The 60,948-nt window shown below is 39.2% G+C and overlaps 2 gene segments (V, D, J or C); both read left to right on the forward strand.

Moving 5' to 3' along the window:
- The first annotated feature begins 9,468 nt into the window (after positions 1-9,468).
- On the forward strand, positions 9,469-24,068 carry LOC309666275 (T cell receptor gamma constant 1-like). The segment is given in 4 exons: positions 9,469-10,453; positions 13,269-13,598; positions 17,410-17,445; positions 18,984-24,068.
- A 26-nt stretch (positions 24,069-24,094) lies between these two features.
- Positions 24,095-52,561, forward strand: LOC309666268 (T-cell receptor gamma chain C region C10.5-like). The segment is given in 8 exons: positions 24,095-30,817; positions 30,943-35,710; positions 36,230-36,876; positions 42,847-43,176; positions 47,389-47,448; positions 47,724-47,771; positions 48,042-48,089; positions 50,451-52,561.
- The last annotated feature ends 8,387 nt before the right edge of the window (positions 52,562-60,948 follow it).

The following is a 60,948-nucleotide window of genomic DNA, read 5'->3' on the forward strand; positions in this document are numbered from 1 at the left end:
GACAAAGATGTCACAAAGAAAGAAAACTACAGGCCAATATCACTGATGAACACAGATGCAAAAATCCTCAACAAAATACTAGCAAACAGAATCCAACAGCACATTAAAAGGATTATACACCATGATCAAGTGGGGTTTATTCCAGGAATGCAAGGATTCTTCAATATACACAAATCAATCAACGTGATACATCATATTAACAAATTGAAGGAGAAAAACCATATGATCATCTCAATAGATGCAGAGAAAGCATTCGACAAAATTCAACACCCATTTATGATAAAAGCCCTGCAGAAAGTAGGCATAGAGGGAACTTTCCTCAACATAATAAAGGCCATATATGACAAACCCACAGCCAACATTGTCCTCAATGGTGAAAAACTGAAACCATTTCCACTAAGATCAGGAACAAGACAAGGTTGCCCACTCTCACCACTATTATTCAACATAGTTTTGGAAGTGTTAGCCACAGCAATCAGAGAAGACAAAGAAATAAAAGGAATCCAAATCGGAAAAGAAGAAGTAAAGCTGTCACTGTTTGCAGATGACGTGATACTATACATAGAGAATCCTAAAACTGCCACCAGAAAACTCCTAGAGCTAATCAATGAATTTGGTAAAGTAGCAGGATACAAAATTAATGCACAGAAATCTCTTGCATTCCTATATACTAATGATGAAAAATCTGAAAGTGAAATTAAGAAAACACTCCCGTTTACCATTGCAACAAAAAGAATAAAATATCTAGGAATAAACCTACCTAAGGAGACAAAAGACCTGTATGCAGAAAATTATAAGACACTGATGAAAGAAATTAAAGATGATACAAATAGATGGAGAGATATACCATGTTCTTGGATTGGAAGAATCAACATTGTGAAAATGACTCTACTACCCAAAGCAATCTACAGATTCAATGCAATCCCTATCAAACTGCCACTGGCATTTTTCACAGAACTAGAACAAAAAATTTCACAATTTGTATGGAGACACAAAAGACCCCGAATAGCCAAAGCAATCTTGAGAACGAAAAATGGAGCTGGAGGAATCAGGCTCCCTGACTTCAGACTGTATTACAAAGCTACAGTAATCAAGACAGTTTGGTACTGGCACAAAAACAGAAATATAGATAAATGGAACAGGATAGAAAGCCCAGAGATAAACCCATGCACATATGGTCACCTTATCTTTGATAAAGGAGGCAAGCATATACAGTGGAGAAAAGACAGCCTCTTCAATAAGTGGTGCTGGGAAAATTGGACAGGTACATGTAAAAGTATGAAATTAGAACACTCCCTGACACCATACACAAAAATAAACTCAAAATGGATTAAAGACCTAAGTGTAAAGCCAGACACTATCAAACTCTTAGAGGAAAACATAGGCAGAACACTCTATGACATAAATCACAGCAAGATCCTTTTTGACCCAGCTCCTAGAGAAATGGAAATAAAAACACAAATAAACAAATGGGACCTAATGAAACTTAAAAGCTTTTGCACTGCAAAGGAAACCATAAACAAGACCAAAAGACAACCCTCAGAATGGGAGAAAATATTTGCAAATGAAGCAACTGACAAAGTATTAATCTCCAAGATTTACAAGCAGCTCATGCAGCTCAATAACAAAAAAAAAAACAACCCAATCCAAAAATGGGCAGAAGACCTAAATAGACATTTCTCCAAAGAAGATATACAGATGGCCAACAGACACATGAAAGAATGCTCAACATCATTAATCATTAGAGAAATGCAAATCAAAACTACAATGAGGTATCATCTCACACCGGTCAGAATGGCCATCATCAAAAAATCTAGAAACAATAAATGCTGGAGAGGGTGTGGAGAAAAGGGAACCCTCTTGCACTGTTGGTGGGAATGTAAATTGATACAGCCACTATGGAGAACAGTATGGAGGTTCCTTAAAAAACTAAAAATAGAACTACCATACGACCCAGCAATCCCACTACTGGGCATATACCCTGAGAAAACCATAATTCAAGAAGAGTCATGTACCAAAACGTTCATTGCAGCTCTATTTACAATAGCCAGGACATGGAAGCAACCTAAGTGTCCATCATCGGATGAATGGATAAAGAAGATGTGGCACATATATACAATGGAATATTACTCAGCCATCAAAAGAAATGAAATGGAGGTATTTGTAATGAGGTGGATGGAGTTAGAGTCTGTCATACAGAGAGAAGTAAGTCAGAAAGAGAAAAACAAATACAGTATGCTAACACATATATATGGAATCTAAGGAAAAAAAAAAAAAAAAGGTCATGAAGAACCTAGTGGCAAGACGGGAATAAAGACACAGACCTACTAGAGAATGGACTTGAGGATATGGGGAGGGGGAGGGGTGAGATGTGACAGGGTGAGAGAGTGTCATGGACATATATACACTACCAAATGTAAAATAGATAGCTAGTGGGAAGCAGCCGCATAGCACAGGGAGATCGGCTCAGTGCTTTGTGACCACCTAGAGGGGTGGGATAGGGAGGGTGGGAGGGAGGGAGATGCAAGAGGGAAGAGATATGGGAACATATGTATATGTATAATTGATTCACTTTGTTATAAAGCAGAAACTAACACACCATTGTAAAGCAATTATACTTCAATAAAGATGTTAAAAAAATAAAAAATAAATAAAAAATAAAAAAAAAAAAGGAATTGAGCGGGCATCATTTATGTCTACAATAGGTGCAAAGGGTATTTGACAGCTCCAAGTAATAATACCTTTGAATTTTCAGTTAAAAAAACCTTTCTAAACATGATTTTCATCCAGGTCTTCCCCCATTGTGTTGGGGGTTCTGAGCTGCTGTGAATGAACAGTTGCCCACCGTGGCCTCCTCTTACTTTTGTTCTCAGGGCAGAGGCAATGATTGCTCACGGGACTTAGGCCGGAACCAGGTGGATCTGGAGTGGACATGGGGATACTCAGGGCCTGTCCTGTCTGGGTCCTGGCAGATGGGCAGCTCATCTGTATTCAGAGGAGCACTCAGCTGCTTCTGGCAATTTCTTTTCCCCTGATCCACGTTGAGTGATATAACATTACAGAACGGCATCCCAAGACGGCATCTTTCAACTTATCAGAGGACTAGACTTGGTTTTTAAGGTTTAGTTTAAATAAGGAATCTATTATTTCAAAGAGACAGAATGCTACAAATTTCTTCTTTCATCCCACGAAAAATAATAAGTCAGCACAGGACTTATTTTCTCATTTGACACTGCCTTTTTAAAAATCATGTGGCCCAATGGTAAAAGCGGTTTAGGAGAAAAGAAGAACTTTGTTCACATTGCTCAGTATATCTGTGTTGGCATATTTGCATTTTCAGTTACTGAAGCGTTTCCTCCTTTCAGAAATACATTCCCTAATCACTAATGGAGCAGCCCTGGTGTTTGTGAGAACAAAAGAGACTTTCTTTGATGCAAACTCAGCAGTTTCAACACAACCAAACACCTGGAAATAAAAAAAGCCTTAATTCTCTGAATACTTTTCCTGGTAATTTAGAAAAGCAGTTGGTTGACCAGTTGGTGCTGAACTCTTCTTTTCCTGCTTTTATCCTTTTCATTTTCTATCAGTGCTTTTTAAAGTTTATGACTCGGAGGAAAACAGACATTTGGGTCAATTGATTTGAGGAAAATCTACAAAATATCAGATGCCATGAAACCTACATTCAGGAACGTTCGAAAGAACCGGAAGATCAAATTGACTCTACAAAGTTTTTTAACTGCTGGTCATGTCATGAAGCTAGGAGAAGGCTGAAACTTTTGTAGGCGCTCTAACCATTGTGATAGGTCAGGTTGGATCAAGATATTTGGAGAAGGAACTAAGCTCGTAGTAACTCTCCCTGGTAAGTAACTTTTTTCTATTTTAACTTAATAGTGAAAAATTCATAGTTGCTTTTTAGAAAAAAAAAACAATTTAGGATTCCCCCTTATCTGACTGCCACATGCTTGTCCTCAGCATCTGAACAGCAATTTTGCAGCTACTGGTCGCTGTATATGGAAACAAAACTCTCTTGTAAATGGCTTATTCTTTTCTCTGCTCGTTAGCAGTTGAAATTCTACCTTTAGAAATTCAACTTTTTATCCAAAAAAGAATAGACTCAGGGTAGAAATTAAAGTATTTTGAAGACCATGTCTGTAATCCGTTGCTGTAAGTTATTGGTTCAAAATGCTTTTCTTATAGATGGGCTTTTTTAAAAATATATTTAAAAAAAAATTTTATTTTTTCTTTGTGTCTTTATTTTTGGCTGTGTTGGGTCTTCGTTGCTGCGCGCGGGCTTTCTCTAGTTGCAGCGAGCAGGGGCTACTCTTCGTTGTGGTGCGCAGGCTACTCATTGTGGTGGCTTCTCTTGTTGCGGAGCACGGGCTCTAGGCACGCAAGCTTCAGTAGTTGTGGCACGTGGGCTCAGTAACTGTGGCACGCGGGCTCAGTAGCTGTGGCACACGGGCTTAGTTGCTCTGTGGTATGTGGGATCTTCTCGGGCCAGGGATCAAACCCGAGTCCCTTACATTGGCAGGCGGATTCTTAACCACTGAGCCACCAGGGAAGCACTATGGATGGGCTTTTAAATGAGAAACAATATTTACCTCGTCTCTATAGTTTGAGATAAACACATTGCTCCTGTCTCCCAATAACCTGAAAAAATGACATTATTGGTTTTCATCTCATCCTTAACAGCAGTGCAAAAAAATTCTTATAGTAAATGACTATAGAACATCGATAAATCCCACTTCTTGTTACTCTAGCTTCTCAGAGATAGGCTGAGATCAGCTGAAATTCATGCAGTTACAACTCTTGTTACATTGCCTGGATATGGACCAGTTTCATGGGATTTGTGAGCTCAGTGAGCCATCTCAGCTCCAAAGTCCATGAAAAGAGTCTGCATGGTTGTATATTCTCATTTGCTCCTTCCCTCAGCAAACATTTATCGAGGACACTTTCTGTGCTGGATGCTGGAGATAAAAGGGTGAACAAGACACAGATAGGACAGGTCCCAACGCTCAAACAGCTTCCAGTCTAGTGGAAAAGCCTTCTAGATTCTGGCTTGATTGGGCCCCATATTCTTTGGCCCATGGCTGCCAGAGAGGTGGGAGGTCTTGCACTGATGGGCTTGTTTCCTTTCTTAATTGATGTAATAGCTATAAAATCCATATACTTAGTTTACTGGAAGATTTTGATGAAATGGCCACAACCATCCCATTAAAGGGAATAATAATATCACCTACTATTTACTGAGGACCAGACACCAAGATAATTAGTTTCAATGCCTTATCTCCTTCCTCAACAGGAATCCTCTTCTTCCCATTTCATAGATAAGGAAACTGAGGTTTAGAGAAGTTCAGTTACTTGCCTACAGGCACATGACTAGTTACTGTGGCAAAATTTGGGATCCAATAGCGACTTGTCGATTCCAAAGTGCGGGGTCTGGACCATCATGTGATATTAAACGTCATGTTTTTATATTCTGAATATTTAATCTTTTGTATTCTGACCTTTTAAAAGGATTTTGTAATTGACTACCTAATTAGTAATAGTTCATAATTTGTATTAATACTCATGTGTGAAAATAATGCTCCCGCTTCTAATCATGGCACCGAAATGACCTTGCTCCTCCCAGAAAAGATCATGTAAGTCATACTGAATATCCAATTATTAAATACTCAAAATATGATGCTTAGAGTATCTTTATAGAATGGCAATTCATTTTGACACCATTTCACTCAATTTTCCTTCTGTACTGGCATTAAATTTGCTAAAAATATTGAATCTGGTAAAAGAATTATAGCATTTATACTAAATTGCATAACTTAGAGCTGCTTTTCCAGACATGGTGGGAGCGAAAAATACCAAATACACACTATTATATTTAAAATAGATAACCAACAAGGACCTACTCTGCTCAATATTCTGTAACAACCTAAATGGGAAAAGAATTTGAAAAAGAACAGATACATGTATATGTATAACTGAATCACTTGGCTGTACCCCTGAAACTAACATAACATTGTTAATCAATTATACTCCAATATTAAATAAAAATTTTAAAAAATAGTGCAGAAAAGGTGATACCAAATGCTTGAGAAATACCAAACTGAATAGGATTCTCTGATAAGCAGCGGAGAATTTTATTTCAATGGCCTTGAAACCATAAGGTTATTTTCAGGTAGAAAGGAGCAGTCTTCCAGCAATGAATAGCTTAAGAGGTCATCATTAAAAATTCACACCCTGCAGCAACTCATCTGGTCTACTAAATGAGGATTGGATTCTGGAAAGAAGTTACTTTAGAATTAACCCAGATACCTACCTCTCAATACATATATATCACAAAATACCTATAAAAAGTAATGAATATACATTTATTAAATAATCAAATACATTATTCCTAGTTCAATTTTGGAAATTAAAGAAACATTAACTAAGCATGAACTGATTTTATACATGAAAACCCTTTAAGGGAGGATATCTAGAAGATTTAGGCAAAATGGTGAGAAAAGATGGAATCATACTCTCCAGTGTATGTGAGGTGAGATGGAAACAGACATAACCCAAGCTGCCCAATAAGAGCAGGTTCAATTTTTCAATTCTTGACTACGTTCGTACCTAATGTGCTTTTGCTTGAGTTCCATCTTTGTTTATTGTTAGCAGGGCCAATTTTTAACGTATTTATACAAATATTGAAAAAATATGGGCACAATTTTAAAGCAGGCCCAGAGGGAGATTTCTACAAAGGCTTTTTAGATAGTGGGCTAACACATGGCAAGAGCGTCAAAGTGTTTGGTTCTGGAACACAGCTCATTGTTACAGGTAAATATTCTTTAAATTCTGTAGTAAGGTAGGAGAGCGAGGCAAGCAATACAGGCACCGCACGCTGCAGGGCTGGTGTTGGCCCAGAATTCTTGGATTTGATCCCTGTTTGGTCACGAATCAGGGTGGGGTCTCTGGAGAGGTCGGTGACTCCATCCAGGTCCTTGGAGTCTGCCTGGTTCCTTCCCTGCCTGACCGAGTACAGAGGACATTGACAAGAGTTAGGCAGTTAGATCAAGTGTGAGTCCCTCAGTGGTGGATACATTAGGTTCATTGGGTCTTGGAAAATTTCAAAGACTCTTAGTTGGTTTTTTAATTTGGTTCCAGAAATAACTGATGGAAAAATTAGACAAATATTGTTCAACTTGTCATTTAGTTAGAGAATGATTAGTATCAAGTAGAAAGATATTTAACTTTGCAACCATAGTCAAGCATGTCTTAAGGTGGATTTTTTTTTTTTGTCTAAATTCAATCCAGTAAATTTGTTCCCTCCTCATTTGCCTTAAAGGTGAAATTTTGCCTGGATGAGGGGGGAACATCTCTCAAGGATGTTCCTACCCTATGAGATCCATGGAAATGAAAGTTTTTTAAAATTTTCACAAAGTTGGTAAAGCATTGGAAAAAATGAAAGAATTATATATTTTGATCTCTTTAGTGGTTGTGATCATATGAACAAATGAATCTGTAAATTGAAAAGCAACATACCGGTTCCCCTTTTTCAACTGACTCTATTCAATGTAAATTATAGCAATCAAATTAAATAAAGGTGACCCAGATATAACTCATAAGTGTCCTGAAAAATCATTTTTAGTAGTGTGTGGTGCAGGGAAAAATATGGACTTTGATTCTGGATCTGTCACTTTCTGTATGATGATCCTTTAGCAAATAAAATTTGATTCACTGGTTAGTGCTTTAAAAAATTGTGCAAATAATGCATGCCCATGGCGGGAAAAAATTGAAAAATACAAAAATAAAGAAAAATTAAAAATTTTTATAGACACATCACTGCTAACAGTTTGATATATTTCTACTCACTTATTCCATCGGTGCAACAACCATCTCGAGTAGATGTTGTGAGGATTAAACAAAATTAAAAATGAAAATTACCTACCACAAATGTTGGGACGTGGTCTATGATAAAAAGATCAATTCCTTCTCCAGAATTTAAATTATTACTCATTTACTCATTGGAATTCTTTATGAATTCAGGAGTACAGCTAAATGTATTAATTACCATCTAGTCTTAGGTCATTTTAGAACAAATGGTCGGTACTTGAAAATTCTCTCAGTTTCTATGACCAATTGTTACCTGCTTCTAAAAGTGGTAAAATGTAATAAGCATTATCTCAAATATTATTAGCCTGAATATAAGGTGCTCTCTCATCTTGCAGTAGAAATATCTGGAAGTAAAAAAAGTGTTTTTTTTAAATATTATTTTTTTTTTTGCAACTTGAACATACAAGCTTATAGAGATATAGACAAAAGTCAAATATTCAATTGTAGTATTTAATTTATTTGGATTACACCTGAAAGTTAAAAATTATGTCAATACAAAACCAGTTGAGAAATATTGCTTTTTGCCCACACATTTCATTAAAAATTTTGTTCAGACCCTAAACAGGCACCTAAAACATCTACCTTAGAGCAACTTTCTAAGTCATCTCAGGGTCTGTTTGTTTTGTGATCCCCATACGATGATGCCAGTGGGTATTTCATTCAAAGAAATAATTACCCACTTATAAAATAAAAGGAAAGCATTTGTAAAATTTATTCTATTATTCTATACATGTGCCAGGTAAGCACAAACTGTAGAGACTTCAATTCCAAATAATTATTACCAGGTAATATTAATACTCCCAAACCAGCTTTAACTGAGTTCCTTTCAGGTTGATATCTTGTCCAGGTAGTACTTTTTGACCAGAGCAGAGTATTAGAAGAGTATCTTTTAATATGAACGGTTGCACAGGCACTGATACATAGGCAGCCCCTTGTTTTGTGAGGGATAATTTTGAGAAAGAAAGCCTCACCTTATGTTCTGGCACCCTCGGTCTGTTTGAATCCTGCATGTTTTGCTTCTATATCACAGAACTAGGATTTGTAAACATATTTTACCATGCCTTATGTCATTCTGGGGTTAGATCTTACTAATTATGAACCCCTAGGGCAGAAAAACAAGCAAACTATAATGCACAAACTATTTGTCACTTATTTAAACTGCTTGTTTGCAAAATCTATTTGAGAAGACCTAACAGAGCAAACATATATAGAGGCAGAGCATGAAATAAGAATAGAAGATCAAAGGCACTAAGGGAAGCAGAAGGGAAAAGGCCTCTGATAATCTAGCAAGAAGCACAGGGTAAGATTTTATGCTCAAAGGTAGCAGAGTTACGTGTCAGTTATATCTCAGTAAAAAGAAGTGAACAAAAAAAGAAAAAAGAAGGTAGGGGAAAATGTAGTAGAATACATACCCTTTGTTAACTGATAAAATGAAGCACACCAAATTTTCAAATATGATATGTTCTCCCACCATAAAATTAGAAAAAGACTTCAATGCAGGAGTTTTGAAGGAGGAAAGTGATGTAAAGCATGGGCATTGACTTCAATATCCATTCCATAAAATGGAAGAAATGGTCTTTAAGCCAACCCAGTGCATTGACGATACAGCACCATAACATTTAATGTCATTCGGATGGTGACCCTCAGCAGATAACGTCAGGCAAGTTTTTGTGATCCAAGGTGACAATAATAGGATTTGAGGACCAGGCATCCTGCCATTTCTCTAGTCATCCTGCCTTGAAGGCCCACTGCCAGGAGTTGCAAGCTGAATTCTGAGCTTGAGCTGGAGAGAAGTCAGATTGAGGCTGAAATTTCTGGTAAAACTTCGGATGCCAATAGATTATGCTGTTGATTGGGGAAAAGCCATTTGTTTTGGACAACACAAGTTAAGTAGTCCCATATACGGATTACATATATTTAACCAGTGTTCCCTTTGATTTTCTTAACCATAGATATGCAGGGGATAAGACAAGATAGATTATTGCCTATTAATTGGGTGTGTAAAAGGCACATTTCCTATGATGAAGGCTTTGAAAATTCCAGATATATCAGAGCACAGCAAACCAGGGAATCAGTCTTCCTGCTTGATTGCCACAGATCCAGCTGCAACCCCCAGATACTGAATTTCTAGCGGTGAGGGCATGACTTGGTCCCATGAGATTAAAATGTCATATTGGACCACACGATCATTACAAATTCCTAATAAAATGATAATGATAATAATAATTATTATAATCTCATTTCTGTAGCACTTTTAATCAAATTGCTTTTCAGATCTTGTTTTATTTTGGCCTCACTTCAGCACTGGTAGGGATGTTGAATTGATTTACATTATCATCATTGTTTTCAAATAAATAAAGGCTTTAGTTTACCTGATTAGCTCAGACACAGAACTTGTTAAGAGCAAAAAGAACCAGGAACAGAACCCTGGTCTCTTGAATAGCAGGCTGTTATAGTTCCACTAGGATTTGAAGAAATCAGAGAAGCTAAATTAGTCTAAAGTTTTTGATATGGGTTGAATCACTGTGGAGTTAATACATAAAAATTTTCGGCACGGGGACAAAACTTGTGGTCACAGGTAGGTATCAGAGGAATGCAATTTTTTTCAAGTTTTTGGAGGGAGGGAAGAAAAAATTAGAGTAATAGTTAAGAATCTTTAGAAAAAACAGGGCTGTGATGGTATTTAAATGTAGAAACCTTAGAAGGATTTTTAAACAAATCTGTATAGTAAAGGACAGCACAGATAACACTGTGTATATGCTGTGATAGGAATTAGCTTTATGTCCATGTGGACTTATACAAAGTGCTCATACGTATGTAATTATTATGAAAATGTTTGACCCAAGGCTGAAGTTTGTTATTACAGGTAAGTTTTGTGAGTTGACGTATTACTTTTCTGATGGTGAAAGGGTGTTGTCAAGGAGCCTGGGCTTTGGCATCAGGCTGAGCTGGAGCTCCAGGTCCATCACTTACTGCTTACGTGAACTTGGAGATGATTCTCTGGCCTCAGTTTCCTAATCCATAAATGGGATAACAGTATGTATCGAGCATGGGTTGTGTTGGAATTGAATGAGACAGTGTGAATAAAGTACTTTGCACATTGGCTAACTCATCATAGGTGCTGGATAGGTGTACCTACAACTTATTCCAAGAGAATTGTGTCCAGTATAGAGTTATTTGCAACCTATAATATTAAGAGAACAGATATTCTCCAGTGAATACAGTTGTACTTCTAACTGCTCAAATGAAAAGTTATCTTACTGTCCACTCACACAAAAAGATTGAATTTAGACATACTTTTTTCTCTTTAGCAGACTTTTTCCTCACTTAGCAAGAAAAATGAGATTAAAATGTGTCTGTTTTTCATTTCTGTTGTTGTTCTATGTTTGTAAACATAGATTATGAACACTTTAGGTACATAGAACAAGAAAATAAATCTTAATCCTTTATCTCAATTGCTATTATCTCTACACCAATATTTATTGCCTCTAAAATTTATAGCCAATAAGTTTGAGTTTCATACTCATGTTTATAAGGAAAAAAATTAAATTCATACAGAAAATGGTTGAGATGTAAAGTCAATTAAATGTAGTTAGAAATGTCATAAATTTGAAATTCTTATTTAAATATAAATTAGCTGTAATTATTTATTTGATTAAAAATGTGACAAGAAAAAATAGAACATGTAAATCAAGATCAACAAAGTACATATACAGTTGGAGAAATTTTTAGTGTCATTATTATAATCAATCAAATATTTTTGCTCTAAAATTGAGATGTATAAAATTAAAATAAGCACACTGTGAACTAACTATATTTACAGTATGAGTAAAAAATCAACATTATTTGCTTACTGATTTAGTATAAAAATCAGGAACTTGGCTACACAGGCAGAAATTCTCAAGAATATTTTTCCTTTTCTGCTCAATGGGGAAATCCAGTTCTTCTTTTCTTAAGAAATTTCCCATTGAATTATTAAACTAAATCCAAACTTGTCAAAAGACAATATCAGTAAAGCATTAGCATTTCAATTGAAGATCAAATTGGAAAGAGTTCTAACATCTATAATTTCAATTGTTATATTAACAATAAATGTATAATCAAGAACATTCCAGCGTTCAAGTGACATCCTTTGCAAACTGTGATGTTTTTGTACATATCTTGACATTATGTCTGCAAGAAAACTCGGGAACCATAACTTTTAACATTGCACTAATTATATGTACTCTTTATTCAGCAGGCGTAGACACAGAAATATTTGAGCTTGAAAACAGTTCAGCAGCCCAACAGGGTAGACTCAAATTTGGGGGGAGACAATAAAAGTCAAAATATGGTGCCTTCTTAGTCATGCTTCAACTTCAAATGAAATTCCAAAATAAAATGTGTTCTTGATGAACATTTTCTAAAGTGGAACAAAATTCTGTAAGTGCATTACTTGGTAAGGTAAATATAAAAGCATTTCCAAAAATAATATATTTTAATAGAAATATTGGAACTATTGCTGTTTTACTTCTAAACTCAAGGCACTGTTTTGGAGGTGCAACTTTAATATTGCCCTCCTCAAAAATCTAGAGTGGTTCAGATGTGACATTGAGAAGTTGTACAAAATTAGAAATCAACAAGGAGAACTTCTTCACTTCAGAACTGAGCATGGGACCCACATTTGAAGCTCAAAGTTCAACTTGATAGATTGTCAAATACAGGTGGAGGTAGAGTCCCATTAATACAAGTAACTGTATATTGTTTTTAAAATGATAACCCCCTCCTGACATTTATTTATTTAGGAATTAAGATAATTATGGTGCATTCCGGAATCAGTTAAATGAAGAATGAGGTTCCACAGAGATGCAGAACATGAGAATGTATTAACCGGCCAAAGAGAGCGTGTTACAAAACACAGGATAGGAAAGGGAAATAGCTTAGAAGTGACCAAAGATTCTTACCTGTAGAGAGACCATCAAAGTTACATGGTCTTCTCCCCCAACCCTACCACCCACTCTCATTCCCCTTAAAACAGGATCCACTATGATAGAACAAAAGAGATTTAAGAAAATAAATTTGTTCTTGAATGTTCCAAGCATTGATATGGGGCAGTTTTAAGTCATATTCCAACTTAGCAAGTGGAGAAGGAACCAAAGCCAAGGTGCGAGCCAGCCTCTGCTCCTGAACAGCTGTGACTTTGGACAGGTTATATAATCTCTTGATCATCTCTTCCCATTGAAAATAAGAGCAATAATAAGTACCTAGACATCTACTGTGGATGAAAGGCCATGATGAGAACTAATTCAATGGAAGCTTTTCTTCCTTTTACTATCAGCTAGGTTGTTCCAAACCACACAATATTTATGTTTCTCTAATAATTCTTTTCAATTCTATTCCATTATCCCCTACAGATAGAAGCCTTGATGTAGACATGTCTCCCAAGCCCACTATATTTCTTCCTTCGATTGATGAAATAAACCTCCATGAGGCTGGAACACATCTTTGCCTTCTCGAGAATTTTTTCCCTGATGTTATTAAGGTCTATTGGAAAGAAAAGAATGGCAACATAGTTCTGGAATCCCAGCAGGGAAATATCATCAAGACTAATGATACGTACATGAAATTCAGCTGGCTGACCGTGACTAAAAAGTCAATGGATGATGAACACGTATGTATCGTCAAACACGAGAATAATAAAAGAGGAATTGATCAAGAGATTCTTTTCCCTTCAATTAACAAAGGTATGTGATTATAAAGAAACATAACCTCCCATAATTCTTTTTTTCAAAGAAAATACCCCACCTTTACGATAAAGCATTAATGAAAAACAAATATAAATTGTTAAATGTTGTTACATTTAATGGTAGCATAAATGTCCCGCTATTTCCCCACAAAATTAAACTTGTATTGGCTTTGAAACATAAAAAAGAAAAAAGTTTACTGAAGCTTTTTCAGCTCAGTTTTATCATCTGAAATATAAAGGTCACAATGATGTATTTTAGGGTTGCTGTATAGATTAAATGAAACAAAGCATGTCAAAGTACCTATCAATTTAGCACATAATAAATGCACAAAGAGAGATTCCATTTTTGATGATCTTACTTGATCAGGAAATAAGAACAATTACACATCTTTCAAGAAGGTTCTACTCAGCAAGCAAAGTCCCTCTCACTTCACTCTTACTTTACTCAAAGTATAACACAGAAATAATGAGTTACTAAATGACAAAATGGTGTTCGTATGAGGAAGCCAGATCATGGCTCAACAGAATGTAGAATAATTACTGCTGCATGTTTATTATGGTCTTAGGTTTTTGAGGTTTGTGTTTTATCTACCACTTAAGCTAAAATTTTGTAATTGAAGATTGGGTGAGCCTAAAGTGTACAGACTTACTCCCATTTTACATAATAAATGTATTTCTTGCCATTGGTAAATGCCTCTCAAGAAACTTTTATTGCAGCCCTAGCACGTGCCAGGCCTGGAGGGATGTGTGGATGAACACACTCTGGTGAATTACTGTCCCAGGAGGATGCACTACAGTAAAGAGAATATACACTTTTCCTAATCACTCAGGGCCACTCGTGATTCAGGCATGATGTCCCAAAGGAGTCCCTTTGATGCAGATGCTTTACATATCCACACAGTGTGGGCAGAGGGCTGGCTGTACCTTGGCCCTGGCAGTGGTCCTGTAACTCACTGGACTCGGGACTTAATGACCTGAGTACTCACCTAACAGACCAAAGGACCCAGAGTGCCCATCAGAAGAAATCATTTTGTATCAGTTATTTTCTGTGTGGTTAGGAAAACTTTTTAAGCAGTGGCAACCAAGCATAAAACAAAACTGTGCAGAGATTTTGGTGTGTAGCAGTCTGAATTTCTGAAGCAAGTCCTTTATCTTCTCAGATCGTGAGTTCATCCAATGATCAAATTACATTGGAGCACTTGCCTTGGCTTTGTCCTGGGGCTGCGATGAAGAGCAAATGAAATAACGTCAGTGAAAACGCTTGCTTTCCAAACCATAACACTGATGTATTTATTCATGCATTCGTTGTATTTACTGATATGTTTTTCTCAAACTAACTAGAGTAAGATTACAAAAGCAACCCTAATTTTCTATTTCTACAGCTAAGAAACAGAGGGGAAGCAAATACGCAAAGTGTAAGTTTAACATAACCTTGGGTGTAAAGGTCCTATTAGGTTTTGATTTTGCTAGTGGTCAGGGAAAAACAAGAATGATAAGTTCCATGTTGATGATGATCATAAAGGAGAGAAGTTCCAGTTCATAATGTGTTTTACTTGGCACTTAATTTCTGAAATAAATGTCTCCCATGGGCTTCTCAGTGCAACAAAGCGAATGAGGGCGTTTCTGTCAGTGTCATTCTACACTAAATTCCTAATGCTGTTTCATAGAAGTTTTTGTTGGTTGTTGTTTTTGTTGTCTTAATGGAAGATAAAAATATAACATGGAAGCACAAATCAATGAAGTGATCTTGAAGGCTCATAAAAGTAATCTGGTCCAAGTTCTTGATTGAGGAAGAGAACTTAGGGTATTCACACAAATTTTATGATGAAAACTTTTTATGCTATTGTTTTTACCTCAATCAATGTATGGTGATAAGTGATTTTTATTTATCTTATAATAAATAAATTCGCTGAAAGGAAAAAAAGAGGTTTTTAAGACATATTAAAGTCAGTTCTTAAGTATATTTTAACACCTAACATGAGTGTACTAACATTTTCCTTCTTGGGATTTACCCCAAAGTAACACAGGTTTACCCTCTATCTGAAAGTAGATTGTTTCTATGAAACCTTTCCTAAGCTGAAAGGCATAAAGCGAAGAAGCAATCATCTTAAGGCAGATCTTGCTAACAGATGCGCAAAGTAAATGGAGATAAGGCACAGATGCTCACAGATACAGTTCAGAGCTATGGCAGCTTGATGCTGAAATGCTGATGTAGTCCCTTGGCGGTGCTGTCCTTGTTGCTGGAGTGCCCGCTGCCTCTATCATGGCTGGCTGCAAAACAAGCACTAAATGCTATTTTTGCTTTTAGCCTTTTCTCGTAAACGTGAAAATCCTCTTCAGATTTCTTTCTGTTAGCAAAAACAGGTACTAATGTAGGTCTTCCGTAAAAGCGAAGTGGCGTAAACTTTTGAAAAACAGGGGATACTTGTACCTTGAACCCATTTTTTAGAGCAAACCAAATAGAGGTCTCCCTGAACCATATCATAAACCAGAACCATATCATATGTACAAAAACACATCTAGGAGAAAAAGGATAAACCAAACAACCTCTATGTCTCTGATTTCCTCCATCCAACAGTCTATTATTTTTTTTAAGAAATTTTGTTTTTGTATGAATGTAGGAGAAAAAGGATAAACCAAACAACCTCTGTGTCTCTGATTTCCTCCATCCAACAGTCTATTATTTTTTTTAAAGAAATTTTGTTTTTGTATGGATGTTTGCCTTTTTTTTTTCATTGTAGATAAATACAACCTTCACCTCAGGTTATCATATTAACTAGAAATATGATTTGGTCTATCTCTCTATCCTGGAAAGAATTGAACTGAAATGCTGAGCTCCTGTAATAAATATTTCATTTGTTAAGAATAATTAAGATCTCTGGAAAAGAAGACGTTTTCAGCGTCCACCATGGTGGAATTATGTTGTCTCTCTATAGATTAATTTCTCTGTATTTCTATGGATTATTTTTTACAAAGTACTTCCCACCTACTCTATCTCATTTAATCCCCCACGACCATCCTTTGAATGCACTCTGTCATCACTGATATGACTTATCCTCTAATCTTTATTCCTCTTTTGTACCGTGGAATACCCCCAAATACAACCCACTCCAGTGTCACCGTGGAGTTAAAGGAGATAATGCATATGAAGTATTTAAGCAAGTACCTGGCACAGTAATAATCACTCACTAGCTATTAGCCTCATTTATATTGTTATCCTGACGTCCACAAACTCCACAACTGCAGAAAATCACGTACATGAGTTGGGGATACTGGGGGTATGTGTGATTTGGAAAGGTTTGACTGCTTTTTTTTTTTGATGGGAAATTTACCTAAGCCAGACTCCTTCGAACATGAGATTCTGTTGTAGATTCTGGGATTGGATGCATACATTTTGGGAGCATCCCTTCATGTCAGCAGTGGGCGCTGAAGATGTAGAGCAGCCGCTTTTTCTGACGATTTGTCTTCTGACAGTATTTCCTGAACACTTTGGGGCGTAGGAGAGGCGAACACAGAAGGAAACCAAGATGGTCTTGGATATTACCCTCCAGTTGTAATAAAGAAGAACAAAAATGCACCCTTCATGAACTTGAACATCCTTGGATACAGAAAACAGTATATGAACTAGATCTACTGAATTACATTGACTCAGACCATCTATTCCCAGATTGTAGGGCTCTTATTTTTAATGATTCTCTCCTCTCTCAGCAGATTCTATCAGTCTGTCTATCCAGAGACACACACAGAGATGCACACTGTCAAATAATGGATATAAACAATTCACTAATACTTGCTCTTATTTCTTATAGAGGTCACTACACATGCCTGTGTGAAAAAAAGAAGTGGTAAGTTTTTGGCTAGGTTTGCCTTTATGTCATGCTACAGCACATTTTTTTCCTCTGGATAAATTTAACTTTTGAACTTCCTTGGTTTAAGGTAGAAAAACCAGAATGCCTGGATGCTGCAGAAATAGATGTGATATTTTAAGTAAATCTATCATCATTTCCTAGGAGTCATCTTAACACAGTAAATGCTGGTTTTGGTGTGACATGACTCTAAATTAGGGGGTGCAGTGATAGGTTCTGAATTATTTCAACAGTGGATTTCCTCCACTTGTGTGGCTTGTGTTTCTAATGACTAGGGAAACGTGATATCAAGTTGTTTGTAGTTTTTTTTTTTAAGTTTTAGCCCTTGCTAGTAGCTAATACATGAACTGACACTTACCGAGAGCTTCATATACACAGGTGTTGTGCTGTGTCTTGCCTGCCTATTCTGTTTACTCCTTATAATACTCCTAGGAGGTGATACAGTATTTTCCCCTCACTTTACAGATGAGGGCAATGAGCTACAATTAATTAAGTCCCTTGTACGAAGCCACACAGCTCTATCTGGGGAGTCAACCCAGCCCATCTGAATCATCGGTTCATGCACTTACTCAGTTCTCTGTCCCTCCTCTAAGATATAAATATAGAGCAAGAATCCCAAAGCCAAAGCCCTGAGACAGAGTGGGCAGGGGTGTAAGAGCCTGGGCTTCTGCTATCACAGACTGGACTTTAACCCCAGTTCTCTCACTACTAGTTGCATGAATATGGGTAAATTCCTTACATTTTCTGAGCAATACAGACGTCATCTGCCAATAGGGAACAATTACACCCTAGTCAGTTACTGCAGACATAAGGTCACATATGTGGCATGTCTCCCATAGGGTATCCATTTAGCTGGCACAGAATCAGTACTAGTTGGTGGCCCTTTCTCCCTACATGAAGGTTCTAAGTGAATTTAGAAGCACTGGCTCTGGCCCTGCTGGTCCCTCTTCCGTTCCCCGTACCAGGGGGCCTGGAACTCAGCTAACACCTGACCTGACTGAAGGCAGTGAGTTATGAGCACATCACCTCCTGAGATCCCTTTCCACACCAAGTGCTGGTGATTCTGGAGTTCTGACTCTATGAAGATGAAGCGTGGAAAAGGGAAATTTCCTCAGGAACGGACTCAGCCTTGTGGTCCATTGAGGAGCCAAGTCAGGCCCATGATCATTGTTGTTAATTATTTCTTGACATCATATATGTCTTCGAAACCTTGATAGGAGAGGAAGTGCCATTACCTAATAACATCCTAGCCACAGCGAGAGATGTGAAAGAAAATACAGGTGACTGAGGCATGAGATCCTAAAGTTTCAGAGAATTTGGATTAAACAGTTTATTCCATTTTGTGCAATGTTCTCTTTACTAAGCCCCCAACCACCCCACTGTGAACACCAGCAGGTTTCCCTGATTTGTACCCCTCATAGGAATCTCACTGATGCTTCTAACTGCGACGCGTTCCCCCATCACTGTTTTATCCTCTCAAAAGAACAGCTGAAACTAACCAAGATGACTTCTCCTAGATTCCCTGCAGCTGCAGCTCATGAACACCAGTGCCTACTACACCTACCTCCTTCTCCTCCTCAAGAGCTCGGTCTACTTTGTCATCGTCGCCTGCTGTGTGTGTAGGAGAACAGCCGTCTGCGGCCACGGGAAGAGCTCGTGACAGAGGGGACCACAAAGGGGTCACCTTTCCTTCATCATCTCTTGTCTCTGAAAGTGTCTGCTGAGGATCTAGCTGGGCTTCCTTTCTGGGTTTGGGTTATGTCAGTTCACATGTGTATTCTTCTGTGTGCCATTATTGTGTAAGGGCTTTTCAAAGCACTGGGGAAGCAGACAGTTTGACTCCGTGACAGGGAATTCTGCCATCACTCGGGGGCAGGGCCCAGGGCTGGCCCAGGGGAGCCTCTCCCACCACTGTCCCCACAACCGCACCAGCTCCTCCTGCCCCCGAGTCCTCGTGCCTCCTGAGGGCGCACAGCGGGCAGCTCCCCTCTCCTCCCTCAGTGCCTCCACCCAGACCACAGCCCCGACCCTCCCTGCCACCCACCCTAGGGCCGCCAGCTTTGCCACTTGAATCCTGTCCTTGGATTTTCATAAGAGACACAAAAAATAAAAAAGAAATCAAAAGTCCACTTTTGTCTGTGTATTTTAATTTCATGAAATCTAACCAAGGTAAGAAACAGCATGACAACCGAGCTATCACATCCAGCGCTGGTTGTAATCATGGTCACACCGCATTTCTGAGTCTTTCCCTGAGATGCTGGTTATGGTGCTTTCTTTGGGGCACTGGCTCCCACGGGACCCACCGCCAAACGAAGGTGCTCGGGTTCCTTCTCTTTCAAAGGTCACCGGATTCAGACTCACTGGTTTGGGACGTTCCTGTGATGACAGTGTAATAGCCAGTGTGACCTGCACTGTGTGTGCTCAGATCTGTACTAGTGTCTCACAGGCACTGACTCCTGATCCTCACATTAACCCCATGAGAACTGCACTGACACCAGAGGGGCATCGGGCGCAGGGTGAAGCACACAGACTCTGAGCTCTGAGAACTTGGGTTTGAAGCCTGGGTCTGTATTAGTATCTGTGTGACCTCAGGCAGCTATTTGAACTCTCAGTGCCATCGTCTGTGTAATGAAGTTACAGCGCCCTGTCTCCTGGAGCATAAGGATTAGATGAGTTAATGATGCTTGGTCCATGCGAGGCCTCAGCAACATTAGCATCTACTGTTGGTAGCTCTGCTGTAAAAATAGTAGATTCCACACATACACCGAACCACCAAGAGTCATCTCTAATCTCATTCCCTGCAGATGGGTTAGATGTGGATGAAACAGGGACTCAGTTTCTACTGTTCACCAGGTAAACCCATTAATCCTCTAAGAGCCCTTGGAGGAAGGAACAGTTGTAGCCCACAGTTTACAGATAGAAGAGATGAAGTTATCTGTCCATCACCACTATTTTGTAAGTAAGAGTCATTTAGAACCAGGTCTCTCTGATCTCAGAGCCTGTATTTTGTTACCTCGTATCTTTTAGCTTTCCCAACACACTTTCAACTGGGAAAACAAAGCAAAACAAATGAAAAGAAAACAAAACACGCACTGCTTCTTTACTAAAGACATCCTTCAAGGCATCAGTGAGAAATTTCTAAAGGACTTGTGAGTGCACCTGTCTTCTCCTCATGTACATACTCTGGAATCACCATAGCTGCTCCCTTCGTTGTCAACACCATGGAAATCCTGCCTTACTCTGTGAGTGTGTCTAGATTTGTAACTGCCCTTTTGGGGGGTGTAATGAATTGGACTGAGATTCTCAGGCAGAGCAGGACAGTGGATGGTGTTCTGAGCATCCTGACACCACAGCTCCTCCCCTAGACTCAAGAGGCCCTGAGGTCCTCAGAATCTCCCTGTGGAAGCCTCTTATGTGTCCAGGTGCATTTCTGAGGTGGGAGGAAGACATACATCCTTTTGGTCCAGTCCTTTTCCACTACAGCGTGGCTGCCATGTGGTATTGGGGGAGGAACCCTGGACCAGAGGTTCCACATCACACCCCTGTTGTTAGAGCCTCGGCTACTTGGTTTGTTTTAACCAGCTGTGTCATTTCTTCTTGACCACGTAATGTTGCCTAGTTTATCCATCTTTATAAGAAAGTGTTCAAGTTAAATACTTTCAGATTTCCAGAGCAATTTACAAATTTAATGACTAACATCTTAATGAAGCAATAATAGCAAATGCTGGAATATTGCTTTCTGGTGCTGGTCTAGGTACCTATTAACTTATTTAATTCTCACAAGAAGCCTATAAGACATGTGCAATTCAATCTTTTCTATAGATGGGGAAACTGAGGCAGAGAGGTCTAAGGAGGGTCCCCAGAGTAAAACAGCTAATAAGAAACAGAGCTGGGATTTGAACACCAGCAGTCTGGATACTGGAGCTCTGCTCTTAACTTCTACGTTAGTTGCTGCTAGAATAGAAACAGGTTACTTTTACTTTCAATTAAAACAGGAAATTTTCCTTCTCAGGCTAAGAAGTGGTAAAGCCAACTGCCTCTTTCCCTGTCCACGTTTCCTTTCATTGCTCCTAGGCTGGGAAGAGGTTAATGCCAACTTCCCACCTACTAACAGGATTTCTGTGGCTAAAGTCCAGGAGACTTTGCTGGTTGAAATAAATATCAGAGCAAAAGGATGCATCCACAGGTGTGCAATGCAAAAGTTAGGTGAAGATTTGTATAGTTCCACATTAAAACACTCAAGGCTCAATAGACTTTATAGAACTAGAGTACCCCATACACTTCTCAACTATAAAAAAGGGAAAAGTCAGACAATAATTCTCAAAGTTTTCCCCATTATGAATTCTCACTGTTTTGGAATTCTTTCTCTCTTCAACTTCACTCTTCGAATGAAATTCTGTCAATCAAGCAGCCTACGATTAAGTAATACTTGATTTCCCCTTTTTTAAAAAAATCAAAGTCCTATATAACTGTCAATTAGCAATTCTGAGTAATAAGAGACAACCGGAGGGACTATACCAAGATGACCTAATTCAGCCAAAAGGCTAGAAACTCCACATTTTCGTTAGCCATGAAAACTGGTCTGGGTAAGTGCATGATCTTTGTCATGCTCTGTTAGGCTAATTTTCTGTTTGCTTTCTTACTTTTGTTTGTCGGTTTGAATAACAGCATGTGCCGACCACTTAGTAAGCATCAGGAATTCTGTAGGCAGTTTGCTTGTTTCAAGTATGATGTTCATTTCACTAATGGAAAGACTAGGTCCCAGAGAGACTGGGAAAAATGCCCAAGGTTAAAAAAGGAGTAGTGTCAGAATCCACATGGGCCGGGTCTGCAATTGTACCACAATGTAGGTGAATCCCAGGAGAGTGCTGTCAAAGGTCAGGATTTTGCTGATCGGACAGTTGAAAGATAGTATCTCATCGTGGTTTTAATTGGCTTTTCTCTGACTAGTGAGGATAAACAACTCTTCATATAGGCAAAGTCTATTTATATTTCTTTTTCTGTGCAATATTTGTTCATGTCGTTTGATCATTTTTTCTATTGAGTAATAATACTAACAAGTAAGATGGTCATTTATATGTGTGTCTGTGTATTTCTCTAGGCACAGGCATAAAACAAAATGTTTGATGCATGATAGGTGGGTGAAAAAAAACTTGTATATTTTTCTATTTTCTCTAATGACTCCTTTTATTTTTTTATTTTTATTTTTAAAAATAAATGTATTTATTTATTTGTTTGTTTATTTATTTATTTTTGGCTGCATTGGGTCATTGTTGCTGTGCGTGGGCTTTTTCTAGTTGCCGCGAGCAGGGGCTACTCTTCATTGCCGTGCGTGGGCTTCTCATTGCGGTGGCTTCTCTTGTTGCGGAGCACGGGCTCTAGGTGTGCGGGCTTCAGTAGTTGTGGCACGCGGGCTCAGTAGTTGTGGTGCACAGGCTTAGTTGCTCCGCGGCATGTGGGATCTTCCCGGACCAGGGCTCGAACCCGTGTCCCCTGCGTTGGCAGGTGGATTCTTAACCACTGCGCCACCAGGGAAGTTCCTCTAATGACTCCTTTTAAAGTAAAACCTTTTATATATCAGAAATAAACCAATGTATCATTTAAAATTGGAAAGCTCTTTTTTGTTTGTTTGTTTGTTTATCATCAACTTTTAGTATCTGCTAAACAGGTTCTTTGAGAAAGGAAGTAGAAATTCCCTTTTGGAAAGAAAATAAGAGCAACCAGATACCAGAAATGTGAAATCTAATTTAGATCAACTCCTTGATTCTCCTGAGTTTGATCAAACCTCTTTAGCCCAGATACGTGGCCCTCCTCTTACAGATTTGGAACTATTTCTGCATTGGTAAAGCATAGAAGCCAAGAGGGGAAACCCTGCAAATCACTGAAAGTTTTGTGCAGCTGATTTCACTGCCAGGGCCCTGCTGGGCAGTGTTTCCTGTGGTTTCCAACTTCTCAGCAACTTCCTTTCCCAACTCGCCCTGGGCTGCCCTGGCCTGAGAGGTGCAGAGACGGGAGGGCGGTGGTGGTGAGGGTGACAGCGTGAGTGGCAGGAGGGCGCTGGTATGGCTGGTGGTGTTTCATTTTCTCAGGCTTCTTTTGTTCATGTGCTCTGTCGAATGTGGTTGATTCGTGGAAAATGCTCAAAGTCAAACCGGCCCCTGCTGGTTGGGACTGTGCAAGGGGTAGATGGGGTGTCACAAGGAAATAAGAACAGTTAAACCACAACCAACTTTGCTCACTTTCAAAGGGCAACAGCCAATGGAAGAAAATATCCTTCTACACACGCATGTGATTGTTATCAAACATACTCCTAGGCTGTGGGTCTGGGTTCCCCATTATTTCTGTATGCAGTTCCTCCAATTAGCTCCTATGTGAGTTGGGAAACTTACGCCCAGAATATTCAGATGCTGCTCCTCCGTCCACGCTCCTGACCCTGTTCTGGAGGACAGAGCAGACAGGACTCCTTGCAGCACTAAGATAATTCCTGACATTCCACCAACCACCCATGCTCTTCCATGATCTGTGATTTACTGAGGCTGGTACTTCTTGGTTTCATCTTCTCAGTGTAGACAGAGTGACATAAGACCTGATCCCCTAAACCCAGTGACTCAGGCACTGGATCTGGACAGAGTGCAGATGTGGGTGACAGAGAACAGAGACATGGAGGCCCTGGGTTCACCTGTGCAATTGAATGTCACGTAAGTCCCCCTAAAGGGACAAGGTGACTTCAGAGTCATCCTGAGCAAGGCTTACTAGAGGCACTAACATCAGATGACAGTGTGACGGGTAAATGAGCCGAGGGCTGCTCAGCAATGTCAGCATGAAGAGCAGGTGTCCCCCGCCCACCCCACCCAGCAGGGACCAGAGAGGGGGTCCAGAGCCTGGACTCCATCCATCCAGTCCCAGAGGGAAGCGTGGCTCTATTGCTGAGACCAAGGTTTTTGCTCTCACAGTCTGACCTCATGGCACATTCAAGTCACACACTGACCAGCTGGGACTTGTTCTCGTGACCACAGTGGGCATCCAAGAAAGCCAGCAAAAGTGTATTAGGCCTCTTGTAGTTGTCAACTGGAAAAAAAATGCACAAGATAAGTTGAGTTTATTCAGTGTCTTACTGAGGACCATAGCCTGGGAGGCTGACTCTCAGTAGCTCTGAGAAACTGTTCTGCAGGGGAGGGGAGGGAGGTCAGTATATCTGTGACTTTGCTGAAGGGGTGCATACAATTAAGCACACATCAGGGTAGAAGGTTGCCGCTGGTCACGAGAATCAGCTCTTAGTTATTGGCTTTAGTGCTTTACTAAGTATGTAACAATGTAAAAATCTGGGTTCAAAATTATTTTTCCTGAAAATATTTAACTATCTAAAGGTCTGTTCTGCTAGCTTTCCCAGTGCATAGAGTACCTCATTCCTGATCTCTACCCTGGACTCTTTTCAGGGTGTGTTAAAAGTCTGGGACTGCAGTTGCTAATGACTCAATCCTAGTAGAGCCAGAAGGTGAATGGCATTCTTGAGTTGGCAGTGCCCCCTCATGGTCATAAATTGCACCAAGGTTTGGGATGCAGGCATTTCGTGATCATTTTGTCCAATGGTGCTAGGAATGCTCATTCCTAGGTCAAGCCAGGATTTCATTGATAGGCCAATCAAAGTGCTATTACTGCAATAGACCCTATTAATGGTAGCCAAAAGTCTCTAGATCACCTGTCTTACTAGTCTGTTATGGTCCAGGGAATGATTCCCTCTTGTGACTTCTTCCCATACCTAGAGTTACACTATCACAATCATTGATCTCATAAAAAACTATATATTTGTTCAATCCTTTCAAGTCTCCCGGTCACCGTTAGTTTTATCGGCGGCTCAGTCACACATCTGGTAATGCAACAATCTTGTAAAAAAGGCAGAATGAAGTGATATAGCTGGTAGCATTAATAGGGTTAACCAAATATGCAAGCCAAGAGCTTCTAACACCAAACCAGTTTTTTAAGGGGTCATCAAGCCTGGGGAGTGGATCACTTAAGGAAGAAATCTGATTTTTTATGTGGGCTCTTCACTGTGTTATCTTAGAGGATTCATCTGGTGTGAAAAAGCAGCATTCAGTTTGAATTATGGCATTGGTGCCTCCCGAGATGCTGTAAGGGTATTGAAAACCATTCGATTTTGTAATGCCACTTTTCTCATCATAGAGAAAGAGTTCAGTAGGTTAATAGCCTGATTGCTGTCATTTATGGCCTGTTGAGTGAATTTTGTTAACGTTTCGATATGGCCAGTTACCAACTCTGATCCTCCTGCAGGTGCAAAGATGGCTGCTAAGAGGTCACACCACCGAATTACAGATCCCTTGAGCCATACAGATCACTTGGCTTATACCAATGGTAAATTTTCTGGGGCCATATCTAAATTGGCCTCCAAGTGACCTTGAGTCCACAGGAGTCCCAGGGTACATCTTCCTATGCATCCTGGAAGAAGCCAAGGCCATTAATTGGTTCCTCAAATCCATTGAGTTCTCTTAGGGGCAACCCAGCATATCTCCAGTCCTCTGAGCCAGTCTGTCGTGTATTGCTATCTCTAAGGGTAATGATATATTGGCATTGTTCATAAGGCACCCAGCCCAATTACCTAGTGTTCTTAGGCTGATTATCCTTAGTATGGTTTAATTGTTCCCAACATAAGGGAACTTTTCAACTTAAATGACCATAGCTTGGTGTTAACCATATAAATCCATCCCATAATTGTGGGAGGTTTCCTCCTAATAAAATGGGAAGGTTATGTTTGTTTTTTTTTCCCCCTGCATCATGCAGTATATGGGATCTTAGTTCCCCAACCAGAGATAGAACCCATGCCCCCTGCAGTGGAAGCACAGAGTCTTAACCACTGGGCCACCAGGGAAGTCCCAAGTTTTTGACTGAGAGTCAGATCTTTGTTCTGGTTGAGCTTGAGTAGCCTTTCAAGAATATTCATATTTATGGTCAGTGTCAGAGCAGATATTATTGATCAGCCAAGTGAGGGCATCCCATCTCGTAATATCAATAGTGCCCTGAACAGAGTTATAACTTCTTTCTTTTAAAATAAATTTTCCGAGGGCCATCCAATCAAAGCCTTGGAGAGGAGAAATCCACCAAGGTTAACGTAAGTACTGCAGGTGGGTAATCAACCACAAGCCCAAGAGTTGGATTGATTTCTAAAATCTCATAGCTCGCTCTCATGATAGAAGAACATTTGATTCTATGCAAAACTCCAATAAATTAAGAAAACACGGGTCAGGTTTGGCATTTGGAACAACTGTCTAGTTCTGATGTCTTCTTCTCATCCTGGTTCAGGTGTACTCTCTCCTCCATTTGAGCATCATTTTAAGGTGATTTTGAGTTAAGCAGTCCTCTCTATAAACTAGTCTGGTGCAGGGGGCATTTGCAAGCAGGAAATATGAATCCAAGAGTCAATTCCCTTTAGTTTTGCTACACATGAGCTAACATATCCATGTTAGGGGCCTTTCCATCTAGGCTGGAGTGAGTCTTTCAATGTGCTCTCCTTGCACGCAGGTCACTGCAAGAGAACTAAGCGCAGAAACAAACTCTTATATTTATGGTCAACTGTTGTTTACAAACGTGCTAAGTCAATTCATTGGGGAAAATGTGGCCTTTTCAACAAATGTTTCTGTGACAACTGTGGATAGTCAAATCAAAATTTATTTCCTTACCTCCAAACACAAAAATTAATTCTAAATGGCCAAGAGAGGGTGCTAGAAGTTAGTGAAAGTAACTTAATGGAATCAAAATAATGTACTTTTTAAGCAGGAAGCACAAAACTGAACACAAGTAGGAAGTATAACAATATCGCATTATACATCAAATGCAACATCCCAAAGAAGACAGAAATTAATTGCTGAATCACAAACAGCCCAGCGGGTTACTTAGGACACAGGCTCTGGAGACTGGCTAACTTGGTTCAAATTCTTGCCGTGTCTTTATTCCCTAGGCAAGCTTAAGTAAGTTACTTAACCTCCCTACGCCTCTGTTTCATCTGTAAAATGGTCACAAAACTATAGACAGAGACAGACACCCATTTAGAGGTCATGAGAAAATTCTAATATTTCATGATAAACTGTTTCCCATATTGCTGCCAAGCAACACCGGTAGCTGAAATTGAAATGTAAACATAGCCTGGATGCTGTAACCTTCTCCCCAAGGCAGCAATGTTTTGACAAGTCTCCTAACATGACCATAATAATTCTGATCTCTTCATATGTGACAGGTACAATTGTCAGGAGAAGCCAAAAAAATGAATTTATATTTGTGAGCTTGGACTCATTCTTCTATTGTAGCCAGCAGACCAGAAGCCCAGGCTTACATCCCACAGGCCTGTGGAGCCCAGCAAAGATGATGAGATAGAAAGGGAGAGATGGAGGAGAGAGGTTAAGTGGAAAAGGGAGAGGAAGCTATTTCGAGACACTGATAGCAATAGAAATTAGCGTTAGGAAGTTAGGGAAAGACGGATGAAGGGCAGAGTGGGAATGAGAGGAAAAGAGAGAATGACTGAGACAGTGGCATAGAGAGATAAGAAGAGTTGGTGAGGAGAGAAATATACAGAGAGAAGTATAGATCTCTGTAATGAGAAGGAGAGAGAGATAATAAAAGAGAGATAAATAAAAAGACATAAAGAGAAACAGAGGGATAAGGCGATGGAAATAGAGAGAGAGGAAGGAAGATTAATATCGAGAAAAAAAGAGTAGAGAGAGATTTTCATATAAATATAGTGAGATGGAGAGAGAGAGAGGGGTAGACACCAGAGACAGAGATGGAGAGGCAGAGAAATATACAGTAAGAGAGAAGTGGAGATAAAGGGAGAGAAAGAATGACAGAGCTCTAGAGACAGAGGAATATATGTGGCCACATAGAGTGTGATATACACATAGATATAGATATACAGAAATAGAGGTAATATTGTGTGTGTGTGTGTGTGTGAGAGAGAGAGGAGAGGGAGAAAGAAAATTAGAGATATGCATATTTATATACATATTGTTGCAAACTGTATATTTATATATTGTTACATGTTTATTTAGTATATGAATATATTTTATATAATAAATGAATAATATGTATTTCTTTTCTCCTTATATGTTGATATATTATCTTTCTACCTATCTATATCCATCTATCTATCTATCTTTCTATTGCATAATAAAGCTGTATAACAAACATCCCAAATGCATAGTGGCTTAAAACAATAATCAAGAATTCTCACAAGCCCATGGGTCAGCTAAGCTGTTCTGCTGATCTGGGCCAGATTTAGCTGTTGACCAGCCAGGCCCCAGCCAACCCATCCACTGACGAATATGTGACCTTGTCATCGTGGTCTGGGCTGAGATGAATCAGCTCTGTTCCCGGTGGGACTTCATCCTGCAGCTGACTAGCTGGGACTTGTTCTCATGACAGTGATGGGGACCCAAGAGAGCCACCAGTAGCACATGAGTCCTCTTGGGGTTGTCAACTGGAAAACAAACAAACAAACAAAAACAAACAAAGAAACAAAATGATAGCTGGGGGTTGAGTTCATTCCCTGTCTTACTGAGGACTATAAACCAGGAGACAGACTCTCAGATAGTTCTGAGAAACTGTTCCAAAGGTAAGAAGGAACCCTCCTACACTGTTGGTGGGAATGTAAATTGGTACAGCCACTATGGAGAACAGTATGGAGGTTCGTCAAAAAGTTAAAAATGGAAGTACCACATGATGCAGCAATTCCACTTCTGAGTGTTTATCCAAAGAAAATGAAAACACTAATTCAAAAAGATATCTGCACCCCTGCGTTCATTGTTTATATAACCAAGACGTAGAAACAACCTACGTGCCCATCAACAGATGAATAGATAAAGTAGCTGTGGTATATATATATATAAAATTATTATTATGTGGCTCCTAATTATGTAATGGATTAAGATAATTCTCCTGACTGCTTTACATCTCTGTTTCTTGACTGGCTGTCTATCTCTCTCTCCCATTCTGTATCTCTACTTTCCCACTGCACCAGTCTTTATATCCCTCTGTCTCTCCATCTCTTCGTCCACAGGTCTTCTCCCTTTCCTATTGCTACCCACCCACCCCCTCTCTCTTTCTTTCCAGCAATGACTCCTTCCCTTTCTCTAGTTCTCTTTATCTCTCCTCTGTTTTACTAGTTCTTTCCTCATCTCTATTTCTGACTGTTTCTATCTCTCTACTTGCCTGTCTCTACCACCTGTCTTTCCTTGTCTATTTCTCTATATCCCTCTTACCTATTTTACTTTCTATGTCTATCTCTACTTCTCTCCATTTCCTCCCATGGTCATCATAACTACTTTAAATTCTCTGTTATTCCAACAACTGTGATATTGTTGTTATTGTGATATTGTGTTATTCCAACAACTGTGATATTGTTGTTATTGTGATATCACAATATTGTGATATTGTTGAATTGTTGTTATTCCAACAACTCCCTTTTCTCCACACCCTCACCAACATTTGTTGTTTGTGTTCTTTTAGATGGTAGCCATTCTGACAGGTGTGAGATGATATCTCATTGTTGTTTTGATCTGCATTTCCTGAATTTCAGATAAACAAAAAATATTTTTTTTTTTTTAGTTTATGGACTTTCCAAATATTGCAAAGCTCCTTGCATTTTTTTTTCCGTGAAATCTGGAAAGCCTATATGAGGCAGATTTTTACTTGAGGATGAAGATAAATCCTCTGTCAAATTGATTTATAACGCAGGCACACACACAAACACACATCCGTTTACTTTTAAGGAGAGTCAAATGTAGACCCACATAACTGATCTTAATTTCTTATAATAAAGTAGGTTCACTTCTTATTGGATTTGCTGGTTGTTGTCTTCAAAGTTTGCTTACAGGTGTAAAAGGAAAGGTAGTTTAGGGAAAGAATATAAAGAAGTTTCATCACCAGACAGGACCATGGCAGCAGCATTAACATGGAAACTGTGAACTGCAGGGAACTTAGCCCAATTCAGGACGGCTCACTCTACTAGGCAACAGACAAGCTTTATCCGGGTTTCTCCTCCCTCTCCCCCATCTGATCCATTTGCTTGCATTTCTGAGCTCTCGGCGCTCAGGCTTCTTTTCTCCTGGGGGTGGAGACTGCTCCCAGCCTGCCAGAGCGGGGCGCTCGAGAAAAGGGTGGGTGCAGAGAGGCAGGGCTCCTCCCCAGGGTTCCACCAGCACCCACCCCCCCAGGATCAGCGTGGTGGTCTTGAAGAGAGAACCTCACTGACTTCCCTGCCTGTCGCATCTGCTCGGAACCCCAGTCTAGCTCACTGCCCCAGGCATGCTGCGGGTCCCAGGGCTATTTCTTGTTTTCCTGGCTCCTGGTAAGTATGGTGTCTGGTTGCTCGTGGGATTTTTCTGTATTTTTTGGCCATGGTGGGGTGGGTGGGGGGGGGAGGAATTACTATTTCCTCTTCCTCATTATTTTTTGTTGCTTTTCCCATTGCAGTCACTCAGGTATCTTCCAACTTGAAAGGGGACAAGATGTCAGTCACTAGTAAGATAGGGGAGACTGCTTCGCTCACTTGTGAGCTTACACAAGATGCCAGCCATATCCACTGGTACAAACACCAGAAGAGGACGGCCCCCCGACGTCTTCTCTACTACGACGTCTACTACTCAAAGACTGTGTTCGATTCAGGAATCAGTGAAGCAAAATACCGTGTTTATAAAGTCACAGGGAGGAGCTATACATTTGCAATCCTAAATCTGGAAGACAGTGATTCCGGGATGTACTACTGTGCTGTCTGGGAGAAGCACGTTGGTTCAGACTTCCTGTGCACTGCACTGGAAATTTGGCTTGTGGGTGCCAAGAGCAGCCCTGGTACCAACCTTTGCTTCACTTCCTGCCCCCAATTCTCTTTACTCTGAGCAAAGAGAAATCCTAGGCTCAATGCCCATTCCCCAACCTTTATATCCCACTGCCACCTCCTCCTTCCCCCAAAACAGCCACAGTTTTTCCTAAAAACAGGCCTCCACCTCCAGGCCATAGGCAAGCAGTCTGGCAGGCAGCATACCCTCAGCTCTCCTAGGAGCTGGTGGAGTCCGTATAATTTTCTCTTTAGGACAGACAGGTCACCTAGGATTGATTTATTAGGGGAAACATTTAGGAGAACAAACTGGAGAGGCTAGGTAATACTGAATCATTTATCCGATCATCATCCAGAGAAAATGGCTGGGAATGGAGTGTCTTCATTATTCAGGAATATGAAGAATGAGAAATGATGGAATGAAAACTTGGACTTCCTAAATCTCAAGCTGGTATCCAATTTCTCTTTAGGACAAACTGATATTTTTCTCACATAACCAACAAGGGCATGGTTGACGGAGTGAAAGTGTAGGCAAACAGTGACTGTTTTAGGTAAGTCAACCATTGTATTCTGCTTACACCTTTTTTTGAAGTTCAGCCCACAGCCAGAACTGTTCTGTCTTAAACAAGTAAGTAAAGCCAGAGCATCTTTCCACCCCCTTCTTTGACATGGCCAAGTGCCAAACTGGAATGAGACTTATCAGATTATCATTTTCTCAATAATTAAAATTAAAGAACACTTCAGGTGAACAATCAGACAATGAAAAGTATATATTTCAATTGAAAAGTCCTATAGGAAAGGGTTGTGGCTTTCTTACTGGGCTAGGTTTAAGGATGTAAAATTCAAACTGAAATACAGAAATGCCAGATTCATATATATATGTATGGTCTCTTGTATATTGGATTCTCCAAATTTCTACCAGAGTCTGAGCTTTTGGAACAGTATCTCTCAGACTGTGGTCCATGAACCACCTGCATCAGAAACACCTGGACCGGAATAAAAGTGCATGTTCTGTGTGGCACTCAACACAGTGAATCTTGTAATGAATCCTGAAAATGTGCGTTTTTTGATAAGCTCCACTGTTGATTCTTCTTCAAATTGATTTATAAGAACTGCTGCCCTAGCAGTAATGGATAAAGTGACATGCCTCCCTCTGAAACGGGCCAGTTCCCAGCCTGACGCAGGAAGGCAGTCTAGAACGGTGCTCATGGGCTTGCTCCCAACCCAGAAGCCCCTCCTGTCTTATTGTACCCTGGGTGCTGCCACTCTCCCAGGTCATCACATGTCTCCATGAGAACCCCAAAACACAAGTCAAAGCTTCAGGTCCTTCTCACTTCTGTGACTGCGGGGAGGAAGGAATTAGATGGTAAAAGAACCAACTTTAACTTGCCATGCTATATCAGCAACCACACGTTTTAACTATTTGCAGCTTTGAGAAAGCCTGAAGCATCAATATATTTTCATTTATACTTTTCCAATGGTGCTAAAACTTTGTTCTGCCCATTTGTTTCTTTGGTCCGATTTGATTTGAATTTTTGTGTATGGGCGTAAGGTAGCAATCTTAACGTGGAGACCCAATTCCTCCCCCAATTACCGACTAATGCATCACTGTTTTTCATTGCCACTTTGTGATAACTACCTTTCCATATGCTCACAGAGCCCTTGATGTTCTCACCCTTCTTTTCCACTCTCTGTGTCTGCTTATACAGGCCAGATTCTCTCAGGGCCAGCTAGAGGTGAAGTCACTGTACATGACAAGAAACACAAACACATATAGGATAAACAGTATGCTACTAGACAACCCGTGCATGACTGAAAAAATCAGAGGAAATCAAAAATACTTGAAGACAATGAAAATGGGAAATCACCATAAAAAATCTGTGGTATACAGCCAAAGCAGGTCTAAGAGGGCAGTTTATAGTGATACAAGCCTACGTCAGGAGACAAGAAAAGCCTCAGATAAACAGCCTAAACTTTCACCTAAAAGAACTGGAAAAAAGAACAAACAAACTCAAAGGTAAGTAGAAGGAAAGAAATAATAAAAATCAGAGCAGATATAAATAAAATAGAGACTAACAACACAATAGAAAAGATCAATGACACTAAGAGCTGGTTATCTGAAAAGACAAACAAATTGGAAAACGTTTAGCCAAACCCATCAAGAAAAAAAGAGAGAGAACTCGAAGATATAAAATTAGACATGAAATAGGAGAAGTTACAACTGACACCACAAAAATACAAATGGTAATTAGACATTACTACAAATAATTATATGCCAAGAAAATAGACAACTTGGAGAAATGGATAAATTCCTAGAAATGTAAAATCTCTCAACTGAATCAGAAGGAAATAGCAAATATGAATAGACTATCAGAAATGAAACTGTATCAGTAATGAAAAACCTCCCCCAAAACAAAAGTCTAGGACCAGACAGCTTCTCAGATGAATTCAACTTAATATTTTTAAGTTAACATCCATCCGTCTCAAAATGTTCCAAAAAATCAAAGAGGAAGGAACACTTCCCACCACATCATCAAAAAGGCTACAAACAATAAATGCTGGAGAGGATGTGGAGAAAAGGGAACCCTCCAACACTGTTGGTGGGAATGTATATTGGTGCAGCCACTATGGAGAACAGTATGGAGGTTCCTTAAAAAACTAAAACTAGAGCTACTATATGATCCATCAATTTCACTTCTGAGTGTTTATCAGAAGACAATGAAAACACTAAGTCGATAAAGTATCTGCACCCCATGTTCATTGTATCATTATTTACAACAGTCAAGATGTAGAAACAACCTAAGTGTCCATCAACAGATGAATAGATCAAGTATCTGTGGTATATATATACAACGGAATATTACTCAACCATAAAAATGAATGAAATATTGCCATTTGCAGAACATGGATGGCCCTAGAGATTATCATACTGAGTGAAGTAAGTCAGACAGAGAAAGACAACTCTTATATGATGTCACTTATATGTGGAATCTAAAAAATAATACAAAGGAATTTATTTACAAAAGAGAAACATCCTCACAGACCTAGAAAACAAACTTATGGTTACCAAAGAGGAAAGTAGGGGGAGGGATAAATTGGGAGTATAGGATTAACAGATACACAGCACTAAATATAAAATAAACAACAGGGATTTCTGTATGGCACAGGGAACTATACTCAATATCTATAATGGAAAAGAATCTGAATATAGTTATATATATATAGTTATATATATATAGTTTTATGTATATATATAACTGAGTCACTTTGCTGTACACCTGAAACTAATACGATATTTTAAATCAACTATACTTCAATTTTTAAAAAGTCTTTTTCCTCATTTTAAACCTCCTTAATGGTAATTTGATTTATCGCATGTGAATTCCTTAGAAGTTCTGTTAATATTTATTCACCAGCCCTTCCGTCCATTCCGTCCATCCCCACTGTCACTACCATAACCTGGGTCCTCAGATGCCTCTCGGTGGCTCATGGGGATTGTCTCTGAAACATGTCTGCTTCACTGGGACTGGCCCTCTGACCAACCCACCTTTCTGCTCTTTATCTTCCTAAAGCACAGATCTGATCATGTCACTTTTCTCCCTAAAACCTTCAGTAAGTTCTCATCATTTAATTTTTTAAAAACTATTTATTGGAAAATGTTGTAAAAAGTGAAAGGTCTCCAAATTTCTCCTTCTTAAAAATTATTAAGTAAAGATGTCTCCTACCCTCTTCCCATTCCAAGTTTCTCTACCCAAGGACCCAATTAGTCTCCTACTTGTTCTTTCTAGCTCACATCTCTAGATGTCTTTTTAATATAAACCTAATTTATGTGGTATTTGATAAAGAGCTATTTTCGTTCTCCCAACAGATATAATCAATAGTTCAAAGCTAGTTTTAAAATAATCTATCATTTCCCTACAATTTAACATGCCTTATTCTATTTTTACATTAACATATGCTTGGAGCATTTTCTGGAGGATTTGTGTTTCATTTATGTTTCAATATTCTTACTACATAACTAGCTCAGCCCCAATCCTTACAACATACAACAACAAAAATGTTATCTTAACTCTGATTGAAATTACAGTCAATTTATATACATGATTTTAGGAAGGATTAGCATGTTTATGATACTAAGTTTTTCTTTCATGAATATGATATGTCCCTCAACTTATGCAGATTTTTTTAAGCCAGCTGGTAAAATCCTATACTGTTTTCTTTATACAGTCTTGTATTATCTTGTAAATTTAATCAAAGATCTTATAACTCTTTACTTACTCTTTTACATTTTACTACTTAAATCCTTCACGGATCTTGAAATACAGACAACTCCTAAAGCTTCTGACAATTCTGCTCATGGTCTTGGAATAAGGAAAAACAGAGGACAAGATATCAGAAAGGAGCTGAGTAGGTATCATTCACGTCTACAATAGGTGCAAAGGGTATATGACAGCTCCAAGTACTGATAACTCAGAATTCTCAATTTTTAAAAAACCCCTTTCTAAATAGGATTTTCATCCACCTCTTGTGTGCCCCCATTGTGTTGGGGGTTCTGAGCTGCTGTGAATGAACAGTTGCCCACCGTGGCCTCCTCTTACTTTCATTCTCAGGCCAGAGGCAATGATTGCTCACGGGACTTAGGCCGGAACCAGGTGGATCTGGAGTGGACATGGGGATACTCAGGGCCTGTCCTGTCTGGGTCCTGGCAGATGGGCAGCTCATCTGTATTCAGAGGAGCACTCAGCTGCTTCTGGCAATTTCTTTTTCCCCTGATCTAAGATGAGTGGTTTAAGATTACAGAAAAGCCTCCAAGAGACTTCTTTCAAAGTATCAGAGAAATGGATATTGTTTTCAAGTTTTAGTTTAAATAAGGAATCTATTATTTCAAAGGAGATAGAATTCTACACATTTCTTCCTTTATCCTAGAGAAACTAATGTAATCCAAGGACTTATTTTCTCATCTTGCATTGCCATGGTAAAAAATCCTGCTGCCCAATGAATGGAGAACTTTTTTCGCATTTCTCAAGTACACTTGGGACGGCGTATTTGTATTTTCAGTTACTGAAGAGTTTCCTCCTTTCAGAAGTACATTCTTAAATCGCTAAAGGAGCAGCCCTGGTGTTTGTGAGAACAGAAGGGCCTTTCCTTCCATGCAAACTCTGAGCAGTTTCAACAGAGCTGAACACCTGGAAATAAAAAAAGTCTTGATTCTTTGAATAGTCTTCCTGGAAATTTAGAAAAGCAGGTGGTTAACCAGTTGGTGCCAATGATGTGTTCTTTTCCTGCTTTTATACTTTCATCTTTCATCCGTGTTTTCAATGATTACTCCTCCTTGGAAAGCAGATCTTTGGATCCATTTACCTGAGGAAAACTTATAAAACATCAGATGCCATGAAACCTATATTCAAGGACTTCCAAAAGAACTCAGAAGATCAAATTGCCAGTACAAAATTTTTAAACTGCTAGTCACTTCATGAAGGCAGGAGAAGGCTGAGACTATTGTAGGAGGTTTAACCACTCAGGCTGGAAGAAGGTATTTGGAGAAGGAACGAAGCTCATGGTAGCTCCCCGTGGTAAGTAATTTTCTTCTATTTTTACTTGAGTCATGAAAGACTGACAGATGCTTTTTCTTTTTTATTTTACTTTATTTTTTGGCCACACCTTGGGGCATGTGGGACCTTAGTTCCCCAACCAGGGATCGAACCCAGGCCCATGGCAGTGAAAGCGCTGAGTCTTAATTGCTGGACCGCCAGGGAATTCCCTACAGATGCTTTTTAGAAAACACAATTTAGGATCCCCCTTATCTGACTGCCACATTCTTGGCCTCAGCATATGAACAGCAATTTTGCAGCTACTGGTCACTGTATATGGAAACTAAACTTCTTTGTAAATGGTGTATTCTCTTCCCTGCTTGTAAGCAGTTGAAATTTGTCTTCTAGAAAATACACACACACACACACACACACACACCAAAATAGACTCAGGCTACATATTAAAATATTCTGAGGACCCTGTCTGTTTTATTGTTTCATTTATGTTTCAATATTCTTACACCATCGTCCTGTTCTTTATTACATTAGTATAAGTTATCGGTTCAAGTTCCTTTTTTTTTGTAGACGGCATATTACCTGAGAAACACGTTTCTTAATTATCTCTTCTGTAGAGTTTGAGATAAAACACAGTGTTCCTTTCTCTCAATAGCCTGCAAAACCAATATTATTGCTTTTCATCTCATCCCTAATAGCAGTGCAAAAAAATTTTTATAGTAAATGACTATAGAACGTTGATAAATCTCACTTCTTATTACTCTAGCTTCTTATAGGTAGGCTGAGATCATCTGAAACTTAAGCTATCCCATCTCTTGTGAAATTGCCTGGATATGGACCAGTTTGTGAGCTCAATGAGCCATTTCAGCTCCAAAGTCCATGAAAAGTGTCTACATCCTCATTTGCTCTTTCATTCTCTCAGCAAATATTTATTGAATTCAGTTTCTGTGCTGGATGCTGGAGATAAAAGTGTGAACAAGACACAGATAGAACAAGTCTCAACACTCAAACAGCTTCTATTCTAGTGGGAAAGCCTTCTAGATTCTGGCTTGATTGGGCCCCGTGTTCTATGGCCCGTGGCTGCAGAGAGGCAGGACGTCTTGCATTGACGAGCTTGTTTCCTTTCTTAATTGATGTAATAGTTATTACTTATAAAACCCATACCTTTTGTTTGGTGGAGGAATTTGATGAAATGGCCCCAAATCATCCCATTAAAGAGAATTTGAATATTAGTTAACATCAGCTGATATTTACTGAGGGCCAGGCACCATGATAAGTAGTTTCAGTGCCTTATCTTTTCCTCAAAGGAATCCTTTTATTCCCATTTCATAGATAAGGAAACAGAGGTTTACAGAAGTTCAGTTACTTGCCTAAAGTCACATGACTAGTTACTGTGGCAAAGTTTGGGATCCCATAGAGACTTGCCTATTCCAGAAGTACATGGTCTGGCCCATTATGTGATATTAGAAACATAAAGTCATGTTTTTATATCCTGAATATTTACTCTTCTGTAGCCTGACCTGGATTCTTTAATTAATTACTTTATTGGTAATAGCTCATACTTTGTATTGCTACTCATACGTGAAAGCAATGCTTTTCCTTTTAATCATGGCACTGAAATGACCTCTCTTTTCCCCCAAAAGATCATGTAAGTCATATTGAATATGCATTTATTAAATATTCAGAATATGTGTCAGTTCTATCTCAAAACAAAAGAAGTGAATAAAAAAAGACATAAGAAAGCAGGAAAAAAATGTAGTGGAATACATAGTTTTTATTAACTGATAAAATAGCACACCAAATTTTCAAATATGATATGTTTTTCCAACCATAAAATTATAAAAGAACTTCAATGCAGGAGTCTTTAGGAGGAAAGTGAGGTAAAAAGGGACATTACCTTCAACATTCATTTTATAAAATGGAAGAAATGGTCTTTAAACAAATTCATCTATACTCCCAGTGCATCAATGCTATGGGCACCAACATTTAATGTCATTCACAGATGGCGACCCTCAGCACATAAGGTCAGGCAGGCAATGTTTTAGTGATTCAATGTGACAATAGGAGGATTTGAGGACCAGGCATCCTCATTTGGACCAGGCCATTTCTCTAGTCATTCTGTCTTAAGGCCCACTGCCCAGAGTTGCAAGCTGAACTTTGGATATAAGCTGGATAGAAGTCAGTTTGAGGCTGAAATTTCTGGTAAAATCTTGGGATGCCAATAGATTGTGCTTTTGATTGGGAAAAAAGCCATTTGTTTTGGACAACCCAAGTGAAGAAGTTCTGTATACTGACTGCATCCATTAGGCTTTAGCCAATGTTCCCTTTGATTTTCTTAACCCTGGAAATGAAGCAAATAAGATGAAACAAATGACTGCCTATTAACTGGGTGTAGGAAAATCTGTGATGACAGCTTTGAGAATTCCAGACATATCAGAGCACAGAGGAATGCAAACAAGTCATCAGTTGCCACAGATCTAACTGTAAACCTCAAATGGTGAATTCCTATCATGGTAGGCAAGGTTTGGTCCCATGATATTAAAATGTCATGTTGAAAAAAAAAAAAAAATGTCATGTTGGACCACATGATTATCACAAATAAAAATGCTAATAATAATGCTAATGATAATATAGTAATATTCGTAATCTCTTATCTCCATATAATTTTTATTCAAATCACTTTTCAGATCTTGTTTCATTTTGGTCTCACCGCAGCACTGATAAGGATCTTCAATTGACTTAACACTAACATCATTGTTTTCAAATAAATAAAGCACCTAAGGCTTTAGTTTACTTGATTTGCTCAACTACAGAACTTGTTAGGAGCAAAATGAACCGGGACCAGAAACCTGGTCTCTTGAATTCCAAGCCATCATAGTTCTACTAGAATTTGAAGAAATCAGAGAAGCTGAATTAGTCTAAGGTTTTTGATACTGGTTGAATCACTGTGGAATAATTATATAAAAATCTTCAATGTTGGAACAAAACTTGTTGTCACAGGTAGGTACCAGAGAATGCAATTTTTTTCAAGGTAATAGAGGGAAGGCAAGAAACAATTAAATGGGAATGATAGTTACAAAAAATGAGAATGGGGATGGGGATTAGATGTAGAAATTTAGGAGAGATTTTAAAACAAATCCATATAGTAAAAGACAGCATAGACAACATTGTGCAAATATTGTAATAGGATTTGTCTTGTGTACATGTGGACTTCTATAAAGGGCTCGTGTATAATGTGCATAATCATGATGACTGTGTTTGGCCCAAGGCTGAAGTCTGTTATTCCAGGTAAGTTTTGTGAATTGACAGGTTTCCTTTTCTGATGCTGAAGGGGTGTTTTCAAAGAACCTGGGCTTTGGCGTCAGGCTGACCTGGAGCTTCCGATCCACCACTATCTACTTGTGTGAACGTGGAGGTGATTCTCTGGCCTTGGTCTCCCAATCCCTAAAATGGGATAACAGTATATATCCAGCAGGGGTTGTATGAGAATTGAATGAGGTAGTGTGAATAAGGTACTTAACACATTGTCTAACACATCCTAGGTGCTGGGTAGGTGCATCTACACTCTATTCAAATGTAAAGGGAAAATTGCCTCCGAAAGGAAAAGTTGTTTGCAGCTAAAACTATTGACTGAACTGAAATTCTTCAGAGGATGCATCTGCACTTCCAACTCCTCAAATGGAAAATTATCTTACTGTCCACTCATACACACACAAAATTGAATTGGGAGGTATTTGTATCTCTTTAGCAGACTTTTGCCTACTTGGCAAGAAAAATGAGATTCAAATGTGTTTATTTTTTTATATTGATATATCTTATTGTCCTATGTGCTTTAAATCTTAATCCTTTAACTTAATTGATATCATTTCTAAAAACAACATTTATTGGCTCTAAAATATATAGCCAATAAGCTTGGGCTTCATGCTCATATTTATCAGAAAAAAATAGTTTGAATTTATAAAGAAAATGATCAAGAAGTAAAGTCAATTAAATATAGGTAGAAATGTCATGAATTTGAAAATCTTATTTAAATATGAAATAGTTCTAATTATTTAATTTATAAAAGAAAAATGAGAAGGAAAAAAGAGAGAACACGTAAATCACTATCAACAAAGCATATGGTTGGCGAAATACACAGTGTCTTGCTAATATAATGAATAAAATACTACTTGCATGAAAAGCAAGATGTATAAAATTAAAATAAGCACATTATGACCCAACTATATTTACAGCATGAGTCAAAAATCAACACTGTTTCATTACAGATTTAGTAGAAAAATCAGGAACTTTGTTGCACAGGCAGAAATTCTCAAGAATTTTTTTCTTTTCTTTTCAAATGAGAAGTGCAATTTTTCTTTTCTTAAGATATTACCCAGTGAGTAATAAAACTAACTCCAATAAGAGAATATTAATTATTTGCTTTTCAATTGGAAACCAAATTGGAAAGGGTTCTAACATTTATCATTTCAACTATTTGATTAGCCATAAAGTTTACATTCCAGCATTCAAGTGATATGCCTTTGTACACATATGATGTTCTGTTATATATTTTGACATTTTGCCCGTTAGAAACTTGGGAACCATAACTTTTAACATTGTTCTAATTATATATACACTTTATTCAGCAGGTGAAAAAAGAGAAAATAGTGGTGTTCTAAAGCAGTTCAGCAGCCTTATAGGGCAGAGTCAAATTATGGGGGAGATGCTGAGAGTCAAAATATTGTGTATTATTACTCAAGCTAAAACCTCAGAGGAAATTCCAAAATAAAATGTGTTTTTGGTGAAAATTTTCCGAATTGAGACAAAATTCTAAGTGCATTACTTGATAAGTTTAGTATAAGAGCATTTCTGAAAATAATACATTTTTAAAATGTAAGTATAGTTGATTTACAATGTTGTGTTAGTTTCAGGTGTACAGCAAAGTGATTCAGTTATATATATATATCTGTTTGTGTGTGTATTCTTTTTCAGGTTCTTTTCCATTATAGGTTATTACAAGATATTGAATATAGTTCTCTGTGCTATACAGTAGGTCCTTGTTGTTTATCTATTTTATTTATAGTAGTGTGTATCTGTTAATCCCAAAATAACACATTTTTAATAGAAGTTTTGGAAATATTGCTATTTTGCTTCTACATTCAAGACATTATAAATAATGTACTGCTCTACTCAAAAATCTGGAGTGGTTCAGATGTAAAATTGAGAGGTTATAAAAAATTAGAAATAAAGAGAATTCCATCACTTCAGAATGTTTGGAGCAAAAAGTTCAACTTCACAGATTGTCAAGTACACATGGATGCTGATTCCCATTTTTAAAAGTAGCTGTATATATATTTTTAAAAATGATAAATTTTCTCTTGGTATTTATTTTTGTGGGAAATAAAATAAATATGGTGCATTCCAGAATCAGTTCAGTGAAGAATGAGATTCCACAGAGTTGCAAAACATGAGAATGTGTTATTTGGTCAAAGAGAGCATAAGTTACAAAACACAGGATGGGAAAGGGAAGTAGTTTAGAACCCACCAAATATTCTCACTGTTAGAGAAACCATCAGAGTTACCTGGTCTCCTCTTCCACCCCCATTCCCACCACCCATCCATCCACTTTAAAACAGGCTCCACTATGATAGAGCAAAAGAGCTTTTAAAAAATAAATGTGTTCATGAATGTTGAAAGCCTTGATATGGTACATTTAAAAGCCATACCCCATCTTTGCATATGGAGAAAAAATGAAGGCCAAGGTGTAATCCAGCTCTGCTACTTAATAGCAATGACTTTGGGCAAGTTACGTTAAGTCTTGAACTTCTCTTCCCATTGAAAATAAGAACAATAATAAGCACCTAACAACTTGGATGAAAGTTGGATGAAAGGCCATGGTGAGCACTAGCTCAGTGGTAGCCTTTCTTCCTTTTACTGCTTGCTAGGTTTTTCCAAACCACACAATGTTCGTGTTTCTCTAATAATTCTTTTTAATTACTATTTCATTTGCCTCCACAGACAGAAAACTTGCTGCAGACATTTCCCCCAAGCCCACTATTTTTCTTCCTTCAATTGCTGAAATCAACCACCATAAGACTGGAACATATCTTAGTCTTCTGGAGAAATTCTTCCCTGATGTTATTAATGTTTATTGGAAAGAAAAGAACGGCAACAGCGTTCTGCCATCCCAGCAGGGAAATACCATGAAGACCGCTGACATGTACATGCAGTTCAGCTGGCTGACCGTGGCTGAAAACTCAGTAGATAAAGAACACATATGTGTCGTCATACACGAGAAAAATAGAGGAGGAGCAGGACAAGAGATTCTTTTTCCTTCAGTAAATGAAGGTATGTGACTGTAAATGTAAATATAACCTCCCAGAACACTGTTTTTCAAATAAAATACCCCACCTTTTCTGTTAAGCATTAATGAAAAACAAATATAATTTTTTATAAAATATTTCATTTAATGGTAGCATAAATGTCCTGCTATCCCCCCATAGAATTAAAATGGGATAGGCTTTGAAACATAAAAAAGAGAAAAAATTTTTACTTAACTTTTCTCAGGCTCAGTTTCATCTTCCAAAATATTAAGGTCATAATGATGCTTCTTAGAGTTGTTGTACGGATTAAATGAAACAACATACGTGAAAGCATCTAGCAACTTAGCACACAGCAAATGAGCAAAAGCAAACTCCACTGTAGATGATCTTGGTTGATCAGGAAATAAGAACAATTATACAGATTTCAGGAATGCTCTGCTCAGCAAGCAAAGTCACTCTCACTTCAATCCTGCTTTACTCAAGGTACAGTTCCAAAACAATGAGTTATTAAATGACAAAATGATATTTGTAAGAGGAAGCCAGATTGCAGCTCAACAAAAAAGTAGAATAATTTGACCACTGCGCTTTTGTTATGGTCTTGGGTTTTGACGTTTGTATTTTACATATCACTGTGAGGTAAAATTTTGTAATTAAAGATTGGGTGAGGCTAAAGTGCACAGACATAATCCCATTTTACATAATGAATTTCTTGCCATTGGTAAATGTCTCTCAAGAAACTTTTATTGCAGCCCTAGCACGTGCCGGGCCTGGAGGGACGTGTGGATGAACACACTCTGGTGAATTACTGTCCCAGGAGGGTGCACTACAGTAAAGAGAATATACTCACTTCCTAATCACTCAGGGCCCTCGTGATTTAGGCATGATGTCCCAAAGGAGTCCCTTTGATGCAGATGCTGTATATATCCATGCAGAGGGCTGGATGTGTCTTCATAACTCACTGGACTCGGGACTTAAAGTCCTGAGTATTCACCTAACAGACCAAAGGCCCCAGAGTGCCCATTGGAAGGAATCATTTTGTGCTTTTCCCTGTGGTTAGGAAGCCCTTTTTAAGCAGTGGGAAACAAGCACATAAAATGTGCAGAGACTTTTGCTGTGTAGCAGTCCGAATTTCTGAAGCAAGTCTTTATCTTTTCTGATTCTTAGTTTGTCCAATGATCAAATTAGGTTTGAACACTTACCTTGGCCTTTTCCTGGGGCTGCAATGAAGAGCAAATGAAATAACATCAGAGAAAACGCTTGTTTTCCAAAGCATGACATGGAGGTATTTATTCTTATAGTCATCCTATCTATTTATATCCTTTCCTAAAACTAATTAAAAGTAAGATTACAAAAACAACCCTAAATTTTAATTTCTACTCTAAGAAATAGAGAGGAAGCAAATTTGCTAAGTGCAGTTTAATGTAACCACGGCCCTGAGTGTCCTATTAGGTTTTTTTTGTGTGTGTGTATTTTTTTTTTTAAATCTTTATTGGAGTATAATTGCTTTACAATGGTGTGTTAGTTTCTACTTTATAACAAAGTGAATCAGCTATACATATACATATATCCCCATATCTCTTCCCTCTTGCGTCTCCCTCCCACCCTCCCTATCCCACCCCTCTAGGTGGTCACAAAGCACCAAGCTGATCTCCCTGTGCTATGCGGCTGCTTCCCACTAGCTATCTATTTTACATTTGGTAGTGTATATATGTCCATGCCACTCTCTCACTTCGTCCCAGCTTAACCTTCCCCCTCCCCGTGTCCTCAAGTCCATCCTCTATGTCTGTGTCTTTATTCCTGTCCTGCCCCTAGGTTCATCAGACCATTTCTTTTTTTTAGATTCCATATATGTGTGTTAGCGTATGGTATTTGTTTTTCTCTTTCTGACTTCACTCTGTATGACAGACTCTAGGTCCATCCACCTCACTACAAATAACTCAATTTTGTTTCTTTTTATGGCTGAGTAATATTCCATTGTATATATGTGCCACATCTTCTTTATCCATTCCTCTGTCGACGGACACTTAGGTTGATTCCACGTCCTGGCTATTGTAAATAGAGCTGCAGTGAACATTGTGCTACATGACTCTTTTTGAATTATGGTTTTCTCAGGGTATATGCCCAGTAGTGGGATTGCTGGATCATATGGTAGTTCTATTTTTAGTTTTTTAAGGAACCTCCATACAGTTCTCCATAGTGGCTGTATCAATTTACACTCCTACCAACAGTGCAAGAGGGTTCCCATTTCTCCACACCCTCTCCAGCATTTATTGTTTGTAGATTTTTTGATGATGGCCACTCTGTCTGGTGTGAGGTGATATCTCATTGTAGTTTTGATTTGCATTTCTCTTCCTATTAGGTTTTGCTTTTTCTAGTGATCAGGAAAAAATAAGTATAGTAAGTTTCACTGTGACAATTACCATATTGGAGAGAAGTTCCAGTTCATAACGTGTTTCACCTGACACAATTTCTGAAACAAATGCCTTCCAGGGGGTTCTAATGGCAATAAAGCTAATGAGGGCATTTCTGTTAATGTCATTGTACAGCAAATTGCTAATGCTGTTTCTTGGAAGTTTTTTGGTTTTTGATAAAAGCTAAGAATATAACATGGAAGCACAAATCAATGAAATGATTTTGAAGAGAAACAAAGCTCATCTGATCCTAGTTTTTGAGAAAGAGAACTTAAACACATAGAGTTTATTATAAAAATTGTTTCTACTGCAATCAATGCATGGTAATAAGAGGTTTATCTTTTAGTGAATAAAGTCACTGTAAGGAAAAGAAAGAGACTTTTAAGACACATTAAAGTCAGTCCTTGAGGATGTTTTAACATCTAATCATGACTGTACTAATATTTTCATTCTTGGGATTTACTCCAAAGCCTTTATACCTCAAACCAATTTTTTAGAGCATATTGAAAAAAGATCTCATTGAGGGCATAAAATGGTATACCAGAACCAAATCCATATGGACAAGAACACATCAGGAGAAAAAGGATAATCCAAAACAACGATTGTGTCTTTGTTTTCCTCCATCCAACAGTCTGTTATCTTTTAAAAAAATTTTTTGTACTTGTATGATGTCTTTTTATTTTTTTACATTATTCATGAATAAAACTCTCACCTCAGGTTTTATAGAGTCAGAGAACTAGAAATGTGATTTGGCCTATTTTTATATCCCTGGAAAGGATTGCACTGAAATACTGAGCTCCTGCAATAAAAAGATCATTGATAAGAATAATTAATATATCTGGAAAAGAAGATGTTTTTAGTGTCCACAGTGATGAAATTATGTTGTTTTTCTATAGACTTATTTCTCTCACTTTCTATGGATTATTTTTGCAAAGTACTTTCCACGTGCTCTGTCTCATTTAATCCCCCAGGATGATCCTTTGAATGCTGACTCTGTCATCACTGGTATCATTGGTATGACTCTCTGCCAGTTACTTACCCCCTAATTCTTATTTCCTCTTTTGTAACATGGAATCCTGCAAAATACAACTCACTTCAATGTCACTGGAGGATTAAAGAAGATAATGCATGTGAAGTACTTAAGCGAGTGCCTGACTCGGTTATAGTCACCCACTAGCTATTAGCCTTATTGTTTTAATTATGCCCATAAACACCACAACTTCAGAAAATCATGTGCATGAGTTGGGGATACTGGGAAACGCGTAATTTGGAAAGGTGTGGCTGCTTTCCTTTGCTTAGATGGGAAATTTGCCTGAGCCAGACTCCTTCAAATGTGGGATTCTCTTTTGGATTCTAGGATTGGATGAATTTGATTTGGTAGCAACTCTTCATGTCGGCAGCGTGTGCTGAAGTTGTAGAGCAGCCGATTTTTCTGATGATTTGTCTTTGCAACAAGTATTTCTTGAACACCTACTTTGTAGCAGGCACTGTGCTAGGAGCTATGAATACAGAAGGAAAATAAGATGGCCTTGGGTATTACCCTCCAGTCATGATAAAAAGAAAAATCTACCCTTCATGAACTTCAACATTTTCATGTGTAGAAAACCATATGTGGATTAAATCTATGAATTACATAGAATCAGACTATTTTTGGAATTGTAGGGCTCACATTTTTAATGACTATCTGTCAACAGATTATATATATATATATATATATATATATATATATACATATAAATGTTACAATCCACACGTGTAAACACACACACACACTGTCAAATAATGGGCATGAATAATTGACTAATACTTGTTCTCATTTCTTGTAGTTGTCACCTCAGCTGTCCCTTCTACTGAGTCTCCAAATGATTGTTTGAATGATGAAAGCAGTAAGTTTTTGCACACGTCTGCCTTTATGTCATGCTTCAGTCTTTTTTTCTCCCTGATCTATTTACCTTTTGAACTTCTCTGGCTTCAAGTAGAAAAGACCAATTATCTGGAATTGTGGGGCTCATCATTGTCATAGTTTTAATGACTATCTCTACTGTCTCTCTGTCAGTAAATTACATATATATATACAGACACACATATATATACATACATATACACACAGTGAAATAATGGGCATGGACAATGGATTAATACTTGCTTCCGTTTCTTCTAGAAGTCACTGGTACTGATTCTACAAAAGCTTGTCTGAAAGATAAAAGTGGTAAGTTTTTGCCTATGTTTGCCTTTACGACATCCTACAGACTTTTTTTCCTCCTGATCAAACTACCTTTTGAACTTCCCTATCTAATGGTAGGAAAAACCAATTATTCCTGGAATTGTGGGGTTCACATTTTTAATCAGTATCTCTCCTGTCTCTGTCAGCAGATTTGATATTATATATACATACATATTAACACACATACATATACACGTGTCACTGTCCAATAAGAGGTATGAGCAATTGACTAACACTTGCTCTCCTTTCTTCTAGAAGTCACTGTTACTAATTCTACTAAAGCTTGTCTGAAAGACGAAAACAGTAAGTTTTGTATATGTTTGCCTTTATGTCATGCTACAGCACTTTTTCCCACTGGATAAACTTAACTGTTGAACTTTCTTGGTTTAAGGTAGAAAGCCAGAATATCTGGATATTACAGAATAGACTGCATAATATTTTAAGTAAATCCATCATTCCCTAAGAGTCATCTTAACACATTAAATGCTGGTTGTGGTGTGAGATGACTCTAAGTTAGAGAATGCAGTGATAGGCTCCGAATTATTTCAGCAGTGGGCTTCACTCAGTTGTGTAGTTTTTGTTTGTAGTGACTGAATAAATGTGATATCAAGTTGTTCTAGACTTTTTTTTTAAGTTTTAGCCCTTGCAGGTAACTAATACATGAACTGACACTTACCGAGAGCTTCATATACACAAGGTGTTGTGCTGTGTCTTGCCTGAATATTCTGTTTACTCCTTATAATACTTCTAGGAGGTGATACAATATTTTCCCCTCACTTTACAGATGAGGGCAATGAGCTACAATTAATTAAGTCCCTTGTACGAAGCCACACAGCTCTATCTGGGGAGTCAACCCAGCCCATCTGAATCATCAGTTCATGCACTTACTCAGTTCTCTGTCCCTCCTCTAAGATATAAATATAGAGCAAGAATCCCAAAGCCAAAGCCTTGAGACAGGATGGCCCCATGGGCAGGGGTGTAAGAGCCTGGGCTTCTGACTATCACAGACTGGACTTTAACCCCAGTTCTTTAATTATTAGTTGCATGAATATGGATAAATTACTTACATTTCTGAGCAATATTGTCCTCATCTGCCAATAGGGAACAATTACACCCTACTCAGTTACTGCAGACATAAGGTCACATATGTGGCATGTCTCCCATAGGGTATCCATTTAGCTGGCACAGAATCAGTACTAGTTGGTGGCCCTTTCTCCCTACATGAAGGTTCTAAGTGAATTTAGAAGCACTGGCTCTGGCCCTGCTGGTCCTTCTTCCGTTCCCAGTATCAGGGGGCCTGGAACTCAGCTAACACCTGACCTGACTGAAGGCAGTGAGTTATGAGCACATCACCTCCTGAGATCCCTTTCCACACCAAGTGCTGGTGATTCTGGAGTTCTGGCTCTTTGAAATAAAGTGTGGAAAAGGGAAATTTCCTCAGGAACGGACTCAGCCTTGTGGTTCATTCAGTAGCCAAGTCAGGCCCATGATCATTGTTGTAATTGTTTTTATTTTATTGGACTATAATTTCTTTACAATGTTGTGTTAGTTTCTGCTGTACTACAAAGTGAATCAGCTATATGTGTGTGTGTATATATATATATATATATATATATATATATATATATATATATATATATATATATATATATATATCGCCTCCCTTTTGGGCCTCCCTCCCATCCCCCCCATCCTGCCCATCTAGGTCATCACAGAGCTTTTTGATATCATATATTTCTTGCAAAACTTCAAAGGAGAGTAAATGCAATTATCCTATAACATCACAGGCACGATGTTAGACATTCAGGAAAGGCAGGTGAGTGAGTCATGATCTCCTAAAGTTTCAGGGATTTTGGATTCCTCACTTTCTTCTATTTTGTACAATGTTCTCTTTACTAAAATCCCCCACCCGCCCACTGTGAACACAACCAGATTTCCCTGATTTGTATCCTTCGTCGGAATCTCATTGCATGCACCATGTGTAACGGCTCAGGTGTTTCCAAATCAGCAGTCCAACTTGATATTTATGCCTCACCTTGATGTCTGGAGATGCAGGATTACAGAGCAGCTAAGAATGTGTTCTTCAAAGTCATGATGCTGGGATTGAAATGTGGTTTCTGGTACTTCCTAAATGGATGGCATCAAGCAAATTATTTCTCTCTGTCCTCTCTATATTTGTAAAATGGGCTTGAAATTAATAATCTCATAGGCTATTTTAAAACTTAAATAAGATTAGAATTTTGCATGCAAAGCTCTCAGAATAAGGGTTTGACATTTGGTTAGTGGTTGATGACTATTACCTGTTATTATTACTCAGAGATGTGGTGGAGACAAAAAAAATGCTAAATGCTCTTTATAACACATATTGTTTCCCGTTGAACTCGTTCATTAAAAACATAACCTTACTTTTTAATATTTTGGAAACTTCTGGTGAATGAGAGGTTTAGCTGAGGTTTTTGATCGACTTGAATTGCAAGCTGGATTCTGAGCTGTCCTAGTGGTGGTGGTCATGGTGGTTGTACATGTTTTCTTTGGGGTTTGGTGGTGCAGGGGTACTGCTTCCTAGTAGGTCATCAGAAATAATTAATTGTGGCTGCCCCTTCCATGAATATGTCCTAGCCTCTCAAAGGAACAGCTGAAACTAACCAAGATGACTTCTCCTAGATTCCCTGCAGCTGCAGCTCATGAACACCAGTGCCTACTACACCTACCTCCTTCTCCTCCTCAAGAGCTCGGTCTACTTTGTCATCGTCGCCTGCTGTGTGTGTAGGAGAACAGCCGTCTGTGGCCACAGGAAGAGCTCATGACAGAGGGGACCACAAAGGGGTCACATTTCCTTCATCATCTCTTGTCTCTGCAAGTGTCTGCTGAGGATCTAGCTGGGCTTCCTTTCTGGGTTTGGGTTATGTCAGTTCACATGCGTATTCTTCTGTGTGCCATTATTGTGTAAGGGCTTTTCAAAGCACTGGGCAAGCAGACAGTTTGACTCCGTGACAAGGAATTCTGCCATCACTCGGGGGCAGGGCCCAGGGCTGGCCCAGGGGAGCCTCTCCCACCACTGTCCCCACAACCGCACCAGCTCCTCCTGCCCCCGAGTCCTCGTGCCTCCTGAGGGTGCACAGTGGGCAGCTCCCCTCTCCTCCCTCAGTGCCTCCACCCAGACCACGGCCCCCACCCTCCCTGCCACCCACCCTGGGGCCGCCAGCTTTGCCACTTGAATCCTGTCCTTGGATTTTCATAAGAGACACAAAAAATAAAAAAGAAATCAAAAGTCCACTTTTGTCTGTGTATTTTAATTTCATGAAATCTAACCAAGGTAAGAAACAGCATGACAACCGAGCTATCACATCCAGCGCTGGTTGTAATCATGGTCACACCGCATTTCTGAGTCTTTCCCTGAGATGCTGGTTATGGTGCTTTCTTTGGGGCACTGGCTCCAGTGGGACCCACCGCCAAACGAAGGTGCCCGGGTTCCTTCTCTTTCAAAGGTCATCAGATTCAGACTCACTGGTTTGGGATATTCCTGTGATGACAGTGTAACAGCCAGCGTGACCTGCACTGTGTGTGCTCAGATCTGTACTAGTGTCTCACAGGCACTGACTCCTGATCCTCACATTAACCCCATGAGAACTGCACCGACACCAGAGGGGCATCGGGCGCAGGGTGAAGCACACTGACTCTGACCAGAGGGCCTGAGTTCGAACCCTGGGTCTTTTTTTTTTTTTAATAAATAAGAGAGGTTGTTATAAATATAATTAAAGAATAAGAACAAGAGCAAGAGACTATCAAAATGATCGGGCAAAATTTTCAACTAAACTCAATTGAAAAATACAGTAAAATGGAAACTTAATTGTTAAACAAGTCATGCATTATAGAAAAAATTTATAAGCTAGAATCTAAAAATGAATAAATTACATGCACACACAGAGATATATATATCTCTCTCACATATAACATATAGAAAATATATAAATATGTATATCTATATGATTAGAAAAAAGGAGTAAAGAAAGAAAATATCTGACATACTTACAAATGGACTTCTGGAAGAAAAGAACACGAAGAATGGAGGAAAGACAATATTTAAAGAGATAATGGCTAAGTATTTTCCAGAATTGTTGTATGGCATGAATCCTCAGTTTCAGGAAGTCTAATCAATCTCAAACAGGATAAATAAAAAGCAAGATATACTTAGCCAAGTTGCTGTAAAACTGTAGGACCAAAGACAAAAACATTATTTTAAAAGCAGCCAGAGAAAAAAGAGAAGTTGCTTACAAATGGCAAAAATAAGATTAAAACCTGACCTCTTGACAGCAGCAATATAAAACAGAAGATAATTAAACAGTAGCTTCAACTTTCTGTGAGAGAACTACTGTCAACTTAAAGTTCATTATCCTCTAAGCCTACCTCTCCAGGACAAAGGAAAATATATTAACTTATAGATTAAGGAATTTCTAAGGTAAGTATTTCCAAAAAAAAAAAGAAAGAAAAAGTGATCTCAAATGGAAGCACCTGAGATGCAAGAAATTATAAGCCAAAAATATGGCATGCATGTTAATCTAAATAAACAATTACTATATAAAGGAAAATAATATCTCAATTATAATCAAGAGAGAAATGATCTGTTCTAAGGCTTTGCTTTTATATTGATTTGACTTTACACTGTGTTGAGTTAAATTCCCTTATTGAAGCTCTTTAGGGTAACCACTAAAGAGAAAAAGCAAGAGAGGAAAAAAATAGAATGGGGAAAATTAATAATAAAAAAGGTAAGAAAACAGAGAGGAAAGAGAAAACATAAATCACAAAATAACCTAGTAGTAATGAATCCAAATAACTCAGTAAGCATTTCAAAAATAATAGATTATATAAAAAACAGAATCCAACAATATATTGCTTGTATATGACACAATCAAAATGTAAAGGCAGGGAGGTCCTCGGGAAGATGGCGGAAGAGTAAGACGCGGAGATCACCTTCCCTCCCACAGATACAGTAGAAATACATCTACACGTGGAACTGCTCCTACAGAACACCCACTGAACGCTGGCAGAAAACGTCCGACCTCCAAAAAGGCAAGAAACTCCCCCCGTACTTGGGTAGGGCAAAAGAAAAAAGAAATAACAGAGACAAAAGAATAGGGACGGCACCTGCACCAGTGGGAGGGAGCCGTGAAGGAGGAAAGATTTCCACGCACTAGGAAGCCCCTTAGCGGGCGGAGACTGCGGGTGGCAGAGGGGGGAGCTTCGGAGCCACGGAGGAGAGCGCAGCCACAGGGGTGCGGAGGGCAGAGCGGAGAGGTTCCCGCACGGAGGCTCGGCGCCGAGCAGCACTCTCCAGCCCGAGAGGCTTGTCTGCTCACCCGCCGGGGCGGGCGGGGCTGGGAGCTGAGGCTCGGGCTTCGGTCGGATCGCAGGGAGAGGACTGGGGTTGGCGGCGGGAACACAGCCTGAAGGGGTTAGTGCACCACAGCTAGCCGAGAGGGAGTCCGGGAAAAAGTCTGCAGCTGCCGAAGAGGCAAGAGACTTTTTCTTCCCTCTTTGTTTCCTGGTGCGCGAGGAGAGGGGATTCAGAGCGCTGCCTAAACGAACTTCAGAGACGGGCGCGAGCCGCAGCTACCAACGCGGATCCCACAGCAACAGGGGCGCAGAGGGAAAAACGGAGAGATTCCCGCACAGAGGCTCGGCGCCGAGCAGCACTCTCCAGCCCGAGAGGCTTGTCTGCTCCCCCGCCGGGGCGGGCGGGGCTGGGAGCTGAGGCTCCGGTTTCGGTTTCGGTTGGATCGCAGGGAGAGGACTGGGGCTGGCAGCGTGAACACAGCCTGAAGGGATTAGCGCACAACAGCTGGCTGGGAGGGAGACCGGGAAAAAGTCTGCAGCTGCCAAAGAGGCAAGGGACTTTTTCTTGCCTCTTTGTTTCGCGGCGCGCAAGGAGAGGGGATTCAGAGCGCCGCCTAAACGAACTCCAGAGAAGGGCGCGAGCCGCGGCGATCACCGCAGACCCCACAGCAACAGGGGCGCAGAGAAAAAAAAACGGAGAGACTCCCGCACAGAGGCTCGGCGCGGAGCAGCACTCACCAGCCCGAGAGGCTTGTCTGCTCCCCCGCCGGGGCGGGCGGGGCTGGGAGCTGAGGCTCGGGTTTCGGTTTCGGTTGGATCGCAGGGAGAGGACTGGGGCTGGCGGCGTGAACACAGCCTGAAGGGGTTAGCGCACCACAGCTGGTTGGTAGGGAGTCCGGGAAAAAGTCTGCAGCTGCCGAAGAGGCAAGAGACTTTTTCTTGCCTCTTTGTTTCGCGGCGCGCAAGGAGAGGGGATTCAGAGTGCCGCCTAAACGAACTCCAGAGAAAGGCGTGAGCCGCGGCGATCAGCACGGACCCCAGAGACGGGCGTGAGACGCTGGGGCTGCTGCTGCCGCCTCCAAAAAGCCTGTGTGTGAGCACAAGTCACTCTCCACATCGCCCCTCCCGGGAGCCTGTGCAGCCCGCCACTGCCAGGGTCCCGTGATCCGGGGACAAGTTCCCCGGGAGAACGCACTGCCCGCCTCGGGCTGGTGCAACGTCACGCCGGCCTCGGCCGCCGCAGGCTCACCCCGCCTCCTCTGTACACCTCCCTACCCGCGGCCTGAGTGAGCCAGAGCCCCCGAAGCAGCTGCTCCTTTAACCCCGTCCTGTCTGTGCGGGGAATAGACGCCCTCAGGCGACCTACACGCAGAGGCGGGTCCAAATCCAAAGCTGAACCCCAGGAACTGTGCGAACAGGGAAGATAAGGGGAAATCTCTCCCAGCAACCTTAGAAGCAGCGGATTAAAACTCCACAAACAACTTGATGTGCCTGCATCTGGTGAATACCTGAATAGACAACGAATCATCCCAAATTCAGGAGGTGGACTTTGGGAGCAGGATATATTAATTTTTCCCCTTTTCCTTTATTTGTGAGTGTATATGTATATGCTTCTGGGTGCGATTTTGTCTGTATAGCTTTGCTTTACAATAGCTTTATTTTACTTCACTATATTATAGCCTCTTTCTTTCTTTCTTTCTTTCTTTCTATTTTTTCTCCCTTCTACTCTGAGCCGTGTGGACGAAAGGCTCTTGGTGCTCCAGCCAGGCATCAGGGCCGTGCCTCTGAGGTGGGAGAGCCAACTTCAGGACACTGGTCCACAAGAGACCTCCCAGCTTCACGTAATACCAAAAGGCAAAAATCTCTCAGAGATCTCCATCTCAACATCAAGACCCAGCTTCACTCAACGACCAACAAGCTACAGTGCTGGACACCCTATGCCAAACAACTAGCAAGACAGGAACACAGCCCCATCCATTAGCAGAGAGGCTGCCTAAAATCATAATAAGGCCACAGACACCCCAAAATACACCACCAGACGTGGACGTGCCCACCAGAAAGACAAGAGCCAACCTCATCCACCAGAGCTCAGGCACTAGTTCCCTCCACCAGGAAGCCTACACAACCCACTGAACCAACCTTAGCCACTGGGGACAGATACCAAAAACAACAGGAACTACGAACCTGCAGCCTGTGAAAAGGAGACCCCAAACACAGTAAGATAAGCAAAATGAGACGACAGAAAAACACACAGCAGATGAAGGAGCAGGGTCAGAACATACCAGACTTAACAAATGAAGAGGAAATAGGTAGTCTACCTGAAAAAGAATTCAGAATAATGATAGTAAGGATGATCCAAAATCTTGGAAATAGAATAGACAAAATGCAAGAAACATTTAACAAGGACGTAGAAGAACTAAAGAGGAACCAAGCAATGATGAAAACCACAATAAATGAAATTAAAAATACTCTAGATGGGATCAATAGCAGAATAACTGAGGCAGAAGAAAGGATAAGTGACCTGGAAGATAAAATGGTGGAAATAACTACTGCAGAGCAGGATAAAGAAAAAAGAATGAAAAGAACTGAGGACAGTCTCAGAGACCTCTGGGACAACATTAAACGTGCCAACATTCGAATTATAGGGGTCCCAGAAGAAGAAGAGAAAAAGAAAGGGACTGAGAAGATATTTGAAGAGATTATAGTTGAAAACTTCCCTAATATGGGAAAGGAAATAGTTAATCAAGTCCTGGAAGCACAGAGAGTCCCATACAGGATAAACCCAAGGAGAAACACACCAAGACACATATTAATCAAACTGTCAAAAATTAAATATAAGGAAAACATATTAAAGGCAGCAAGGGAAAAAAAACAAATAACACACAAGGGAATCCCCATAAGGTTAACATCTGATCTTTCAGCAGAAACTCTGCAAGCCAGAAGGGAGTGGCAGGATATACTTAAAGTGATGAAGGAGAAAAACCTGCAACCAAGATTACACTACCCAGCAAGGATCTCATTCAGATTCGATGGAGAAATTAAAACCTTTACAGACAAGCAAAAGCTGAGAGAGTTCAGCACCACCAAACCAGCTTTACAACAAATGCTAAAGGAACTTCTCTAGGCAAGAAACACAAGAGAAGGAAAACACCTACAATAACAAACCCAAAACATTTAAGAAAATGGGAATAGGAACATACATATCGATAATTACCTTGAATGTAAATGGATTAAATGCTCCCACCAAAAGACACAGGCTGGCTGAATGGATACAAAAACAAGACCCATATATATGCTGTCTACAAGAGACCCACTTCAGACCTAGAGACACATATAGACTGAAAGTGAGGGGATGGAAAAAGATATTCCATGCAAATGGAAATCAAAAGAAAGCTGGAGTAGCAATTCTCATATCAGACAAAATAGACTTTAAAATAAAGACTATTACAAGAGACAAAGAAGGACACTATATAATGATCAAGGGATCGATCCAAGAGGAAGGTATAACAATTGTAAATATTTATGCACCCAACATAGGAGCACCTCAATACATAAGGCAAATACTAACAGCCATAAAAGGGGACATCGACAGCAACACAATCATAGTAGGGGACTTTAACACCCCACTCTCACCAATGGACAGATCATCCAAAATGAAAATAAATAAGGAAACACAAGCTTTAAATGATACATTAAACAAGATAGACTTAATTGATATTTATAGGACATTCCATCCAAAAACAACAGAATACACATTTTTCTCAAGTGCTCATGGAACATTCTCCAGGATAGATCATATCTTGGGTCACAAATCAAGCCTTGGTAAATTTAAGAAAATTGAAATAGTATCAAGTATCTTTTCCGACCACAACGCTATGAGACTAGATATCAATTACAGGAAAAGACCTGTAAAAAATACAAACACATGGAGGCTACACAATACATTACTTAATAACGAAGTGATCACTGAAGAAATCAAAGGGGAAATCAAAAAATACCTAGAAACAAATGACAATGGAGATACGACGACCCAAAACCTATGGGACGCAGCAAAAGCAGTGCTAAGAGGGAAGTTTATAGCAATACAAGCCTACCTCAAGAAACAGGAAACATCTCGAATAAACAACCTAACCTTGCACCTAAAGCAATTAGAGAAAGAAGAACAAAAAAACCCCAAAGCCAGCAGAAGGAAAGAAATTATAAAGATCAGGTCAGAAATAAATGAAAAAGAAATGAAGGAAACAATAGCAAAAATCAATGAAACTAAAAGCTGGTTCTTTGAGAAGATAAACAAAATTGATAAACCATTAGCCAGACTCATCAAGAGAAAAAGGGAGAAGACTCAGATCAATAGAATTAGAAATGAAAAAGGAGAAGTAACCACTGACACTGCAGAAATACAAAAGATCATGAGAGATTACTACAAGCAACTCTATGCCAATAAAATGGACAACCTGGAAGAAATGGACAGATTCTTAGAAAGGCACAAACTGCCGAGACTGAACCAGGAAGAAATAGAAAATATGAACAGACCAATCACAAGCACTGAAATTGAAACTGTGATTAAAAACCTTCCAACAAACAAAAGCCCAGGACCAGATGGCTTCACAGGTGAATTCTATCAAACATTTAGAGAAGAGCTAACACCTATCCTTCTCAAACTCTTCCAAAATATTGCAGAGGGAGGAACACTCCCAAACTCATTCTACGAGGCCACCATCACCCTGATACCAAAACCAGACAAAGATGTCACAAAGAAAGAAAACTACAGGCCAATATCACTGATGAACATAGATGCAAAAATCCTCAACAAAATACTAGCAAACAGAATCCAACAGCACATTAAAAGGATCATACACCATGATCAAGTGGGGTTTATCCCAGGAATGCAAGGATTCTTCAATATACGCAAATCAATCAATGTGATACATCATATTAACAAACTGAAGGAGAAAAACCATATGATCATCTCAATAGATGCAGAGAAAGCTTTCGACAAAATTCAACACCCATTTATGATAAAAGCCCTGCAGAAAGTAGGCATAGAGGGAACTTTCCTCAACATAATAAAGGCCATATATGACAAACCCACAGCCAACATTGTCCTCAATGGTGAAAAACTGAAACCATTTCCACTAAGATCAGGAACAAGACAAGGTTGCCCACTCTCACCACTATTATTCAACATAGTTTTGGAAGTGTTAGCCACAGCAATCAGAGAAGACAAAGAAATAAAAGGAATCCAAATCGGAAAAGAAGAAGTAAAGCTGTCACTATTTGCAGATGACATGATACTATACATAGAGAATCCTAAAGATGCTACCAGAAAACTCCTAGAGCTAATCAATGAATTTGGTAAAGTAGCAGGATACAAAATTAATGCACAGAAATCTCTTGCATTTCTATACACTAATGACGAAAAATCTGAAAGTGAAATTAAGAAAACACTCCCATTTACCATTGCAACAAAAAGAATAAAATATCTAGGAATAAACCTACCTAAGGAGACAAAAGACCTGTATGCAGAAAATTATAAGACACTGATGAAAGAAATTAAAGATGATACAAATAGATGGAGAGATATACCATGTTCCTGGATTGGAAGAATCAACATTGTGAAAATGACTCTACTACCCAAAGCAATCTACAGATTCAATGCAATCCCTATCAAACTACCACTGGCATTTTTCACAGAACTAGAACAAAAAATTTCACAATTTGTATGGAAACACAAAAGACCCCGAATAGCCAAAGCAATCTTGAGAACGAAAAATGGAGCTGGGGGAATCAGGCTCCCTGACTTCAGACTATATTACAAAGCTTCAGTAATCAAGACAGTTTGGTACTGGCACAAAAACAGAAATATAGATCAATGGAACAGGATAGAAAGCCCAGAGATAAACCCACACACATATGGGCACCTTATTTTTGATAAAGGAGGCAAGCATATACAGTGGAGAAAAGACAGCCTCTTCAATAAGTGGTGCTGGGAAAATTGGACAGGTACATGTAAAAGTATGAAAATAGAACACTCCCTGACACCATGCACAAAAATAAACTCAAAATGGATTAAAGACCTAAGTGTAAGGGCAGACACTATCAAACTCTTAGAGGAAAACATAGGCAGAACACTCTATGACATACATCACAGCAAGATTCTTTTTGACCCAGCTCCCAGAGAAATGGAAATAAGAACACAAATAAACAAATGGGACCTAATGAAACTTAAAAGCTTTTGCACAGCAAAGGAAAGCATAAACAAGACCAAAAGACAACCATCAGAATGGGAGAAAATATTTGCAAATGAAGCAACTGACAAAGGATTAATCTCCAAGATTTACAAGCAGCTCATGCAGCTCAATAACAAAAAAACGAACAACCCAATCCAAAAATGGGCCGAAGACCTAAATAGACATTTCTCCAAAGAAGATATACAGATGGCCTACAGACACATGAAAGAATGCTCAACATCATTAATCATTAGAGAAATGCAAATCAAAACTACAATGAGATATCATCTCACACCGGTCAGAATGGCCATCATCAAAAAATCTAGAAACAATAAATGCTGGAGAGGGTGTGGAGGAAAGGGAACACTCTTGCACTGTTGGTGGGAATGTAAATTGATACAGCCACTATGGAGAACAGTATGGAGGTTCCTTAAAAAACTACAAATAGAACTACCATACGACCCAGCAATCCCACTACTGGGCATATACCCTGAGAAAACCATAGGTCAAAAAGAGTCATGTACCAAAATGTTCATTGCAGCTCTATTTACAATAGCCAGGACATGGAAGCAATCTAAATGTCCATCGACAGATGAATGGATAAAGAAGATGTGGCACATATATACAATGGAATATTACTCAGCCATAAAAAGAAATGAAATGGAGGTATTTGTAATGAGGTGGATGGAGTTAGAGTCTGTCATACAGAGTGAAGTAAGTCAGAAAGAGAAAAACAAATACAGTATGCTAACACATATATACGGAATCTAAGGGGAAAAAAAAAAAAAAAAAGGCCATGAAGAACCTAGTGGCAAGACGGGAATAAAGACACAGACCTACTAGAGAATGGACTTGAGGATATGGGGAGGGGGTGGGGTGAGATGTGACAGGGTAAGAGAGTGTCATGGACATATATACACTACCAAATGTAAAATAGATAACTAGTGGGAAGCAGCCGCATAGCACAGGGAGATCAGCTCGGTGCTTTGTGACCATCTAGAGGGATGGGATGGGGAGGGTGGGAGGGAGGGAGATGCAAGAGGGAAGAGAAATGGGAACATATTGTATATGTATAACTGATTCACTTTGTTATAAAGCAGAAGCTAACACACCATTGTACGGCAATTATACTTCAATAAAGATGTTAAAAAAAAAAAAAAAAAAAAAAAAAAAAAAAAATGTAAAGGCATTTGGGTGGAAAAAGATCTACTAGGCAAATACTAAGCAAAATCAGCTGGGCAAGTATTATAACAGAAGGAAAGTAAATAAATGACATAAAAGTTGGAAAGGAAGAACCAAATCTATCACCATTCACTATCCATAGATCATGATTGTTTACAAGAAAATCCAAAATAAACAATAGGAAATGATTAGAATTAATAAGAACTTAACAAAGATGTTGGGTATCAAATTGATATATAAAAGTAATTTGCATTTACACATATTTGCAGAAAATAGAAAATGAAATTCAAAAAGGTGACTTATCATAGTAATTCTTTATATTTATCTAACTAGCATCTATCTAGGTATCTATGTATCTATGTATCTATCATCTCTCTATCTACCTAAGTCTTTCACCTATTTACAACATCTAGAAT

Source organism: Balaenoptera physalus, assembly GCF_965194825.1.
Source record: "Balaenoptera physalus genome assembly, chromosome: 8".
NCBI classification, from domain to species: domain Eukaryota; kingdom Metazoa; phylum Chordata; class Mammalia; order Artiodactyla; family Balaenopteridae; genus Balaenoptera; species Balaenoptera physalus.